This window comes from Lytechinus variegatus, chromosome 18 (assembly GCF_018143015.1).
Source record: "Lytechinus variegatus isolate NC3 chromosome 18, Lvar_3.0, whole genome shotgun sequence".
NCBI lineage: Eukaryota > Metazoa > Echinodermata > Echinoidea > Temnopleuroida > Toxopneustidae > Lytechinus > Lytechinus variegatus.
The window spans coordinates 17,235,642-17,296,589 of NC_054757.1; the positions used below are offsets into that span (position 1 = coordinate 17,235,642).

General features: G+C 36.8%; 2 protein-coding genes across 2 annotated transcripts; both read left to right on the top strand.

The window, feature by feature from the left end:
* The first annotated feature begins 17,881 nt into the window (after positions 1-17,881).
* Positions 17,882-37,498, top strand: LOC121432051 (dynactin subunit 4-like). The gene is made up of 11 exons (XM_041629873.1): positions 17,882-18,035; positions 26,062-26,311; positions 26,899-26,942; positions 27,702-27,874; positions 28,809-28,918; positions 30,957-31,066; positions 31,742-31,815; positions 32,682-32,844; positions 33,444-33,550; positions 34,266-34,344; positions 35,189-37,498. Exons 1-11 carry the CDS (start codon positions 17,907-17,909, stop codon positions 35,324-35,326), a joined length of 1,377 nt encoding a protein of 458 aa, XP_041485807.1. The 5' UTR covers positions 17,882-17,906; the 3' UTR covers positions 35,327-37,498.
* Positions 37,499-39,450: 1,952 nt separating this feature from the next.
* On the top strand, positions 39,451-60,384 carry LOC121432053 (gamma-butyrobetaine dioxygenase-like). The gene is made up of 8 exons (XM_041629880.1): positions 39,451-39,829; positions 50,535-50,803; positions 51,312-51,584; positions 53,059-53,156; positions 55,955-56,060; positions 57,019-57,230; positions 57,766-57,932; positions 58,428-60,384. Exons 1-8 carry the CDS (start codon positions 39,712-39,714, stop codon positions 58,577-58,579), a joined length of 1,395 nt encoding a protein of 464 aa, XP_041485814.1. The 5' UTR covers positions 39,451-39,711; the 3' UTR covers positions 58,580-60,384.
* Positions 60,385-60,948: the final 564 nt, after the last annotated feature.

A 60,948-nucleotide genomic window follows, 5' to 3' on the forward strand; every position in this document is an offset into this window, starting at 1 on the left:
ATTTGGTAAAGCAAATTATCCCATGGCTAGGATTCGAACCAATGACCCTATGTTTTGAATATGAGATAATGTATAAAAACTATTATGTCAATTGTTCGTACATTGAGGATTTATTTTAAGAAAATCAATCATTATTAAAATGGCATGGGAGAATAATTCATAATTATATCGATTAATCAGTTAATGAAATGCCTGCTAAAGAATTATGTATAACTATATTATGCGACAACATTTTAAGGGGGGGGTACTGACTTTTTATAATTCAAAGCGGAAGTTCAAGCACTGTCATGAATGTATATTCTGTGTATATTTCTCTGTTCAGGTTTATGTATTGATTATCTAGTAAAATTATCCGTTTATTCATTTATTCACGTGTTCATATTCAACTGACTATTATATACATGTGTTTCCTAGTTTGAGGTGTTCTATTTTTGAGAGTTAAATATTTTTATTCTAACTTTCCTCCCCTGTCCCACACTAATTATCCGCCATATTTACTCATCACCGCCATTGTTTCGCCTTCGGCAAGCCCGTATAAGTCAAATCCATTTCCACTTCATTTCATGTATAAACAAGGGAATTTTTTATCCCGTTTCTTTTTTTTCAATATAATTTCCCTCTTTTTATTCAGGCAACAAACGTATTCCTGAATATAATCCCTCGCCTCCTTCATGTTCCTCCTCACTATATATTTCCGCCCACCCACGTCTCCTTTCCCCTGCTTATCTCTGTCTTTCTGTCTTTTGGGGTAAAGTTCTTTTTCTATCTTTTTGTAACATAACTATTGATATTAAAACAAATACTTAAAGTTGCTAATAGGGAAACTATAAATTACAAGCTCTGTGTTTCTTTTTTACTAGACTACCCTTCACACACTGTTAAAAATCCTGATTTTACAGAAAAAAAAGAAAGAAGATTTTGCATAAAGCAATAACAGAATCATTCTGTAAATTCATAAAACAGGAATTTTTCTGTAATTTAACATAACAGGTCTGTTTAAAAAGGGGGAAAGGGTGTTTTATTTAAGGAAATTTGTAAGGTTCCTTATACACCAAAAATCAATTTCCTATAAGATAATGCAATCTGGTAAGATTACAGGTGTTCTCGAGACTCTGCTGCAGGAACTTCTTTTATTTCAAGGATACATGTTCTAACAGTGTATTCTCATTGTTGTAATATATCTGTCTCAAATCTGAAATGTTCAAATGTTATACACCTCCCTAAATATGTCTTTTTCTATATGAGACCGAGACAAGTTCGCCAAAACATTTCATTTGAAAAGACACACCACAGTCACACCAACGATACCGATTTCAAATCGACCGATTGCAGGTCACTGGAATCAATGCAACAGTTTTGGTAGATATCGAGTCGTATCGCCAGTCTGACTGTGTTGTAAGGTCGGAAGGTCAGATGACCAGATCAAAAAAGGCGCCAGATGTTGATTTGTAGTACTACGTGTGTGCGACCTACATGTTGCTTGCCGCCAAAATTTATTCGTAGTCCTGCCAGCTTTCATTTCTTGTTTGTAGATCATGAGTTGGGTTGTAAAGCGAAAATGTAAATATATTTTCTATACTCAGAATACAGATAATTTCGGGGATAGAAGGGTGAAGTGTGTTTTTGGTTCCGGTAAATTTAGGATTTTTCTTTTTCTTCCATATGAAATTGATATTGAAATGGTATAGGCCAGTAGTCTGAATTCATTTTTTCTTTACAACTGTTTACTTTTACCTTGTAATAACATACCGTATATACAGTTAATAATGGGGTGAATTAATTCCCATAATAGTGTAAATATTGTATGAGACTATTGATATACCATATAACGCAATATGGACATTGTTTTCCAGGTTCTGTTTATATGCCCACTTTTATGTGGAAAATAATTCAGATTTCATAGTGTTTGTTTGTAGTTGAGAATAGAAATATTTCCCATTCGAAATATGTATATATTTGATTGTTTAGTTTCCTGTTTTTGTTATTGTTTTTGATATTTTTTTTCGTTTTGTTATTGGGTTTGTTGAAAATGAAAGAAGCCCAATAACATTGGTTACATCGTCATTGTATAATAATTAAGAAACACTAAAAACTGGAGAGATTGGTGACAACAGAAATATATCAATAAAAAGAACCACGGTTTTCTCAAGAAAGGTGTTATTTTTACCATTCGATCGTGTTTCTTTAATTATTAACCCGTGTTTTTAGAAGAAAAAATGATTGTTTTTTTTAAACACTACATGAAGAGAAGAAAATACCTATTCATGTACATTAAATGATATTGATGTCACCATCATTTTTGCCTATAATTTTCACACAAAGTAATCATTCTTACGATACATTTTTTTGGCACAAAATGAAAAGTATTCGAAAGCATTAAAGATACACAATTTGACAAATTAATCAGCATATCCAAATGATATTCATATTCCAACAAACTCCCATTCTAAAAAATGCACCCTTTCGTACGCGATCTTATCCCGAGTAGATCTCACTCCCCAAAAATTGTCTGCACTAAAATTAATTTCCTGTAACCCCTTGGCCGGCGCGCTAAAGCGATCCACTGTATTGGATTACTCGCCGGCTAATTGGATTATTTTATTGGCATATTTTCGTTCTCCCTTATTTTTCTCGTCTTTCGTCCTTATCCATATCCATTATTCGAGATGAGTCGAGGTATCTATATGGGAGTGGAACACACTGGTGGCATTTAAACTGAAGTAGGGGTAGGTTCGTCTTCAGGCCTTCGAGCCTTGATCCTAGCCAAAGTTAGTCAGCCCTTGATGAGGGCGGCTTTAATGTAGGTCATGCGGAGTCGGACAGTTCAAATGGGGTCTTGACCTGTTTGGATGAATTGGATTTATGTTTTTTTTCATGAAGAACATGCTTTGATTTGATGTGCTTATTATCATTATTATCAGTAGTAGAAATAGAAGTAGTAGTAGTAGTAGTAGTAGTAGTAGTTGTAGTTGTAGTAGTAGTAGTAGTAGTAGTAGTAGTAGTAGTAGTAGTAGTAGTAGTAGTAGTAGTAGTAGTAGTAGTAGTAGTAGTAGTAGTAGTAGTAGTAGTAGTAGTAGTAGTAGTAGTAGTAGTAGTAGTAGTAGTAGTAGTAGTAGTAGTAGTAGTAGTAGTAGTAGTAGTAGTAGTAGTTGCAGTAGCAGTAGCAGTAGTAGCAGGAGTAGCTGCACGGTTTAGATTGTAGTTCAAGGGGGTTTCCTACAGAAGTTGGACGCAGTCTGAGCCCTTTAATTATGATATTAATAATAATGATAATACTACTAATAATAATGATAATAATAATATTGATAATAATAATTATAATATTAATAATAACATTGATAATATGTAGTGCAATATTTAGTGCGCCATTGAACAGGCAACTAGATAGATCGTAAATGCTATATATTAATAATAATAATGATATGCACATTTATACTATACAGCTCTTCATACTATTGCGCCGGCAACTTCGATTGGGCCCTCGAGTGGCGCATGTAGATAAACGGCTTGCCAAAGGATGCGGGTGCTACGGGGTTATTTGAATTTCAGACCTTATGGTTCAAGGTCCAAAGATTTATCCAATCAGCCTCAACTTTATTGTAAAGTTTGGCAATGCTTAATCGTATATTTAGTGATACCCTTAAAGGGGAAGTTCACCCTGACAAAAAGTTTATTGTAAAAATAGCAGAAAATATAATAAAAAATATTGCCGAAGGTTCGAGAAAAATTCATCAAATAATTAAAAAGCTATTAGAATTTCAATTATTTGATTTGTGACGTCATATGCGAGCAGCATTCCTACATAGCGAATGGTAAAAAATCAATGAAATGTAATTTTCTCAGAAAATTGAACATGGTTTTCATTTTAACTTTTGTATATCAATAGACAAATCGTTTCACACCCGATCATGAAAAGAAAAGAAAATTAAATCATCAGGAACCATACAAAATTTGAAATTCATATACAGTTTATATTACATAACACATGGGGCAGCTGCTCGTTTATGACGTCACAAATCCAAAATTTTTAACTCTAATAACTTTTTTACCCTTTAACGGATTTTCCTCAAACCTTCACCAATATTTTTTTACTATTTTTTCTGCTATTTTTACAACAAAGTTTTCTTCAGGGTGAACTTCCCCTTTAAAATAAAAATGATGACAACTTGTAGATTGAAAGGTGGCGGTATGCTACATTCCATCATCAAGAGTCTACAATGTGTAAATTTCTATCAAGGAAAATCAGATTCAGTCACAGTCCTGCTCCGATGTATCAGTGATATATCATCATGCTAAAGAAAACACAAGAACTTACTTCTTCGTTGAATGAAATTTCAATTTAAAGGAAATTGGCAAATAAGGACATGCGCCATCTTGACCGCGTAACTGGAATTGGGTGGACGTCCGTGTGAAGACAGAATATTGAACAGAAATACAAGCCGAAACCGCATTCCGTGCAGAATTTTATTAGATTCTCAGTTTTAGAGAATATTGTTGTTTTGGATTTAAGCCCATGCCTCCATGTTATGAAAAGAGAATTCAATTGAAACTAGATTGGAAATGATAATAATGTTGGTGTGTGTAGAAATGGGGTAAATTGTCAATTCGTCTTATATCAATTTAACTTTCATCCATTTTGCACAATCAACCCTGAGTCAAATCAGACCAAATGGTTCATGGACTAAATGTCTATTGGACCAACTGGTTATTAGACGAAATGGTGAGTGGACGAATTGACAATTAGACCATGTGGACAGTGGACGAACCGAGGGTAAACCAAGTGATAGTATACGTCGAGTTGACACTTAGACGAATTGGTATTAGACTAATCGGAAATAAACCCATGACTGGTATCTTTGGGGTATACATAGGGGGTTAGTATGGGGGTCTCGGTAAATGTGTGCAAGTTAAGTAGATTTTAGAGTATGTGAGGGGTGAGAGAAGGGCGCTCTTCCCCCCCCCCCCCTTCCCCTCCGACAATTTCAAACTTTTTATTTATTGCGTATCACACAAGTCTTCAATACATCTATCTAAAAAAAGGGGTCGGTGTAATAATGGCAGAGGTAAAAATGGCAGAGGTCATAATGGCAGAGGTAAAATTGGTAGAGGTAATAATGGCAGAGGTAAAATTGGCAGAGGTAAAAATGGCAGATGTAAAAATGGCAGAGGTAATAATGGCAGGGGTAAAATGGCAGGGGTTATAATGGGAGAGGTAGAAATGACAGCTTTAGGTAAAATTTGGCCAGCCTTAAACCCCCATGCAATGAATCGTCAAAAAGCCCCCGCATGTACATAGATTACATTAATTACAAGTGCATGTCACGGTTAAGCATTTCATCATATCATTATGTCTTCATCCTAACAATGCTATTCACGAATTCGTTGGAGGTGTACCGTGAAGGCTTTTTAAAAAGAAATCAAACGGCAAATATTTGTTTTAATTCAATTTATCAGGAGCAAAATGAAACTGCACTATTCTCATTCATCATGTTATAACATTCCTTTTTGTCTGGCTGGTTTTTTTTATATCTTAAGTTTTGCCAGGTTTACCTGAGAGGTGGAGAGACAGAGAGGGTTAGGGGCGGGGAAAAACATTGAGAACAAAGCCGGGAAAGCTTAGACGTTGAAATTGTTACGAATTATCGTGGTTAAATATTTTGTCATTATTTGTAATGTCGTCTGTACTATTCTTTTTAAATATTGCTCTTTTTACCTCTGCCGTTTTTACCTCTGCCATTTTTACCTCTGCCATTATTACCTCTGCCATTTTTACCTCTGCCATTTTTACCTCTGCCATTTTACCTTTGCAATTTTTACCTCTGCCATTTTACCTCTGCTATTATTCCCTCTGCCATTTTTACCTGGCACCAAAAAAAATACCCCCAAATGCGATGTTTCATTGATACTTTGCTCCCTCTCTTCTATGTTTTCTTGAACATCTTTAGGCTATAGTTTTGCTCGCTTGGAATAGAAAAATCCGTGTTTGTGGGAGGATGGGTGTTCCGTTTGTGCGCGTGTGTGTGTGGGTGTGTACAAAGGTAGTGCAGGTATTTAGAATACCGAAACTGTTCAATAATATGAAAAAATGAAATGAAAGACAAATTAAACGGATAAGGGTGCCCTTCCGAGTTCTAATTTTAATTCTCTGTTTGTCGAAAGTTTGCCCCAAAAGTGTTATTTTTGTTTTGAAAAATGTGTTTGGAAAGCAATTATAGGGGTGTTTTTTAATTAGAATTTGTACCCGTTTGTGTAAAAGGGGGTTAAAATTGCTCGAAATGATCTTGAAATACCCGCATACATTCGTTATTCCGAGGCTTCATTATTCCGAAGGTTCGTAAGTCCGAAAACAATGAGGTTCGTAATTCCGAAGGTTCGTTAATCCGAAGACGAAATGATTAACGAATCTTATTTCGTTTTCGGACTAACGAACCTTCGGAGCAACGAACCTTATTTCGTTTTCGGATTAACGAACCTTCGGAATAACGAACCTTATTTCGTTTTCGTACTAACGAACCTTCGGAACATCGAACCTCATTTAGTTTTCGGATTATCGAACCTTCAAAATAACGCCACAAATGTTCGGATTAACGAACCCTTTTACGTTTTCGGATTAACGATCATCGAGGTATATTCAATTTACGTGTTTCGGAATTACGAAATGTAACCGAAAAACCACTCACACCTGACTAAGAAGGGGTCAAGTGGCACCATCAAGCCCGAATTATATTGGGGGAAAAAATTGGAATGAAAATATAAACTTAGCATGAAGATATAAAAATGCTTGACAGAAATTTTTTGATGACACTACCATTTTTTTCACTTGATCATACAACAATTAAGTCAATAGAATTTTTGCGAGCGAGTTTTCCATTCTTTTGTCCTTTTTTGTAGAAGACTTTATATCAAAGGTAAATTTAGGTTTACAATTTAGTTATAATACTAGATTTAGTAACAGTTACGATTAGTCATAATATACAGTATGTCCCGGGAAATAACATTTTGACAAAACTTCAAACGTATATACTATAATGCCTACAATAAATTGATTTATCAGATATGTATAATAAATTTTTAAAAAATCTGTAAACAAGTATTAAACATAACAAAACAATAAACTACGCTCTAATTGAAAAGGTTTACCCAATATTGGGTAAAATGGGAACAGGCATGCTAGTTGGTTAAAAAGATACCAAATATTTTGTAAATTTTACGCTACGTTGCGTTGGAATTTACCCTTAAAACATGTATTAAAAAATACCCAGCAAACATGCATGTTCCCTTTTTACCAATTGTGGTTAAAATGTTACTCAATGTTTTATGAGTGAATATAAAACATAATAGCATTAGACTTCACTCACCAGTGCAACAGGTCGAAGCAGCAATATCTACGTATATTCCGCACTGTATCCGCAATAAGATGTCAAATGATATATCACGATTCCTAGGGGTACATCATCCAAAAATCGTCCTTCCCATGATTTTATTATTAATACTACAAGACCATGAGCCGCTCCCACTCGTTCCGAATACAAAATAATGTCTTGCGTTTGCGCGCGGGATCAGTATATAAAAGTCATCATTTTCGTCCAAAGGAACGAATTGTTTCGGGGATAAAACTAAAAACACGATTTATTTTTTTACCTGCATTTCTCCTCCCACCCAAAGAATTCCGTCTCTCTCTTTCTCCCTCCCTCCCTCCTCCCCCTCTCTCCCTCTATCTATATGCACACACACACACACGCATATCTATCACGTTCTCCCAATCTCACTATCTATCCATCTCAATATTTATCTTTATATATTGCCATATCACTCTTTCTTTATCTCTCTCTCTCTCTTCCCGTCTCTCCCCACCCCCCCCCCCGGGTCCTGTCTATGGATCTTTCTCCATGTCAATCTCTGTCCAGCTCTCTCCCTCTCTCCTTCTCTCTCTCCCTCTCACTCACACTCTCTCTCTCCCTATTGACATGTATCTATTCAATGCGAGATTTCGTCAAAATGAAAATTTGATGCTGTAGAATGGGGGTAAGTCGGAGAGTACAATGAGGAGGTTATAGGAATGCGTGATGGTCATATAAATTGGCTTAGATCAGGAGCAACGAATCTAGCTACCGAACAAACGCTTTTCGGGGGGGGGGGGGGCGTCCTCCTTATTATTAGATTTCAGCCCAGTTACATCATGAACATGCAACCATTTATTGATATAGTGCAAAGGGTTATTAAGATTTAAAAACACTGCAATCATTATCTTAGAACTGAAATATGCATTGCTGAATCTTTCAGCTATAACGTCACCGTATGAAGTATCGCCTACCCCCCCCCCCCCATCCAAATTTTGAATACAAAATGTATGGCAAAACTAATGAAAAGTTTGATTATCCCATTTGAATAATAATAATATGAAATTAAAGAAAAATTACCCTATTAGTGGGATGTAACAACGTGAAGGGGCATGACCAATGTAACCTCTCTTTTCCCTTATCTCTTTCTCTTCTTCTCCCTCCCTTTCTTTGTCTCTCTCTCTCTCACTTTCCCTGTCTCTATCTGTGACTGTTTAACTTTGTCTCCCCCTCCCTCTTTCCATCCCTATATATATGTATCTCTTACCTCCCCACTTCTTTCTTTCCACTCGCCCTCCCTATACACTCCAAAAAAGCATAAATAATACCCTTTACCTTCTCCAGTCAGCCAGTAATTCAGAAGATTGATTCACTGCGTTACGAATTTCGATGTCATATTATCATGATTATGTCAACTGATTGTTTATTTTAAAAACGTCTTGGTTTTCGCATTGGTTCATTGAGGTTACATACCCCCAGGAAAGAAAATCAATGCCATGGATTTGTCACAAGAAGTGTCAAAATAAAAAAAAATGTGGGGGAATTCACTTCAAAAGAGACTAAATCATACATGTGACATTCTTTGCGAAAATATGCGTTCTATTGCACTTTCCAAACAATATGTAAACATTCATCTTGTTGTTCGAATTCTCTCCTAGAAGTTGTAGTAGTAGTAGTAGTAGTAGTAGTAGAAGCAGTAGAAGTAGCAGTAGCAGTAGTAGTAGTAGTAATAGCAGTAGTAGTAGTAGTAGTAGTAGTAGTAGTAGTAGTAGTTGTAGTAGTAGTAGTAGTAGTAGTAGTAGTAGTAGTAGTAGTAGTAGTAGTAGTAGTAGTAGTAGTAGTAGTAGTAGTAGTAGTAGTAGTAATAGTAGTAGTTGTAGTAGTAGTAGTAGTAGTAGTAGTAGTAGTAGTAGTAATAGTAGTAGTTGTAGTAGTAGTAGTAGTAGTAGTAGTAGTAGTAATAGTAGTAGTAGTAGTAGTAGTAGTAGTAGTAGTAGTAGTAGTAGTAGTAGTAGTAGTAGTAGTAGTAATAGTAGTAGTTGTAGTAGTAGTAGTAGTAGTAGTAGTAGTAGTAGTAGTAGTAGTAGTAGTAGTAGTAGTAGTAGTAGTAGTAGTAGTAGTAGTAGTAGTAGTAGTAGTAGTAGTAGTAGTAGGAGTAGTAGTAGTAGTAATAGTATGAGTAGAAGCAGTATATAGTAGTAATCTTGGTAGTAGTAAAAGAAGAAGTTAGCCATCGCCGTAGTAGATAAAAGTGCACTGCGATAACACCGGTGTTGATTTAACACCAGCACTCCGACAAGTTGCCAGATCTGACAACGTTCCTTGAATTTGATTGGCCGAGAAGCAATGTTTCTATGGTAATTAAAGAATAAAACTTTTCGAACTTTTTCGGATAAAACATGATGACGAGTCCTTCATGACACGCTACCCCAATCGTAAGCCATTTCAAAATATGAATGAAATCAAATCAAAATTCAAATCGCAGACATCTCTACTTTCATTCTATGGATGTTTATGACATAGAGAAAAGTAGACAAGAAGCCAGACAAGAGTGTCTTTCATATCATTCTGTGCATGTGTCCGACTATCATTAAGGATTTCGGCAGGCTCCACAAATAATCAAATTTTGTCATTTTTGTTTCCAAAGCTGACATAGATAATTGTTCCGTGTTCAGGGTGTTTGTATTGTCCCTTTTTGTGTGCAGTAAGAGTATATTGATTGCATTTTCCGATTTATTGAGTTGGGTATTAAAGCAGGGGGGCGGAGCATTTTTCTTTTTTTTTGAAGGGCTAGCTGAGCCGAAATGGAAAGGTTGACCATGCATGCCATGTAAAAAGAATCACAATAAGACCGTAATTTTCTGTACACTTTTACTAAAAATTTACGGGTTTTGTAGAATTACACGGCCCAGGCCTCTCCTTGTCCCACTTTCCTTCCTTCTCTATTCCCGTTCCCCTCTTTTTCTTTTCTTTTTTATATTGGGGGCGATCGATTGCCCCTCATATGTCACCGCCCCTGTCACGAATCATAACCTCGCTGATTTACCAAATAAGGGCCTCTCTATTATTTTTTTTCTTATTATTTGATTTTAACACGTATCTTTTTAAGATGTTTGCCTTTTATTATTTTTTATGTTTTTTTTAATATATTTTGCTTTTGGTTTTTGTTACAATAAGTTGCAAATATTGTGAGTTTACCTTGATTATGACTGCATGATTTAATAAAACATACAAATAAAAAAAACAGATGAGAGCCTCAAAAGAAAGCCCCATTTCATCATCTAGACGATAGGTTGCAGAATAAAAAATGTCATGTATGAAGTTCGAGACTTTAATAATGAATATTATACTTCTTTTCATTCCAGATACTACTCATGTTCTACAAACAAACTCATGAGGTGGAATCACAATGGAGGAGGAAAAAATATATATGATTCACTCATCATGCCTGAAAGGTCACTCAAAATTGTTAACATCCATTTTCCTCATCTACCAACTCCTATATCATATCATATTTCATCTACCTTTACATCATATACTCCAGACCTTATATCGACTTCGAGGACGCCGGTCTTGTAAAACTCAAATAATATTTTATATCCTCGTCGCTAATGTTATTTGCGCGAGCATGTTTGTTTGAAGTTGGCTAAAGGTAATGTCTGTTTCGAACGTATTATTAAATTTCATCTTCGGCTGCTCCATCCAGACCCTGCCTATAACTCGTCTTATGGGTATTATTTATTCATTGTAAGGATTTGGTTTTAAAAATGTTGATGTGATTTTGGGGAAAGAGCACGTTTCGTACAGACGAAGGTCATGTTTTGAGTGAACGGAGAAAGCGAAGGCGGTAAAATGGATTATATTTTTATGCAATCGTCGAAATTGACGTAATAGTGGTATCGGGTCGGGAACTTGGTATACGCTCGGGCAGGCGATATAGTGGATACTGTCGAGCTTCAAAATCAGCCAATATTCTTGTTATATCATTTCAAACATAATAATAGTGTACTTTCAGTTACTTATAATTTTTCATTACAATGACGCACTCCTAAAAATATATATACCACAGCTAGTTTAGGATTAAAATGAGTAATTTTTACATCTACATTTTCGGCCGACTATGTTCCTCAGTATATATATATATATATATATATAGGACAAAATATTACTCACTTTTCTCTTTACTAAAGCTCACAATGTTTCCTTGATACATCAAATGCTAGCAAAATATTAGCTCCAATATTCTAAAAGGCGTAACCCGTGTTTGTGTGACTTTAATATCCCTTGGCATTTTCACAAAATGCTTTATAAGTATGGTAGTAAGGAAATAAATTCTTCAAGTTTTCTGCGAGTTATCATGGCAACCTAAACTATCATATACTTATGAGATGAAAATGGTTCTCCTTGATATCTGGAGTATTTCACTTGACTTTCCCCGTCATAACTTTAAGTCGTAGGCCTATTATGCATAGTTTCATTCAATTTGAAGGTATGAAACATTGCAATATGTTAACACTTAAACAAAAGGAACGCACCATTTTACAACAATGATGTTTAGTGTTAGTGCAACACCCATTGGTGTAATTGCACCACATTCGATTTGTAACATGACACTTGATTGTCTGGTGTCATACTCTGAATCAATGAAGTATTTTGTTACACCTTAATCATCAGGGTATGGTGCTCTCAGAGCACCCACCTGTGTTGAACTTAACACTGCTGTGCTTACAGTGTGCGATTCCAGAGGATTTCAAGTACGTTTTCTCACTTGTCTTAACACCCTGCTTAAACTAAGGGTGGTGTAAAATGAAGATAAGCAAAACTCACCTCGGTCACCATAATATGCTCCATGGTGGTTGGCAGTCTTTTCTTGGCGGGAAATTTTCTGGTCGCATAATAATTATCCATTCCTTTTAAGGTAGCGTCACAACATAATTATCTTAACAAACTCGGTCGTCTTTGAATGCTCTTATAGTAACACACATCACTATATATACCACTGCGGAAGAAATTATTCAGAATTTAGTTCAACTGACAGTATTTGAAAAGTGGTATTTTTACATACCATTTTTTTTTACAACAATTAACATTGAATTGTGTTAAAATTCTCTCCTCGCCCCGATGGAATGCAGACAACATGACAGCATGCATTGCCAATAATCAATAAGGTTTTGACAAACGTCGCCATTATCATGGTTATAGTCATTGTTGTTGAAAGTAAATCAAAGTCTGTGATCTTGTTGTCACAGCTCCTGAGGTTCCGATGATAAGTGGCTCTACTTTTATTATCTCCATCATCATCAGCATCAGCATCGTCATCATCATTACCGCCAGCATCATTTCCATTATAAACAACAACACTATGATCACTACCATCATCATCATCATCAATAACAACAATAAGCATTATCATTAACAACATCATACATGATTGTATACCTTATGAAATTAGTGTCGTATAAAATGATTTTTCATAATGTAACGCATGTTAATTATATGAGAATTGGTTATTAGTGTAATCATATCAAAGTAGGTCCATGATTGATTAATGAACTAGAAACAAATACATGGATGCCATACCGTTAATGATACGAGTAGTAATGTTTGTTTGGGTGTGAGGGTTCTAGGTACTTGAGAATGAGGTTTTGAATGTAAACATTCACTGTGTGACACATTATTTTCTTCTTCCGTTTTTTTGTTCAACATCGTTCACATGACCCCTGCATGAAATCAGCGAATATTTTACGATCTCTCTTAATCTTGCACATACTGCACACGAATTGTACTCGTACGTGCGTGATAATACAGTAATTTAATTAGGTATGTGATCTTAGCATATACGTTCTTTGACAAAATAGTTCAATTCAATATTAATTCAAAGCGTTAATATCACACTCCATGATCAATATTTCCGTCGATATTTGGGGCAAGTCGTGCCTGCCTCGTGAGGGTTAATGCATCTGTTTTTGTCCTCGTTTATTTAAGAAAAATATAAATGGAAGCGGATGAAAAGCGTATACCAAGCCTATGATTATTCATTTTTGGTTGAAGTAAGCCTATAGGCCTACAATTCGAGTTTATGAAAAAAAATATTTAAAATTACTTATCCTGGCCCTCATGAGTCCAAGCAGAAGTGCCGCGCGCAATTAAAACGAAATTCAAGCGAAGAAGAATCAAATGGCTGCTATGCTTCAAACATGTATTTGCTTATATAGTTTGCCTCTGCATTTTACTCATTATATGTATATTTTTTTAATGTATTCATGTCTTCAGTCACTACATATAAGATTGTCACTTGGTTATGTAATTTATGCTATAGTATGAATATGCCTCAAGCATTGTTAATTTGTTTTGTATATTATTTCAATAAATGCAGAAAATCCTGCAAAAAAATGAAATAAAATAAATGTATGTACAAACTAAAAAAAAATATATAGGCCGTACAAAAACACTCTGGAAGTCAAGTTCATAATCCAACTTAATCTAAATCGAATTTACCATACAAAAATAACTTGGGCCCGGCTGCCCCCCCCCCCCCCTGTTTCTCTATTTTTCGCCGCTTTCTCTTCATCTCTTTCTCATTCCTCTAGCTCAAAATCTCCACCCTTTCACTTTTCCTCTCTCTGTATCTCATCCCCGTGGGGGGGGGCTACTCTATAGGAGACAGGGGCGACACCCCTTATGATATTTGAATAGAATACAGCAAGAATTCAGGAGGAAGAAGAATCATTGAAATTCTTATATGCATTAGTTATGAATTGCGCATCCGTTGTACTAAACTGAGAAAAAATTATAGCCTTCTTTCCGCCGAATAAATCGAAAATTGAATAAAGTACCCACAAACTAAAGAAAAAAGATATAGGCCGTACAAAAACGCTCTAGAAGTCAAGTCAAAACGCATTCTGATCTAAATCGAATTTACCATACAAAAATAACTTGGCCCGATTGCCCCCCCCCCCCCCTTTCTCTGTCAGTCTTCTCTCCCCGCTTTCTCTTCATCTCTTTCTCATTCGTCTAGCTCCAGGCTCCAAATCTCCACCCTTTCACTTTTAGTCTCTCTCTCTCTCTCTGTATCTCAGTCACACAGGGGCTGGTATAAAGACAGGGGCGACACCCTTATGATTTTTTTTAGAAATATAAAGGCAAACTACAGCAAGAATTGAGAAGGAACAAAAAGTATTTTAAAATATGCTTTAGTTATGGATCGCGCATACGTGGTACTAACTAAAATTATGTCATCTTTACATAGCCTTCTTTCCGCCGCCCCTCCCCCCCCCCCCCCTTATGAAACAAATGATGCTGCCTCGGAATTTTCATCACCATATCATCATATCCCATTTAAATTTCGTTCCAGCCCTACAAAATAGGTAGTCGACCTCGCCATGTAAAATCGAAGTCACTCTTGTTCAATAAACCCACTCTATCTCCAACACGAATGACCGACGTCATTGTAATCGATACTTGAATTGGTTGATCGATAGCCTCGACCCTGACAAATCATTAATTAACAGTTTTAGAAGCCACGGTACTTGGATAAGAGATATGACATCGTACAACATCTCCTGTGGAAGCCGTCATCTATTTCAAAACGGACGAAAATCTAAAAGATGAAAATTGATCGGTGTTAAGTTTGAGGACAGTGTCTGCATGCTATCAACTTTAAAATGAAAAATTATAGCGGTAAATATGAAGTAATCAACAATGAGTTTTTGGTCCTTAAAATTGTCAAAGAAAGAGAACACTTTGTGAGAGTAGGCCTATAGACTATAAATGTAAAATTCCAAAAAAGATGGATTTTATAGAGACTATAAACTATACTTGCACGGAAAGGTGGACTTATTTCGTGGCAATGGGCAGCCCACAACCAAAGGAAAAAAATGGTGCAAAATGTTTCGAGTCCAGTGAACAAAACAAATCTATTTTAAAGTAAATTTGTCAATGTTGTATCAAAATTGGCGTTTGTATGAAAAGTTTGTCCTGTCAAACCGTGAAATATCGAATTGAAGAAGATTCGATAAAACAAATGATGTTGAAAATGCAGCTTCAACCACAACATAACAATAATGTGAAAAAAAAATAATTGGGGGGCTGGGGGGGGCTGCTCTTGACTACAAGGAAACCGCCCCCCTACACAGAGAGATGGGCATCACATGTAACAGATCAGTAAGAGGGATAAAATAAAGTGCTTTACAACTCAGGCACAAGTGAGGGCGCTCTACCATTTCACTTTCAGTAGTTCATATTGTCACTGTGCTTGATCTGAAAATAAATAAATTAGTATTAGTTTAATAATTCATTTATGGTATGTATAGGTACTCCATGGCCTGGGCAGCCATTTCTTGGTAACTCGGAATCTATCCTTTCCCTCAAAATGTTACCCTAAATCAAGGCAGGGTATGGCCCTGTGATTATTCTCCATAGGCAGCCACCCGCCCCCCATTGATTCCGGTATAGGTGTTAAAATGGAAGCAAAATGACCTATATTTTGTATTTAAAAAAATTGTTTTGCTTGTCATATTCATAGGAACGGAAATAACCATTATTTTGTAGTGATTTTTTTTTAATTCTCTTTATGTCACAGCACCCCTCCCCCAAATAGAATTTTTGGAAACTTATAATTCTAGGAGTGATAGCCCGTTGGAATTTTGTGTGGACGGAAATTATGAACATTATAAGAGTTATAACCCTGTTTTTATCTTTATTCAAGCCATTTCAAGAAAAAATGTTAAATGTGCTTTAAAAGATACCCCCCCCCCCCTCCTCACCGCCCGACAAAGAATTAATCAATTAACAAAGGGGTAAAGTTCATTCAAATGATCCACTTGGTCGAGTCAACTCAATTCACTTTGAAACGTGGTTTAAGCACCGGCCCGATCTTAAGTATCCACTTCTATGTCGGAATACTTTCACCGATAAAGATGGCATCATTGATAAAATGTAAATTTCAAAATACCATATTACTTGTTTAATGACATTAGAGTACATTCCATACTTTGCATAAACTTGAAAAAAAACTTTTCTTTTTTATTATTAAAAAATTAAGTTAAAATGCTTTTGGATTGGTTAATACGCCACTAATCCTGACTTAACAGTAAAATTAAATCGCAGCTGAGACTCTTGAAAGCGACCGGTTGATGATCTCTTTGTGTGTGAAATGAATAAAAGCGCGCTTAAGCCATCGATATGAAAAGAGAAAGAAAATTGATTTAATCTCTGCCGCGTGCATGTAGTGTGGCGAGTGATTAATCCTGGGCAGATGTTCGGAAAGAAGCCCGATAAAAATAGAATCAAGCATGGTGAAAATACATAATTGATCAGATCAATTAATGCAGACTTGTCTTTTTGTGAGAGCAAAATGGATGGTGTAGCTTGCTTGGGGCAGTATTGCCGGGTCCAAGTTAAAGAAAATCCCCCAAAAGGCACTGAAAAATCCCAAAATTTTCAAATCACAAAACTTTCTGAAAAGGGGGAGCTATAGTATTATGGTCATTGTTAATGCGTTCCCGTTCACACCGCTGCAGATTTTATTTTATTATTTTTTTAGGTATCGATTCAATATGTACGTATATTGGCAACACTATATGTACAACTAAGTGTAGTTTACTGAATTCACCGGTTGCAATAGTAGGATGGGGATCGGGTGTCCCGTGTCCGGACACTTTATATTTTTGAAGCCTTCTTTTTCTGTCTTTGGATTGCACTAAAATTATGAATTGAATAGTTGTAATCATCGTCTATTTTGTTCTTTATAATATTTCCTAACATTTTGTACTAAAATTGATGAAACTTCGCTTGTAAGTTTTTCCAAATTACTTTCTAAAATTGATCGTCCGGACACACAACAACTGGGTATACAGTCGATAAATTAAATATATAGGCCCGTATTCTGAAGTCGGGTTTAACTTAAACTCAGGTAGTTGTGGTTTAAGTATGGGAAGCCATAAGTATCAACATTTGTATTAAATTTGTATTAAGTTTCTTATGTTTACTGTGCACTTTCCTGATTCATCGATGGTGAAGACATTTAGGACCTCTACTTCCTAAACAATTATGAATGATTTGAGAACCAAATGAGCTGAAGTATGATATCTCTAATGTTAGTGATTTATGTAACAATTGGCTATCCATACTTAAACCACAACTTTAAACCTGAGTTTAAGTTAAACCTGCTATCAGAATACGGGCCATTGAGTAGAATGAGTAGATCGTATAACATTATATTACTGAAAATAGCAAGTTTTATTGCTCCTCACCAAAACGTTCAAAAGTCCCCCGAACAAAAAATGCTTTTTTAGGCCTACCCCAATTTTTTTTTTTGCATCCCAAAGTCTTCTGAATATCCCCAAATTTGAAAATTTGGGGATGGAAATTCCTAAATGGCAACGCTGGCTTTGGGTATACCGCAAATAAAATTGAACAATATTTATATATTTTATGCAGTAATTTCTACAACCCTGTTTATAAGTTAATTTTATCGCTCAATCAACCGATGCCGAGTTCACTCGGCTAGGCTAGCTCAGAAAAGCCCTCTACCGGCAAAATACATTACATCAATTATCCGTGAAAATGGCTGCCAAGTTGGAACTTCAGAGAGTACAAATTTTGTGCTCTTGCAGTGCACGCTCTTCCATCACGCAACTTTATTTTTGCAAACACTGCTTGAAATTAAGATGCGGAAAATGTGTTTCCCATGAGGTGAGTGTCTCAGTTATTTTGTAATAGGGAGAGTATCAAATTACCAGATGGAAACGCCCGCAGCTCAGCAGCAAACAGCTGCATCCACAAAAAAATTAGTGTGGTCCCACTCACTGAAAAATAAAGAGGGTCGTTACAATCTACTCAATTATTCGAAGATTAATCATGAATTTCTTTAAAATTCCTCCAAAATTTCTATTGATATTGTTCCTTGACAGTTTCTTTGTGTAGACTACCCAAAATAGTATAAAATATTGTGAGCAACGACTGCAAGTTGAAAAATACGCCGTTTCAGCAGTAGAGGCGCACAGCCAATATTAGACACTCTCTCTAGGCGACACCGCAATACTTACCCGTGTTAAGAAACTGGGACTCCACTCACGCGCATTTGGGCCGCCCTAGCTTAGAACTAAGCTTTCTTTCCGTAAAAAAAAATTATTCTTATGATTAAATAAATATTAATACATGAATACTGTTAAATCGGTACTCACCGGTTCTCTTCTTGAATTTTCTGCCAATTTCCCACGCTGCTGGCTGCAATTCCGCGGTAAATTTCGTCGCCATAGAGAGCTGTTCATGCAACGTTATTTATAAATGGAGCGCCTTTACGAGAGTTGTTAATGCCGCGGAGAAATCGTTAGGCATTTTGGCCTGTGTTCAAGGCGTAGCTGTTCTATTTTTTTTTATAAAATTATGTGTGAGATCGAAATCTCAGCGAGTAAACACTCTTCCAATATGGAAGAGTGTATACTCGCTGTGATATGATCCCGATAGGGAGGCGCAACACCCCCACCCACATGGGCGCAAACCCCAGGGCCGGGGGACATGTCCCCTCACCCAAAATAGTAGGGGGCACATTATGAAATGTCCCCCTACTATTTTTGGTCATGTCGTTCAAATTCGAAATGTATTTTGGAAGAGACGATCTTACTTTTGGCATGCCCCCTTTTTTTGCTTGTTTGCTTGTCAAATTTCTTTTGGTCAAGATGACCTTCTTTAGAGGGTGATAAACCTTCTTTTTTTGTTTGTTTTTTGCTTGTCAAATTTTCCAGCCCCTGGTCCCCCTACCTTTGGGGAGAGATTTCCGCCCTTGCAAGTAGACATATACTCTTGATATTGTTTGCGAATCTGCACGGGCGTCGATCGAGGGCTGGGGATGAGGAAAAGCGGTGAGACGAGAAAAAAAATAGAACTTAGAAGGGGAAAGGCGACAGAAAAAAAGTGAACGAAAGAAAAATTAATGGAAAATAAAAGGGAAGAGTAAATAGGGAGAAATGTGATGGGTAAAATAAATTATGGGAAAAGAGGACAGAAAAAAAGTGAACGAAAGAAAAATTAATGGAAAATAAAAGGGAGGAGAAAATAGGAGAAATGTGATGGGTAAACAAAATTATGGGGAAAGATTCTGGACGCACTATTCATGATTTATCATGAAAAGGATAAGTTATTTATCCGCGAGCAGACACTTTTTGATATTGTGATCTGAAACTGGATAATGATTTAAATAGAGAACAATCTGCGTATCTGAATTAACGTGTGTTTTAGATTTCGACCTAGAATTTGGGTATTCTAAGTAACTTTCTTATCATGAAAATCAATAAAGAGAGCGCAAAGCGCGAGCTAAAAATATATGATATAACAAAGGGTGAATTTAAGCTCTGTAATGCAAACACTTTGTGGGAAAATTGTGAATTGTGATGGATCACAGTTAAAAAAGAGCTGATGTATTTTATTTTTATTACTTTGAGTTTTTACATAGGACCGGAACATGCTATGAGGGCATTATGTCATCATATGAAATTGATGACCATCTTCCTATTTCTCTCGCATGGGAGCGCGAAATGTGTTAATTTTATGGCCTGAAAACTGGACATTTAAAGCACTTTGTAATTATGCATAAGAGGCATTATATATCTATCAATGCGAGCAGAAATCGCGAGTCGAAGTTTTTGATAAACTGTCATCAAATTAGTTTGATTTAGAATTAATATTGGGATATACATAACCGACTAATCCAAATGCTATAGCGTGCGGCGCTAGCTGATACGTTTTAACAATCTGACCTGAATAGGGAACTTTTTGAGAACTTTATGGAATACAGGAAAATAATACGTACCTGAAAATTCAAATTTTGCGAGCGCGCAGCGCAAGCAGAAAATGATAATGTTCAGATGATATCACAGACATTTTTACAGAGCACTTTTTAAAAATCAATTTGTAAATGAAACAAAATAATGAAAGTTCAATTTCCCAGCTGAAATATGTTTTGTATAATGACTTCAAAGTTTGATTTTTCAAGCTCCATATTGAGCAAGATATGCAAATACCCTAAAAGACAATAAGGCGCGAAGCGCGAGCGAAAATTTTTTATCCTAACAAATAGATTTAAAAAAAAATTATTTTCAGAGTCTTCCCCTAATGTTATTTCATTTAATCATGTTCCTCCTCTTATGTTTGCCTTTCTTCTTTTTTCCTCTCTTTTCCCTTCCTTTTCTTTTTTCCTTTCTTTTTTTTTCTTTTTTTGCTCCGCCAATAGGGGGGCCCGGGCCCCTCGGCCCCCTGGATCCGCCTATGTTAGCGGTTGTAGGTATAAATCGCGCTCTAACGCTCTAAAACTGTGTTCTTTATCAAAAAGCTGTCTTTCATATTCATTTTGTTCGCAAAAGAATATAAAGTTAATTTCAATCATTGTATATAGTTATCCTGTTTATGATAAAAATACTTAGAAATTGGGTTAGGTTAGGGTTATCAAATTATCAGGGCAGAAAATATATATTTTTTTCTCATTTTGCGCGTCGAGCTGGCACTATTTGATCTGTGTTATTATGTTTTTGATGACATTCATTGTATTCACAACAATAATTATTAAACATTGCGCACGCGCCGTGCGCCGCATGAATTATGTAGATCAGGTGAATAACTTACCGCTACACACGAGCAGTTGCTCTATATATTCTATGTAATATAATATATAGAGCAACTGCCCATTTTTAATGGTCCATAATATACCCACTTTCTTCTTTTTTTGGAACGAGTATGAATTTATCTACTGATATACTGAATGTACAATAAAAGTCATTATCATGTATTTCTTGGCATTTCATTTACTTTTTTTACCATAATTATATCACACAGCTGTTCGCATAGGCCTACGCCGTCACAAATAACAAAACAAAATCTCACTTTTTTCTTTTTTTGGTGGGGGATAGATTTTCCATACGCATACGTACAATTTTTCAAATTATTTTTTTCTGCTATTTTCATAATAAACTTTAAATGATTTCGCCTTTGCACTATTATTTTTTTAAAGACAAAATTACATCATCATCATATCATCGTCACCAACTTCATTCTCATCTTTATCACCACTACCACCATCATTATTATCATCATCATCATCATCATCACCGCCACCATCACCACCACTATCATCTTCACCAAGATAAATCCTGCTTTTTTCCTTCCTATTTTCCTCTTTTTAGAGGGCACACCACCACGCCCCTTACTGGATATCCGCCTCTAACGTTTGTTGTTGTATATAAGTTGGCGGATGCCTCATGAAATGAAATAATATAAAATAAGGAAAGGGAAACTAATTAGAAAAAGGACTGAGGAGAAGAAAAAAGAAAGCCAAACAAACAAGAAAAAACAATATCAAAATTTTGTTGTAAAGTCTTCTACGTCAGTTTAATAATTATGTTTTCAATGAAATGAGAACATAAAAAAATGAAACAAGTAAGATGGGCTATACATCGTAGCAAAGAAATAGAGGGAAGCTCCGAGACAATAAAAAGGGTGAGAAAAAGAAAAGACTTTGAAATACTCACAACACGAGCATAATAAAAAAAATTGGAATAAGCAAGGACAAGTAGCTGAGGGACACCCCCCCCCCCCTCTCTCTCTAGTTATTTATGTATCAAACTCGCATACACAAGAATTTCTTACTAATCAAAATATTGCGAGCAAAAAGCACGAGCTGACATTTTTTTAAATATTCAAAACTGATAGAGAGACACATTTTAAACAATTCATGAATCATAATAATTATACAACTAGCTTACCAATCGAATCATTCGATTGCGACAAATGATCTGAGAATTAATGCTTTTAGGAATTCATTAAATTAAAGCAAAGTATCTCAACATTAAAATAATTAAGGCGGGCGCAAGGTATCAGCTACTACACCAATAATTTTTTTTTTGACATTTGAAGTATTTTCGGTAATCATGAAAAAGATCGGATATTTCATGAAAGCTCAAATCCCGAAGAGCGGAATATTTTTATTAATTGACTTTTTAAAAAAATGTTCTAAGCCCCATTTAATATTTGATTATAAGTCGATGCATTAAAAGCTGAAAAAATAAAGTATTTTGTGTTCCTCTATCATAATTGTCTTTCTCTTTAACCCTGGTTCTTTTTTTCTGGGGGAAGCATTTTGGTTAAAAAAAGAGAAAAAAGATAATTGCTGGCTTGTGGACGCCCGGTGTGGACGGTGGTAGGGACACCCCCCCCCCGTAGTTACGCCAATATGGGACCAAATGATCCTAAATGTCCGAGGCGAAACTTGTGCAATCAAACGTTATTTCTGAATAAATTAAAGCTTGCGCTGTTCAACTTCAATCTCTTTCAGCTAAATTTGCGATGAACGCTGCGTTATGAAATATATAATTATCAACATCTGGCGAAAAGAATAACCGACCGATCACCTGACGAGAACGCGTATACGTGATCTGCATATCAGGTCCGATCGAGAGTCAGAAGTGAAGGACAACTGCCAAGAAAATCAGGAAAAAGTCGTCAAAATGTAAGTTCCCCTTCATTTCTTTCAATTTTTTGTTACTTACTGAAGCATTAATGTATCATTAAAGCAAAATTTCAACAAAAGCCTCAAATTTAGCTAGTACTTTTGTTGAAATTACAATAAATTTAGATCCACATAAATCTCTAACCCAATTTTAGCACTGATGTCGCCTATGAGGTCCATACATGTAATGTTTGGACCTCATTGGTACTAGGAGTGATATTAGAGACTGTCTCCAATGTGGGAAATTATCTCCAATATCAGAGACTTTTGTAAAGAATTTGGGTATCCAATTTCAGAGACAGTCTCCAGTTTTGGAGACTAATTTCCTTTGTTTACATTTGCGGCAAAAGGATTACCTTGGCGGCAAATAAAAATGTGATAAGCAGATTCCTCATGACAAATTAGCCCTTTTCACCGTCTACTTTAAAAATTCACCGTCTACTTTTGTTTTGATACAGATTTTTGTTGTCAATCACACACAAAACAAATGGGCTTCTGACCTCAGTGAGACAAAATTTTGGGTGGAAAAAATCATGCTTTTGTTGGTGTTGTTTCTTTTGTCCTTTTGCAAAGCAAGTCTCCAATGTGGGAGATTGTCTCCCCTATTGGAGAGAGTCTCCCATATTGGCCGTGCGCCTCTACTGTTCAGGGGAATTTAACATTTTCTGAAGGTACGATAATACGCCAGTGGCGGACTGTACCAGCCTGGAAGAAGAAGAAGAAGAATTTTCTCAGACTTGGCTCTAACCTTAGAGTCTAGTTACACAGACGGAAGAGGTGCTATTGTAGTTTCAAGCAAATTTCCCCACCAGAAATTGTTCACAAAACTCATGGCAACTGGCAAGCCTCTCACTCTCAGTCACATGACATTTCGATGTCGCTTTTCCAAATATCCCCGGGGGGGCCACTTACATTGACGAGTGGATACCATGCGCGACCAAAAAAACACGTAAAAAGGATGTCTTTTTCACGATGGGGCACGTTACGTACGTAACGTGATAAGGGTATCAAAAACACAAAAATAAGGGAAAAAGGGTATCTATTTCGCTAGGAAAATTACGTGTTTAGGGTCGAATTTGCGGGGATGATAAAACAAAATTAAAATGTTTTATAAAGGATGTCCTTTTTGCCCAAACACTTCGTGTTTAGAGTCCGATTTGCGCGAGGTGTAGAAGGTGGGGTCGTACTAAACCAAATAAGGTAAAGCCGACGACCGAAGGACCCGTAACAATAAAACATTCCTGTACTTGTTTAGGGGTTCATTTCAGGGAACATTTGCCAAGAGTATTGTTTTGTTACCAATACTTGTTAAGGGTAGGGTTTCACTCGCCAATACTTGTTAAGGGGTGCATTTCCAGAATATGGAAATTACGTGTTTAGGGTGCTTTTCGAGACCCCATGGTCGCGCATGGTATCCACTCGTGAATGGAAGTGGCCCCCCCCCCCCGGTCAAATATCGCAATCGGGAGGAACGGCCGTACTTTGCTTCAAATCTCATTCTCAACATCATCGTTCAAATCCTCAGACATTGATTTTGCTTGGCTTCGCTGTAATTCTGATATGGATTGAAGGTAGGGTCCAAATTATGCGAACTGCCACAGCCGAATCTTTTGGTTTGCCAACTTCAGTCATATCAACATTTCGGCGATGCCAAATGTGATGTCTGACTTAGCCTTGGAGACTCCGTGATAATACTTTTTAATGATTTTGATATTTTCATTTGATCACGAAGCCTTAGTTGAATCCCCTCCCATATACCAGTACATAGAAGAGACACTTATGAACAAAGATGGATTGCCCTAGGAAATCTATCTTTGAAGATAGAAATCACATAAATTTTTGTGATTTTACTAATCTATACACCTTCATACGCCTAATGCGTATGAATGTGCAAAAAATATCTTAAGAAAAAGGTTAAAAATGAGAGGTTTCTTACCAGACTGATCTTGTGTAGATTCCTCGATCCATTGGTATACACCGTACATACAATAGGCTTGACCCTTGAACCGCTTATGTATGACGTACCTTCGATTAGCAATGTTATAAAATGCCGTTTTGAAGAACAATTTATAGATCAAAATTATTGTTTAACAAATGATAAAATCTAATACGTGATTATAAATTATTATAAAAATTATTTTTAAACAAATTTCAAGTTTCATTATTTGTTAAATAATAATTTTTATCAATAAATTTGTTCTTCAAATCGGCATTTTGTAACATTGCTTTTCGAAGCTACGTACATGTATGTCAAAAGAAGGGGGGTGCATTTGTAGAAAGTCAGCACCTGTGGTAACACACAAATGCACACAGTGATTGTGACAAGTCTGTTGCAGGGTAAACTTGGTTTATTTTCATTTGGTGCAATGCCACTTCATGCAATTGCCGATTGGTCTACCATCAGTTCGTCCAATATTAAAATGGTCTACTTTCCATTTCGTCGACTTACCAATTTGTCTAATAACCAGTTGGTCCTAAAGCCATTTAGTCCATATACCATTGGTGTAATTAGACCAAGTGTTAATTGGGCAAAATGAATGAAAATAAAACAAATACTAGACCAACTGGTTACATGTATGAGACAAAATGGTCATAGACGAACAGGTGATTAGACAAGGTGATGATTGAACCAAATGGTTGTTAGACAAAATGTTGATGGACGGAATGGCATTAGACTAAATGAAGGTACATGTAGACCATGTGGTGAGTAGACTAGTTGGCAGTGGACGAATTGGCAATTTACCGAAATGTTTGTGATTTTATTTTTTTTTCTTTTAGTTACAGTCTTTTTAAAATAACATGAGGTATTGTTTCATTTTTGCTTTGTCATCTTGTTTCTGATGTAGCTAGAACACTTCAGTCTAAGAAGGGAGAGGATGCCGTGAAGCTTAGACAAATTCTCTGCAAATTATATCCTGACCAAAAAAAGATTGATTTTCAGTCTACACAACAACTTTCTTGCCCTAATTAAAGTTTTTAAAATGAAATACCACTGTCTATCATGTTTTTTTTCATTCATGATGCTATTACTATTGTTTTGTTGTTTTATTTTGCCTTTTTTTTCATTCATACTGTAATAATTGTGCCCAATAGAAAAGAGGATCTGCTCTATTAAAGGTTATTGAAATTTAAGATGCAATAGTCCAATGACATGATAAAATGTTTCCATGTAGTATCCTCCAACATTTCACTTGTCTTTGATATCCACACATGTAATCCCAGGTGGATTCCCACTACTGCCCAAACTGTCTTGAGAACATGCCATCGGCCGAGGCCAAGGCCAAGAAGAACCGCTGCGGGAACTGTCTGGACTGCCCCTGCTGCCAGCACACCCTGTCCCATCGGGCCACCAGCGTGGCCGTTCCAGACCCCAGAGATCCCACCAAGACCACCACCAAGAAGGCCTATTACCTGGCCTGTGGACTCTGCAGGTGGAGCTCCAGGGATGCTGGGATGCCGGATAAAGATTCTGGTAAGCTTCTGGTTGCATGTCCACTTCAAGGTGTATTGCCTACATGCTTTCATTTATTTTGTCAATTGATGCAACATGTGGAATAAAAAAAGGCAGTCTGGAAAAATTACAGCGTAATTTCCAAGGCCCTCCAGGTAGATTTACCTTGATGGATGATCTAAGAAAATTCATCTCAACTATCTTTTTCAACCAGGTTCTCATGTGGTGGGACATACCAATTTTCTCTAGTGATATAAAAATTGCCAATTTGAACCCACAATTTAGTCATTTTATTTATTCAATTTATTTATTTTCTTGGGGGGAGGGGGGCTCCAAGGAAGAAAAATTAAGTACATGTGAATATCAGCCCCTCTAACTATGTCGCCTTTTCTTTTTTTCTCAGTGATAGGTGATATTGACTTGCAAATCTGGCCAGTGACAACATTAAGTAGCATTTTTTAAGCAATGTAAATCTTCTTGGAGGTGAAAAAATCTGTGGATACTGTTATTCCAACTCTTTCCTTTTTTTCAAAAATAATTTATTGTATTTCTTTCAACTTCGAGATGAAAATTATGTGCATCTGTTTTCTTCTCTTCCATACCACTAGCAAGCGGACCTTGGTTGGAGCCTGAGAACACTGGAGCGAGAAGGGTAAGTTGGTTGTGATCTTAAAGACATCTACTGTGAGTTCACGGCCCCTTCTTACAAAGAGTTACGATTAAACCGATCAACCTCAACTGGAAAGAAATCCATCAATGTCATAAATTTTGTCTGCATAGCAGACAAACTAAAAGGGGCTGCTTTTTCAGCGGTGGGGTCGTCAACATTGAAATCGTAACCAAGATTCAGTTTTTAAGAAAAATGGAATGTGAACATTGTTGGCATTTGTTGATAGGGATGATATATCAAATCCCAAAGTATGCAATATCAAATTGCCAAATATGCAATATCGAATTCCCAAAGTGGCAATTTCAAATTCCCAAATATGTCATATTTTAACTCCCATATATGCACAATCAAATATTGCAAATGAGCATCAAGCACATGTCCTCGATAGAGCACAGTTGCTAGATTTTTGCGATCTAGAGCTAGAACTTTTCTGTAATATGATGTTGAAATGGTCAGATATATTGTTATTTTTCCAGTAACAGGAGTGTAAACTTTTGTCTGGATAAGTAGCCTTCTGCTCTGTCCTCCCTTACTGCAAATTGTGGAGGTTCCTGTGGAAAAATTTCCTGAACTTTCTGTAGCCATCAGAGCATCCAAGGGGATCCAGGATGCCAGTGACATCCGAGAAACCACTAATTTCCAGCCCTGTAGAATTCCAAAATTTTTACACAAAATAGATGGCATCCACAGTGTCGATGGCCATGTTACAGAAATCCACACTTGCTAATTTTTTCCTCACAGATTAATGATTTGTCAGACTACTACCACCAGCTGGCCAAGCAGGAGAAGATGGAGAGGGAGCATAAGAAGTTCACCAGGAGACGAGCCTACTTCAGGCTCCAGGAGAAGTACCTGTCACCTGGAGCCGGCAGGAGGAGGAGCAGTGCGCTCCTCTCATCTTTCACTGGATTGGCGTGAGTGGTTTAGAATTATGATCTATATTTTAGCAATGCATTAGTGTTCTTTGTAGTATGCCTGTGCAGTATGAGAGTGTACTGTTATTCTGACAAATTATACTGTATATTAGTAATTATTAGTGTTATTATTATTGTTACATGATGAAATGTTTCATGAAACATTGCTTGAGAGCCACTGATTTTGCTTTGACAATTAGAGCCAAAACCCATAAGTCATATTTTCCACAACATAAATGAGTGAATTTGGACACACAAAAAAGTATCCCTTTAAATGTCCCATATGTAACATGTGGCTTCAGTTTTTAACTACAGTACATGTAGAGCTTATCATTACTTGCAGTTTATGTTTTTGATTCATGACATGAAACTTGCCTGTGATTGAGTTCAGTTAGTGTGACTTAAATCACACTGAGTAAGAATTTTTTAGATGAAGTACTTTTGGGGAACTTTTAACTGGAAATATTTTTTTTTAGATTGTGTGTATTTCCTACTTGTAAAATATTAGTGTCAATGCCATTTCTCATGGTATTTAACAGGATTATACTTCTCAATCACCATGATGGTGTTCAATACTATCAAAGTCCCTTTTTCCAGTTTTCAGGTGGGTGTTTCATAAAGCTGTTCGTAAAGTTATGAACAACCTTACGCACGACTGGAATCTGTTCTTAGGTCATAAATCAATTACATAGGGATATCGCATACTACAAGAAAGGATCACCAGTCGTGTGGAAAGTCATTTGTATCTTATGAACAGCTTTATGAAACACCCACCGGGTCAGCAAATCCTCAGAAATGTCCCGTATGTAACACAGAAATTCTAAGACTTGCCCATACATGCATTTGAATACACAGAGCATCTTGGTCGAGCAAATTTTTTTACACTAAAGAAAAAAGGGGAAAATGAGTAAATAATTTTTGTCATTTTCATCAGACTGAAAAACGAGCAAGCAGACATCATTCCTGTAGAACCTTCCGTGGCATCCGAAGAAGTAGATGCTCTTCCAAACAAGATACTCACGCAGCCGGTTGTGTTGGAGAAGAGTAAGTAGGGTTCATAAATCATGCAGGGATAACAATACACACTGGGAGCTTTGAGCGATAGTCAGAAGCTATGTAAAATTTGGATGGGATAATCTCCAGAGGTGTGAGAGTTTAGATTTTTAGCTGATGTATGATTTTTTTTTTATTTTGATTTTCAGCTTATTTTTGGCTTTCCTCTGTACAAATAGTACGTGAGCACTTTCTATTTCAGACTTTTTCAACACTCTTCAGCTTTTTTTCTGATCTTTTCATTTGTGAACACTTACACCCCTGATTCTCCATTGAAACCTTATTCACATGCTGAAACATGGATATATATGCGATAATGAATGGCCTTATTAATGTCATCTTCAAGCAAATTGCTGGCTAAGTGCCTCCGCTTGCATGACTGGTGATCCTATCTTTTGCTAAATCAGATACTTCAACACCCTCCTGTTGTGATATGATGGCAGTGAATTTTCTATAATTTTAATCAAATCTCAATGTATAATAAAATTTGCATTCCCATCTTTGTTCACAATAAGAATTTTATCTTAAACGATCGGAAATCAGCTTAAAGGTCAAGTCCACCTCAGAAAAATGTTGATTTGAATCAAGAGAGAAAAATCAGACAAGCACAATACTGAAAATTTCATCAAAATCGGATGTAAAATAAGAAAGTTATGACATTTCAAAGTTTCGCTTATTTTCAACAAAATAGTTATATGAACGAGCCAGTTACATCCAAATGAGAGAGTCGATGATGTCACTCACTCACTATTTCTTTTGTTTTTAATTGTTTGAATTAAACAATATTTCAATATTACGAATTTGACGATTAGGACCTCCTTGCCTGAAGCACAAAATGTTGAAATAATGGAATTCCACGTGTTCAGGGAGGAATGAATCTTCATCTCACATGACAGTGACGAAAAAATAGAAATATTTCATATAATACAATACAAAAGAAATAGTGAGTGAGTGATGTCATCAGTTCTCTCATTTCCATACCAACCGAGATGTGCATATAACTGTTTTGTGAAATGAAGCGAAACTTAAGAATGCCATAACTTTCTTATTTTACATCCGATTTTGATGAAATTTTCAGTGTTATGCTTGTTAAATTTTTCTCTTTTTATTCAAATCAAGAATTTGTTGGGGTGGACTTGTCCTTTAAGCTGATCAGGGCTCCGTAACACAAAGATTAGCGATCAATCGCTAAATCGACTGACCAATCAATATCAATGTTACAAGCGCATTCTGTTTAAAATACTGACCAGGGACCAATCGGTGTGGTTCTTTCATATTTGCAATTCATCGCAAACCTTTGTGTTATAATAATGATAATAATATAGATTATTTCTAAAGCGCCAAATCCACATTGATTATGTGCTCAAGGCGCTGAAATATACTTGGTATATCATTATTACCCCGGCTTTAGCTGAGCGGCCATGTAGGCGCTAAAGCATTCAAGGAATAAATCCTACCGGGTACCCATTCACCTCACCTGGGTCGAGTGCAGCACAATGTGGATTGATTTCTTGCTGAAGGAAATTACGCCATGGCTGGGATTCGAACCCACGACCCTTCTGCTTCAAAGTCCAAAGACTAATCCACTGGGCCACAACGCTCCAGAATACGGAGAATATGGAGCCCAGAATACAAATTACCGAGTCTTATCATCATAGTTCGCAGGCACAGACCTTTGGTTTCAGCAGTTCTCATAGTGCATGATGCAGAGTCTGAAGTAGTGGGACTAGATTCACTATGTACTGTGGCTGCCAGACAGATTTCAGTGTCTAGTCTTCATTCTAGACATGGTGTAATTGGTGTGTAACTGTCCAATTTGAGTCTGTGCTTACAGACTAATCATATCTGTGGAGTCAATAGTCCCACATAAAATTATTTGTAAGTAACAAACACATTCATTGTCACCCGGAGAGTATATGTACAACATTTATTAATTAATACTGTTATCTTATTTTTTTTCTCTGTCTCTACATGATTATGAAATATCCAACAATATGTATATATATATATAAATATTTTTTCCCCCAAGTTTGCACAATCAAACAGCGACTAAATCACCCAGACCATAACTGTGTAGCCGTAGAACAGATGTATCCGAGGCATAAGCATCTGCTCATCAAACGTTCCCAGAGATGTAGGGTGAGTATACAAAAAATACAATGTATAGCATTGGTTAAATTTTAATCAAGGCCGTCTTGGGGTACTTAGGTATAAACTTTTGCAATTATTTCAAGGCAGAATCGTGCTTTTCTGAAGTGTGGAAAGTTAAGTTACACATGTACATTGATGTGTTTTTTTTTCTCTTCAGGTTCTGGTTGCAAAAATGCAAATGGTATTTGGTGGGTATGTTTGAACATCTGGTGATCAAAGAGATTCATCGGCATTTTACAAAAAGAAGGCATTTCATTTGTCAAATAGCAGATTTCAGGCTTGTTCAGGAAGGCGAAAACTGCCGAAAACTTCTGTCATTGTCAATAACGAGTGAGGCTTCAAAAAGAGGGATAAAAACATGCCAAGCAAGGTTGCATTATTTTACATTTTGAGAGTAAAATAGCTGTGGCCCAATAAAGATGAATTTTGAAAAAAAGTGTGATGTACTCATTTTCTGCTGAGCATTTTGGCGAAAATCTCTTGAGATATTGTTAAATAAGACCATTCACTGCCTTTAATCTTGTCATGTTTAGCCATTGTCTTACATGTATAAAGAGTTGTGATAGGTTCAAATCAAACTAACTCTGCGATTGATCTAAAGTTCTTCGTAATTAAGGTCATAATTTAGTTTAGATCAATTTATTTTCTATTCTTTCATTTCAGGAATGCGAACATAACCTGAGCAAACCGGAGTTTAACCCATCTTCGATCAAATTTAAGATACAGCTAGTTGCCATGTAAGAATTTATTTTTTACAAGTTTGTACTATTCATTTTGGCAATTATCAAAACTTTACTTAAGATAGATCAATGCTTGCCTCATATGCACATTATGTATACACATATTTTATGATTTGGTATTAAATGCAGATCTATTGGCTGACTGAATAGGTGTCTAAATAGGGAAGGAATGATATTGCAATTTCCAAAATTGTTGAGATCAGTCAAATTTTGTCGAAGTCGACCAGATTCCCAAGAGCTTTAACCCTTTGAACCCAATAGCCTGATATTCTGGCCTCACAGTGAAATTGCAAATACCCAAGAGGCAGGAATACCAGTCAGAAGCCATGTGGCTTGACAAACATGGGTTCTAAATGTCAAGTGATCTTTAAAAATGATGTCCTCTTTCTAGTAAGTTTAAGATTAATCAATTGATAATTTTGATAATTTCAGTCCAGATAAGTAATGATTTTGGAAGGTTTTAGCATAAAACATGGAGAAAATATACAATTCTACTGAGGAGGCTCGTGTGACATGTGAGATAATATTCGGCGAGTCACTTGATGACTGTGGGGAAGCTATTGATGAATCTTACTTCAGTGAAAGCAGTGATTTTGAGGATAAAACAGACACTAATAATCATATTTTGTCTGTAGACTAGGGCTACAAGAAGATAAACAAGTTCAGCTGGGCCCGTTACCAGGCGGGGTAAGAATGCCGCTGGGGCCAGAATCATGGGATTTTGTGAATGTGGGAGATACGTTCAAGTCATTCAGGGTTTAGGTCACAACTTCCCCAAATAGCTCAAGGTTCAAAGGATTGTCTTTGTGCAGATTCGGTTGTAGTTCTAATGAATCCGTAATATCCCATTCTCTCTTGTGTAGCCAACACATCCCTGATGTGCGTATCTTCCTGGTACCCAACCTGCACTACGGCAAGGAGAGTATCGTCACCCTGATGGTCAGTAACCCTCACGAGAAGAAAATGGCCGTCCGGTTTGAAGGTTTGAATCCAAAGGACTGCGACGAGACACAGGCTACTGCCCAGGTTTGTTGATGATATGTTGTCGGTATTATACCAAAATAATGTGTTGACTTTGTATGATAATAGTGCCCCTTTGGTATAACCCTGATGTGCTATTGCAGTACAGTTCCATATGTTTTGCCCCCTTCAAAGTGATATCTTTTCTTTTTTTTTTTTAGTGCCTTGAAAAAAAATAGGAATGCACAAGATATCTGCAATCGTGAAATTCTAAGTTTTACAAGAACACAACACTAGATCCCCGTGGATAGGGTATGGGTTAGGGCAGTCGATGGACGACACTTTTTTGGTTGACTTTGCCCAATGCCTGGCAGCTCATCCGTGTGTAACCAGTGTCTAAATATTTTATGTTGCTGTGCAACAAATTTTTATATCTCCATGAGTGAAGTATTCAATTTCTATATTTTGTGTTGGATTTCGTACCTGACTAATGAAATATTATAGGAAGGAATCAGCATAAGAAAGAAAATTAACTGACACTTCATTTTGTCTATTCACAATGATAGACGATACAGGCTGTTTTGGTGAAATTGAAGCTTTAGTCAGGATTTCATAACATATCAGCCATTTTTTCTCTCTTTTCTGATGATATGATATATCCCCAGGTCATCCCTCCTGAAGATGAGCTAGTGCTTGGACCCAAGGACCCAACAGCTGAATTTGATGACAATATGGCTGATATTCAAAATGATAATTTTAATGACAACTCTGAGTAAGTGAACTATTTACCATATTATTTTGTGTTCAGTGAGAAATGGTGATCACCATTGGGAAATGTAATGCAGGGCATATTGTAGAGTCACTAACCATTATAATGCAGTTTTTGTTACATAAAAAAAATGTGAACAAACAAGTAAGAAAGGGCATCCAATCATTAGAAATTCAGGGCAAAAAAGAGGAAAAGTAAAAACAAGGATGGATAAGAGCAACTTCCAAAAAGGTGCTATGAGAATCGTAAAGAATAATTGTAATCAGATATTTTATTGAAAGATTCAAGAGATGTATATCATAAGTTTTATTTTTATGTATATTATCAGTTTGGATGTTTTTTCGAGGAAGGCTCTTCCACAAAGTGGGGCATGTTTAAGCAAAGGATCTATCCCCTGAGAACTTTAACCTTCGGGAATTACAATAGCTCAATATGTTGAGGAGCATAGTTTTTTTGTTGGGGTGAACTATAATAGGATGTGGGCACCTACAGCAGTTGTCTTTATTTAATGCCTATTTCAGTCAGATACATGTACCATCTTCAACCCAACTTGGTCTATGGATAATGTAATTTCACTCCTAATTTTCTACACAAAAGATGTGCCATGCCGTAATGCCCACTTCTTTTACTTTACCTATTTCAATTGGTCACCACCTTCAACACCGGTTGTTGCTGGCTTACCTTAATTTGATTTATGTCTTATTTTTCTACTCCATAGATACGTGCAATTTCGCAAAGCCCACAAGCTTGGTGTGCTCTTCAAGGTCGTTCCACAAAGAGCAACAGGCAATGTGGTGGTAAGTTGACCTTCAAGATGTAGTCACACCAATGATACTGACATCTAATTCAATCAATCATTTGTCATCAGCAAAATTGTGATCAAGAATATTTGCTACGAAAATATGACGGGTCCGCACGTATGAAGAGGTACTAAAATGTACAAATTCATGGCCGTGAAGAGGAAAGGAAATAAGTTGGGTCGAGAGAACTGTTTTGTATGAATACTTCTAATATTTAAAGTAAAAGACATATGCAAGTGCTGAAATGCATAGGGAAGGCGGGGTAAGTTGAGCATAGGGGCAAGTTGAGCCACCAGCCCCAGGCCAATAATGAATGAGTCAGACATTGTGGTGGTGTCATGTATTGATAACCCATAGCATAACCCCTAACCCCACCACATTGTTTTCAACTTTGAAACAAAAAGTAGTTTTTAGAGGGAAAAATGTGAATTTCAGCCAAAAAAGTGCTGAAATACATACTCTTGTGTGCACTACAATGAGCAACCTTCATGTTGAGGAGCTTTATATTTGGGAATATGTTACCAGCCACTGTAAAACCCACATTTAAGGTCGCCCAAAATGAATTATGACATTTTCATTGAGCTTGAAAAAGCACATCCTACGCTTTAAAGTATTATATGATTTTGTAAAAAAAAATGATCAACAATGACTCTCACATGTTTGGGATTCACTCAATTTTGCAATCTTGGTGAAACTTCCAAGCAGTCCGCAAAAAATGGTGTTGAAGAAATTTTTTAATCTTGTCTTTTATTCAACTCAACGACTCCAATATTGGCAGAATGTTCTCAAAATTTATTCATATTTTTACCTTTTAATTCTGACATTTGTTTTTTTTCCATAGATTGTGTTTGATCTGAAGTACCTGTACAAGAACACTGCCCCAGCGCTCAACAGCTCCCAGGATGAGTCCAGCTATCCTTCGGCCATCTGGCTAGAACACGAGGTCACCATCGATCTCGGTCCTCTGGTCAGCGAATAGAAGAATGAGAGTCCAGTGGGTCATTGCAAGAAACTTGTGATCAACAGCGAATCAATCGCACATCCTAAAGTCAAGCGCAAGTCCTTTGATTACAGTAAAAATATTGTGTTCAATTACATCTCAACTTTCACGGAATGCCCCATTACATCTGCTTGGCAATTGAATGTTGAGTTTTCTTGTGATGCCACATAGGGGGGCTTCAAGTAGATAAGTGCTACGAATCGCTTTAATATTCCAATTTTGTGTAGTATTCAATGCCTTCCCCCATTGCTTGGATAATACAAGAATAGCGTTCATAAGTTCCCAGGTTCGGACAAGCTATTCTTCGGCTTTCTGGCTGGAACACAAGTTGCCAATGAGGTTACCTGTGGCACCAGTAAGGATGACCACTCGAAATCTTTTGACTGTTACTGGATGCATTAAATAAAGCTTTCATTGTATATTGTGCTGTAAAATAAAGGCATCACATCTTGCCAGTTATATATATGATAGGTATGTGACAAATGTGATAGTAAAAATGTATATAATATAACTACATGTATCTATATATTTATTTTTCTGTGCTGGCAACTTAACTATACCCATACTTATAGCTGCATGTGCAACAGTGTTCTTTCAATGACCTTTACAAAGCTTGTATATAAAGCAAGGGACATTGCAATGCAAGAATATTGCAATCGATTTCATGCCACTTTTAGTTCTCACAATCAGTTACAAACTCGCAATTCATTAATATGCAAGTTAAGAATATTAGGTCTAAGGATCAAATACCATAGTTTAATTGATATGAATGTATTTATGAAATATGAAAAAATTAGTATAATTTAGATTAATCTATTAATCATAACAATTTGCAATGATTTTTGCAAGTATGTAAATTTCTTGCAACATCTGCATATGTGTTTAGAGTGTCGCTCAAGTTTTATGCTTTACACACAAATTCTCTTACAATGAACCTGCTGTGTGTAGTTTGAAAACTCACAACATGGCTTCTGTGTTAGAACAGTTTGAATTGTGTTCAGTAATTCATAAACTATCAAAATACTTATCATTTATGTTGCAGTCACATTAACCCCATGGCGGCCATGCGGCAAGTGGAAAACATTTGTTTTATCCAGTTTTATCCAAACCGCCTATATGTAGCCTGTACAAAAAAATGTTGAAATAGCTGTTTTCGACTCGCCGTACGACCGCCGTAGGGGAAATTTGACTGCGCCATTATTGTTCATGTGGAATCAGTTATTTTGGACTTTTCCCTCGGCATTGCAGAATGAAATTACATGATTACCAACATTTGTTGTATGCAGTGATTGCTTTTGAGCAATTACTGAACAGCTGTATACCCAAAGTTGAAGGTTTCTCAAAGAAGAGTATAATGTCTATGTCTCTTTACTGTGATTTGCAGTTTATCATAATGTGCTAAAAGCCTAAAGTGTTGTACATGTAAGTGTTTGTTTTTTGCAAAGGATATAATGAGGGTGATTTATGGGCTATGTGTTTGGAGACTGAGTTATAATGATATGATGTTTTCTTTCTTCTGAGTTTTTTTTGTTTAGAAATAATGACATCGTTTTGTCATGATTTTGTGAATCTATGATATATTATTCACAAATGAATAATTGACATGCATTATGATTTGAAGCTGTTTGTTTTTTAGGGAGAATATTTTGAAAACCTATCCATTATTGCATATTGCCAATGCAAAACGATTTTTTTTAAAGAAAGAAAAAAGAAAATGTATAATTTTATTTCATTTCCTTGGTTTGCTAAATATGAGAAACTTATAGTTGTCAATTCAAAAAGGTAGTTTCAATATAATTGTACCATGGTACCAAAGCCATTTATTATAAGTGTATTTCATCATGTACACTACATTAAGTCTAATTATAAATGTGTGCTTTTGGCAAAGGATGCTAAATTCATACTTCATTGAAGCGTGATGATACAAGAAATCTGCATAATCCACGGTGCAATTGAAACCACCTATGTGAATTTGGGCTACTTTTCGTTTATTCATATTCGTGCAAAATCATTATTATATTATGTACACATATTTCCATTCCAGAGAATATGGTTTGTTCGGATAGAAGAAATTGTTTAGTGTATTAATGCATGTGAAAACATCTTGTCCTTTATGTAAGAAATAATAAAAAGTAAAGCAGTAAATATGGATCCTTTTCCTTCAAGATTTCTCATTTTTAATTGATTAGGAGATATCGGTACCAGGAAAACAGTGATGATTAAAATTTGGAATACGTGTATGATATTAAGAGAGAAGCGATAATGAACATGGCAATGATGATGATGATGAAGATGATGATGATGATGACGATTATGATGATGGTGATAATTATATTATAAAAATTATAAAAGCTGTGAGAGAGCGAGCAAAAATTTTAACCCGTCTTAATACAAATGTCTAATCTGTGATAGATGTAGACATACTCAGAAAATGATGCAATTTTCATCCTTTCTTTCCTTTTCTTTCTTGTTTTTCCCTTTTTTGCGTTCATGGTCATACAAATTTAGGGGGTCCATACACCCAACCCACCCCCCCCCCCATATGTGCACCACAGTAGGCTATGAGTAGATTCATACAGGGGCAGCGGAAGCTGGGGGTGGGGCTTCAGCCCCCACTTTTTCCAAAACTGTGTCCAAAAACGTAAAAATGACCATATGATTGTGACTTTTTGCTTGGTCAGCCCCCCCCCCCTCACTTTGAAAACCGTTCTGCAGCCCCTGTCATAAAAACCTGAATGATTCCATTCTGGGCGTATCCGATCCACTTAAAGAAAACGACCCAATTAGTCCTCACGTGAATTCGGGTCAACAAACATATTTACGTGCCGAACTTCACCTGCTTTCTCACAGTTGATAATTTAATGGCAAGGACAGCTCGAGTGAGGGGGGTGACGAGATGGTAGCGGTAAGTTAGGGAATCTTGCCATTGCTGCCGTACTTTGGCAAAAGGAAGCAAGTTACAAAAATATCATTTGTTGTAAATGAGCAATGTGTGCTGGTCATTTACATAAGTGTCGATGGAATTTAACAGCATATTTTCATCAATATCTTTCCATAGAACGATCATTTCTTCCTCAAATTTTGCCTGAATGTGCAATATACAAAGGGTGTTTCAGAAACAACAATAACTCAAATTTGCTTCCTTTTGCCAAAGTTGGGCAGACTGCATTAGTCATGACAACACTAAAATAAAATAACAAAGCAAGTTATCAAATAATGATGATAATAATAATAATCACAATAATAATAATCATTATAATAATCATTACAATGATAATAATAATAATCAATATGTTAACCCCAAAATTGAAAGTAAGCACAGCATGCATGAATGTAATGGGAACACAAATAATAATAATTCAATTCATGTATTTTCTCTTTCAATCTTTTTATATTTATGATAGTCCAATATACATATTACAAAGTATAACATTTAAATCGATTTTTATAATACAATAATACCATGAAATCGAAAGGGAAGGAGACCAATTAAAAGCAGAGCTTTTAGGATGAATGTCCCCTTTTATAAGTACAATTTATGAATTAGAAATAAGATAAAATAAAGAAATAAGAATGAATATATACAAATAAAAATAAGAATAAATTAATAATAATGAAAATAAATGATTCAGTATACACTGTATACAGAAATCATAAAACAATTAACCAAATGAAAGCTCGTTTCAACAAATAGGCCCTACTACCTACGATGAAAAAAAACCCAAATCATACAGGGAAAAACAAGTATAGCGAGAAAGATGGAAGAATTATTAACAATTGTTGAAATAATTGTGATTGTTGGTGTCAAAGTGCGCTCAAACTGACAGTTTTTCAACAGGGCAATGGGAACGATTTTTTAATAGGGGGTGCGGGTCAAAATTTGACAAGCAAAAAAAAAGGGGGCTATTTTGGTCACGAGAAATTTTAGAAGCCCCCCAAATGTGATCTTGATTCAATTTCTACTATACCTATCAGATTTCCCGGGGGTGCGGCCTATGGTGTATAAAACACGCAGCAACCCCCAGGAAAAATCTTAGGGGTGCTTCATTAGCACCCCCGAAGCGGCTTCCCAGGGCCATGTACTGATTGGTGTCAAAGTACATGCAAACTGTCAGACATTCACCCACATTAGCATTTACGCTCTTCAAAATATGCTTGCTCGTATAAGCATATCACACAAACTGATGACGATTATCGGTGTTGTGTCAACAGCTCGTGTTTAACTACGATTCATGATATGACCGTTTTATCTCCAGCCAGTGGCCGTTCTTTTCAAAACATTTCGACATCCTTTTTATTTCAGAGTGACAGACAGGATTGAGATACCGTTGCTGTAGAAGAACACTCAAAGAAAAGAGGTTAAAATGCAATCTGCCCGGGTTCTTGCCAGCCGGCTCTTGTCTTCTAAGATTCCACTCGGATCTCCAGGATGTCTTATTTCGAGGCAACTGGTTTGCTTTGATCCAAGAAAAACAACACAGAGTAAGCTTCTTTAATGAAAATATGTACTGGTTTGTTTCACTATTAGAAAAGTGGTATTTAATATGACGCCTTTTCAAATTTACTTATGCTATGAATACATTTACATGTATATGTAATATACTATATAGTGGTAGAAATTTTCCGACAGCTTCTGAAACACTGGCGGTGACCCATTAGCTGGTGAAGGATTTATACTGGGGGGGGGGGGGGTACTCAGGTATAATGGTATTAAGGATATGAGCGGTCCTTAAGGCCCCCTTTTCATGCCTTGCCAGAGGTTCCAAATGATATAATATTTCCCTTTTTCATATATAAACCCGTTCGCCCCCGTTTCAGGCGTCAGTTCTCGGAGACCCCCAGTCATGTTGAACGATTCCAGTTCCAAAGCACCGCCATTGCAAAAGGGCCATCACGTTCTCAAGCCATTTATTTCACAGCAACTGTTGACGTTGGTTTCAGATTCTTTCATGTCTTTGGCCGCACGCCCTAAATCTGAGTGTCCCCCCCCCCAATGAAAAGAGAGAAATAAAGTTACTTCGAGACGGTAGTACAATCTTCTCCGTCTTTACATGTCAACAGTGGCGAACAGATGGGAGGGTGCTTGGGGAATACCCCCCCCCCCCCAAAAAAAAAAAAAAAAAAAAATCACGACCCAAGAAAACAGAGAAAATGAATGGGATAAGGGTGAAATACAATATTATTTTCTCAATATTATGTCAAAATCTATCACGAATTGGATTTTTCGAATACGAAATTTCGAAATCTTTGCTCGCTCGCTCGCAACTTCTAATAAAAGTTTACCCGATATGCCACACCTAGTCTCCTAAAATGTTGTATGTGTTACACCAATGTATGATCTATACTTATATAGATGATCATCAGGATGAGCAGGTCCAACGGGTTTAGAGCAGGTTTGTTTTGAAAATAAAGGATATGTACAGTATACATGGTATATAGGGCTGTGGCGTCATGTATATGACGACAATATAATGGAAGACCTGTTTATTGATCCACTTTGAGAGAACTAAAATCCCGAGGGGGGGGGCACTCAGTACATAATGCAAAGTGGGTATGTGCCGCGGAGGGGACCCCCATTTTTACACTAAAATTTCCGTTCCAAGGCATAGCATTTTTGTCTTATTGAGAAAAAGAACTAAAGCCGCTCCAAAGCATAGCATTTTCTTCTTATCGAGAAAAAAAGGAAGAAAGAAATCCACTCCAAGGCTTCGCATATTTTTCTTTACGCCGTTCCGGTTGCATTGATCTGCCACAATAAGCTGCAATTTGGGTGAAAAGCGGCCGCAGAGCACTGTCCGACCATCGTCTCTCCGCAACAATAGCCGTCCCCCCCCCCCCCCAACACAGAGGATAATCCTCTTCTCGGCGCCAATGGACCTATATAGAGACTTGGGTTATACCCAAGAATTTTTATGACATTTTAAACGTCCTCGATTATTAACCAACATCAGAGACCTGTATTAAGAGACCGTCTGTATATATTCATATAGGCCTATATAAATACATACATGTCGAAATGCATGGGAGCGCATATTGACCTATATTGGTCAAAATAGGAGAGGTTAATGTGACTGAGACGAATTGGAGGGCGGAAACTGTTGTCAGTTTGGTTAAGATCACGTTCTATGGGGCTGCGTTTATGCGACCTCGACCCAGAATCATGATTTGAATCACAATTTGAATCATGATTCAAATCAGCAGCATGACTCACGATCCGACAGAATCAGCGTTTATACGACCATCTTTCTAACGCTGTTTCTCCCTGAATTCGGTCCGATCCAGTGCGCATCACAGTGCGCAGTTTGACCCAGGAAGTATAGGTCAACATTTTCGCACGTGTTTCTAACTTCACGTCGGCTGCTAGATTTTTGCTGCCGCCGGAGCTATTAACGAGCAAACGTTTGTGCAAGTGCAACGCTTACTCGGCTTCCGAAAAATAAATCTTTTACTTCCAGAATTCCGTGTATTGTACCTCATATTGTTTTTGATCGGGAACCAGAAGGGGTCATTATCCTCCCTCCCACCTCCCAATCGATTTTTCTTGTCTATGATGGTCCTGTACTGGGCACGAATTCTGTTAATTTTGTCTCGACAGGCGGTGCCACATCTCCGTTGAAATCCCTCCCTCGCAAGCGCCGCTGAACTTAGGGATCGTCTTATTTCTGTGATTCCCGGTAAGGGATGCTTGTGCTTCAGGCTGAGCCCAAAGCACAAGCAGAGCCCTGAGTTAATTCATCGTCGATCAGTCCAATTTGTGCCTTTGGAACTTGAAGAAATGATTGATGAAAACAATGAAATATACAAATGACGCTACAGTACAACCCCGGGGGTACAATACACAGAATGATAATTCCTAAATGCTGGCAATACTGCTACACGAAAATTAACCTGCACGAAACACAGCGCGCGCCTTTGAGTCGAACCCGGAAGAAGCACGACACAATGACGTCATAGAATCATGATTCAAATCACGATATCGTTTATACGACCTTTTTCGTTCGTGATTCTACAGAAACGTCTTTCCAAACGCCCCTTTTTTCGTGTTTCATGTTTGTGATTCTAATCATGATTATATTCAATTTCGACTAAACGCAATCGTGATTCTGCAGAATCGTGATTTGAATCATGATTCTAATCATGATTCTAGGGTAAAAAAGTGTCGAATAAACGCACCCTAGGACTAATGACGATACCCCCCCTACCTAAACAAAACAATAAAAAATAGCGAGTGTCACATGTATCTATATTATCTTATTCATTTTTAGTGATAACAGAGTCAAACAAAAGAACGATCTTTGACTAATTGGTTAATTATACCGCCTCCAGATATCTAAATATTTGCTGTCGTTAATACCTCAGTCACATTTGCTTTACGGCGGCCGGACAGCGAGCCGAAAACAGCCGTTTTATTCATTTTTATTCAAAACACCTATATGTAGCTATTACAAAAATAAAAATAAACACGACTGTTTCGACTCGCCGTACGGCCACCGTAGAGCAAATGTGACTCAGGCATTAGTATCGACTTCAATGAAGGCGGCATTTCGATAAGATTTGGGGGATTAGTCAGGTCCAGATTTGAGAAAAGTAGACTGCCTTAGGCAAATCGTGTTAATGCTGAATTGAGAAGTGCTTTGACATAATTTGAGGGCGCTGAGTCCAAATTTGCTGTTTGCCAACCTTAATTTTGATGTAAATATCCTCAAATTGGCAAAAACAATATGGCCGCCATTCTACACCCATTTTACCCTATTCTGACCCCCAAAACTTGTAACAAAAATGTTCGTCAACGTTTCTTGGTACCATTTGATCTAAAAAATAACATACTAAATATCTACCGAAATCCGTATCCGGGAAAGTGGTTATTTTCAAGATGGCCGCCATTAAGAGAAAATCAAAATAACTGGCACTTTATCTACCCTAGAAACTTTTTCGGTGCATACATGTATTCAATGGTGAAGGGCGAAAAAGGAAAGAGTGAACATAAGCGATTCAGGGTACCTGAAAATCCAAGATTGCATAAAAATGGCTGCCATGGCCTAAAAATTCCCAATTCATCTATTACGTATTTTAGTGTCTTTTATTTGGGGTTTATTCATTGGTGATTTCAAGGGTCAAGAAGTAAGCTGGGACAAGTTACAAGGACAGTCAACAGTCCACTATGTCCAAAAATCCAAGATGGCTTTCAAAATTGGAGTCTAAAATAGCTATTGTTATCTAAAAACCCCAAAACGCGACATAGGTTGCTTGATACCTGCCTTGGGCATATGATGTTGGTGTCTAACCCATGGTTTAATGGGTCAAGAAATACATTGAGACAAGTAAAAAAAAAAGACAGTCTATGGTCCTCCATGTCCAAAAATCCAGGATGGTTTGCAAAAATGGAGTATAAAATGTCTGTCGTTCATTACAAACCGACACAGTTTGTTTAATAACCGCCTGGAGAATATAATTTTTAGTATAACACATGGTTTAAAGGGTCAAGTATTAGATTGGAACAAGTTACAAGGACAGTTAATGATTCCATTATGTCCAAAAATCTATAATGGCTTCCGAAAATGGAGTCTATATAGGCCGTCCACCGAAAAACTGACATACATGTAATATGTTAAATATAAGCCCGGGGTATATGATTTTGGTGTTTAAGCCATGATTTAAAGGGTCAAGTAATAAATTAGGACAGAGTTACAAGGACAGTCAGAGGTCCAACATGTCCAAGAATCCAATAAGGCTTCCAAAATTGGAGTAAAAATGGCTATTGTTGCTTAAAAACTGACATAGTTTGTTTAATATCCGCCTGGTGTATATGATAATGTTGTCTATAACCCTTGGTTTAAATGGTCAAGTAATACATTAAGATAAGTTACAAGGGCAATCAATGGTCCTGTATGCCTAAGAATCCAAGATGGCTTCCAATTAGGGAGTCTAAAATGGCTTCTGATACTCAGTCGCGTAGCTAGGATTTTTATCCGGGGGGCACTGGGGGGGTCCTTGCTTTTTCAGGGGGGGGGCACCGGCCATTTTCCGGTGTGTGTGTATATGTGTCCACAAGGGCGGATCCGACTTTCGCCAATAGGGGACGAGGCCCGAAATTATCCTCACCTTTATCAGTCACTTCTTAGTTTTATTCTTATAAAACAACATAAACATAAAATAATCTCATAAGCCTTATAAAAAGTGCGAGCGCGAAGCGCGAGCAATTTTTTTTCCACTTTAATGTATTTCTTTTTTGAAAATTTAATTTTATGGGCAATGTTAAGTGTGATCCTGAACAAGATTCGTATGTAACTAGATGGTTACTGCGACAGTAAAGCGCGAACAAAAAATTTTATCAACTGTTCTAGCATTATCGAAAAGGGACCTGTTAAGGACTGCTTACAGTTACCCACGAAGACGGTATATATTTCAATAATGCGAGCGCAAAGCGCGAGCAAATTTTTTTACATTCCGACCTAAAAAAATGGTCATTCTAAGCACTTTTTGTATTAATTAATGGGATAGGTATGTAACTAAACAATTGATGCGAGCGCGAAGCGCGAGAGGAAGAAAATTGAGATTTTAGACCTAAAAGCGGGACACTCTATTCATATTTTGTAAGTCATAAATAGTCAATTGGGTATCATTAATAATGCGATCGTGAAGCGTGAGCAGACAATTATTGATATTCTGATGTGAAACTGGATAATTTAAGTACATTTTAAATAAAGAACATGCAGGCTATCGCGCATGTTTTAGATTTAGACCTAAAATCTGGGCATTCTGAATACATTTGTTTAATGGAACATTATGGAATACACGTAGACAATATGAACTTGGCAAATCAAACAATGTGACCACGCAGCGTGAGCTTAAAATGCTGATATGTAGACCATAAAACAGACATTTTACAGAGCACTTAAATTTGTAAATGAAAAAAAAAATGAAAGCTCGATGTCCGAGCTAAAATATGTTTTGCATATTGACTTCATAGCTTGCTCCATATCAGCCTATATTGAGCAAGATATGAATTCCATCGAACAGGCAATTATGGCGCGAAGCACCAGCAAAATTTTACATAGTAACGTGAAAACATTTTTTTTTAATTGCAAGTCTTCCCCTCACATTATTTCATTCACTCGTCTTCCTCCTCTTATTTTCCTCTTCTTTTTTTCTTCTGTCTTTCTTCTTTTCCTTTTTTCTTTCTTCTTTCTCCCTTTTTCTTTTTTTTTTTGCTCTGCCAATTTTTTCTGGGGGGCACGCCAAATCTCAGGGGGGGGGGCACGTGCCCCCCAGGCCCCCGTAGCTACGCCACTGCTGATACTTAAAAATTGACATAATCTATTTAGAATCCATCTGGGAGATATGATGTTGGTGTCTAGACTACGGTTTCAAGGGTTAAATAATACTTTTTGATTAGTTAAAATGGTATGATGCTGTCCATTTTGCCTATTATTTAAAGTTGGCTTTCAATACGAGTCTAAAAAGACTTCCATCAGCTAAACAGTCATAATTAGGTAAACAAAATCTACACTATTGTGGTTTGAAGGCTAAAATGTTAAATCGGAACAAAATAAAAAGGATGGTCAGTTTCCTTTTCGTCGTAAAAAGTCCAAAGCGACTTTTAAAATTTCGTAAAAATTGACTATTGTCACCTAATCATGAAACCATGGGATAATCCTAAGCACAAAAATGACGTGTCTTGAAATACTTATCAGGGAATTATAAAAAACTATAGATGAAAGTGTACCTTATTTTTTTAAGTTTGTTTTTGGATGTATACTTATTGTTGCACCACCACCTAATAATGTCACTAATTCTTGTAAACATATTTTCATGAGTCTTAGAAAAAGAGACACCAAAATAGCTGCACTAGATGGGATATGAAGTATTGTCATGTTTGTAACATTGGTGGCCAATTTGAATGTAATTTCTGGAGCGTTCTTCATTTTTTTACAAAATGGACAACAGTGTATCCATGTAATTCGTCTTCACCTATATTATATGACCCTTGAAATCACGAGAAAGGCGCAAAAAATGTTCTTACGTTGTAGATATATAGTATATGAACTTTGCAGCCAGATTTTTAAGAAATAGCAACTATTTTTAAGCCATCATTATTCTTTTGCAAAACTGCACCACTGATCAACCTTGAATTTTTACCAATGTAATTTTTCCCTTTGGAATCATGATTTTGTATGTTTATTTTATTCTCTGTAGACCCAAAAGTTATTTCTACCAGGTGGATATTATATGAATTTGGACCGTTTCAAAGTTACAACGTCCATTATAGACGCCATTTTAGAAGGTAATTTTGGATTCTCTGACACACTCACTGACTATCTTGTAAACATGCCCTGATTCATTTGATAATTTTGATTTTGAGGATTTACTTTATTTTTGGAGTTCCTGCTACAACGACTGCCGTTGTGGACGCTATGTTGGATTTCCAGGTAACCTTGACAACGTTTTGTAACTATAACCTGTGCCAGTAGACTTTGTTTAATCCTAACATGCCTAAGTTTCATGAAATAGACATCTATAGTTTCTATACCCTAAAAGTTATGACATTTCAAAAACTTAACCTCGGTTAAGATTTGATGTTGACTTCGCCGCCGCCGTCGGAAAAGCGACGTCCATGTCCTGCTTCTGCTATGCAGGCGAGGAAAGAAATGGCGAGCACGTTAAAGATATCACAATGTGAATATGTCAGCATCTCCCCAAAATTATCAAACATTTGTCCATATCATTTATCAAATAAGCAAATGTAAATCAATTGGACACAATATGTTTGCAACCCTGGGTATAAAAAATCACGCATAGATCCGAATTTTTGAAATATAATCACCCATAAGTTTGATATGGGAAACTGCATTAAAAATGCCGCCATTTTGTTTTTTGCCGATTTGGGGATTAAAACGTTGGAATCAAGTTTGGCAAACATCATTTTTGGATTCAGCATCCCTGAATTACCTTAAAACAATCGATAAATCAGCATTAACACAAAATGCCTATGGCACTTTTTCTGAGCACATTTTTTTAAAATCTGGACCTGTCTAGATTGAAAAAATAAGATAAAACGAAATATTTGTATTAATTCATTTGATAAAGGACGATTAGATATGATAGACTTACGTTCACATGCGAATCTGGGGGGGGGGGGTGAGGCATCCGGCCCGTGCGCCCCCCCCCCCTTGAGAGTACTAAAACTATTTTTTAAATGGATTTCGTGGATTTCAATTATGATGATCAACAATAATTTGATGTATTTGTTCAGTTCCCATTTGGTGAACTAGTGCCCTTTGGTAAGGCATTTATCCTCATTACCATATCCCTCAGAGAAGACCTTAAGCAGTCGGTCCTCTGGTTGCTTGCTTACAAGGATTCATGCTTTCTCAGCAATCAGATATAAAATAAATCACTACCAATATAATTTACATTTAAAAAAATGTAATTAATGAATGCATCCGTGAACGGCTAAAGGAAACCAAAACCCAAGAAGAGAAGTAATCTTATTGGAAAGAGTAAAATGAGAGGAACAATTAAAAAAAAATGTTCATCAAATCGGTCAAGAAATAAGCAAGTTATGGGAACTCTTGTTGTACTTTCTATGGGCATCCTCAAATTGGCAAACGTGCTTCAACTTGAAGATGGCTGATTTTGTGGACAACTCACCATTTTTTTTGTACACAAATTTTCAGATTTTCCTCATTATATCTTTCAAATTGCATCTTGCCTCCATCTGAGCACAACATATGTCATGGGAAAATATAATCCACATCATATATGTCAAGGTCCTTAGGAGATAATGTGAAATATGTAAAATAAAGGGGGAAATCTGAAAATATGTGTACAAAACAAATGGAGATTTGTCCACAAAATCAGCCATTTTGAAGCACGTTTGCCAATTTGAGGATCCACATAGTAAGTACAACAAGACTTTTTAATCGTCAGTGACTTGCTTATTTCATAACTGATTTTGATGAAACTTTTTTTAAATTGTTCCTCTCATTTTACTCTTTCCAATAAGATTGCTTCTCTTCTTGGGTTTCGGTTTCCTTTAAGCTTGAAATTTATTGATGACGACCTTATAAAATGTACAATAGACCAGTTCGTAGTACTTCATGGACAATTTTTGTCGAATGACCTTTCATTTCTTTCATTATGATAAGCAGATTTCAAAGCAAAATATTACGTAAGCATGTCTTACATATAGCAGGATGATGAAATTGAATAGACCAGTGGCGAGCGTGTACCAGAACGCTAACATTAGGGCCAGTCACACCTTTCAGGGCGACCACCGCTAGACGCATTGTTTTCACTAACAGAGCACTAAAAGTAGGCCTACCGGTATCGATAAACTCACAGAAGCTTAGTCGAATGATAAACTAACCATAAAAGGCTTAGCAGAAGCTAACAGTGGCGCTAATGTAATACAAATCACTAACAGTGCCAAGGGCACCAATAGTGATGATGTTAGTGAATAATTTCTCTCTTTAAAACTTGTCTCCCTTTCTTATACCAAGTAATTTATAATATACCTCGACCAAATTAAAGGGGTATTCTGGGCCCAACAATATATGAATAAATTGAGTAAAATCAGATGAGAAAATTGCTGAAAATTCATCAAAATCTGATAAAAAATAACGAAATTCTTGAATATTAAAAATTAAACACTTTTTTGCAACTGATATTACTGAGCAGCATGTGGCCATGATTATGCAATAAATGGAACGATAATGCCATATCCTCTAGCTCTTTCCCCTATTTCTGATTTTATTGAAAATTTGAAATGGACTCGTAATTGTCTCAAATGTATGTATGTCGCCCGAATAACAAAATGATGATCTTAAAAGCAATATTCTGTGTGGACAAAATTTAAATAAACCTATTTTTTATGATACAACAGACCCTCATTGCATATTCCTGGAGACATGAATAGAAATTTCACCGAAATAGGGCCTAATGCAAAATTTTAAGAAACCATATTTTTTCTACTCATTTCCAATTTTTATCAATTTGTCAGTGTTTTGTTTGTCTCACTTTACTATTCGAACCGTGTTATTTTCTTCAGCCTGGAGTACCCCTTTAGGAATAGGTATGTAGCAGGGGATGTTGATTAGTGCCAAGATATATGATCCATTTTAAAGATTTTTTCTTCCAAGATGTATTAAGATGTGTGAAGACATTTCTTGTGAATAGACCCTACATTAAAAAGAAGAAAAACAGCTGATGAAATTTATTGCATGATAATCATTGGCAAATACTCTTTCATGAAGTCTGTGAAGAGCTTTTGCAAGCAAAAGAAACTGATGAAAAGTGGGAATGCATTTTTTTGTACAGAATCTCCATCGTAATACCATGATAGGCATTTTTTTTTTAAATCTTTTTAAGCTTATTCGATATTTTTTTAATTAAATTACTACCTGCTGCCATTTCATGCTTCAAATGTTATAATAATTCAATTTTGTAGGCCTATAATCTTGTCTAGGAAAGGGTAACCCTTTTACATGATTTTAAACTTGAAGGATGTGCAAATAATCATAAATAAATCTAAGTTAAATCTAGATCACTACCAAGACTACGCACAAATTATAGATTTTGCCTAACTCTAATCCCCTAACAACAGCTTTCTCTGCCTTCTTCGCGGTAATTCTACCCATGTTGTTAAGAGCTGATTTGTTAATGGATAATACTATACAGATTGTGATGTCAAGCGTTGATCTCAGATGTAAATAATGCATTATAGCCATCGCAGCGAGATTACCGGTTGTAACAGGGCCCTTTGTTAGCGCAGTGTTAGTGAAATGTTACGCTAACAGCGTTTCTGTGCGGCCGATACAGGTGACTAGAATAGCACACCAATTAACACTTTATATGAAGGCGGCTGTCCTATACTTTGAATGCATATCAAAGCATGTTGCACCATGTACTTGGTAAACTGTGAAATACCTGTCGTTCGTGGACGCATTGCTTTTGTATTTGGATGTAAATGAAAAACACAATTCAAAAGAATATATGAATAACCAAGACATCAAAGTTGGTGCTTATCTCATTAGATTTTAAACCACCAAGTGATTTTAGTACAAATAACCTTCCTTTGATCATGCGCAGAAAGGAACTACGAACTGGCTTATAATGAAGAAAATACGTAATAGGAAAGTGTTAAAATAAGTTCGTAAAAGATGTACGTTCCGATATCGATTCGCAGTTCTACAAAGACAGAAATCAACGACCGCCTCACGATGGGGCCAGCCAGCAAGCTCCGCCTTCGACGACCACGCTGCCCTGTACGCTGACCACAACTGGGCGAGATCGATCCCCATCACCGACGTCGACAAGGACATCGATGCGAAGATGGTGGTCGTTCAGTGGGAAGACGGTGACAGCCAAAGGTACCCTAATGTCTGGCTAAAGAGCAATTGTCACTGCGAAGGATGCTACAGTAAAGGAGCACATGGGAAACTGAAGTACACCCAGGTAAGCGGGATTAAATGCACGAGATAATCTTCTCTCTCTTATTTTTTTTTATAAATAACCCTTCCCACCATTCACGTATGTAAAAAGGGTTCACCGTATAGAGACAAGATGGAGCTCTGACAAACTCACGTCAAAGGAATCATTAAACATGTCAAACGATTTAAGTGGCTGGAAACCTCATATAACCGCACCCCTGAAAACATATATTTTCCACATTCTTTCCTCTTCCCTCCTTTTTTCTTCGTTTTTTAAAAGATATTTATTGTGTAAGTTTATATTTATAATTTCCCTGCTTATGTGACTGAATTAGCCTAATATTTTTCCCTCTCAAGTTATTTCTTTTAAACTTTCTTTCCCCCTTGCTTCTTTTTTTTCTTCACTTAGTTTGCATTTTCTATCTTTCTCCTTCATCGTCTGATTCCTTCTGACCCATGCGCATAATGCACCATGCACCCCTCCCCCTTAATGCTGATCCACAAAAGTTTTCTCATGTTGTTGTTACGTCTAGCACCTCGATTTGGACATCCAAGCCGATGACGTCACAATCAACCAAGACGGTCAAATGCTCTCCATCAGATGGAGTGACGGTCACCTGACGAACGTTCCCAGCAACTGGCTCCGGTGTAACCGCTTCGATCAGTCCGATCGCGATCCGATAGCCGACGCCAAGCTTGATTTGTGGGGTTCTGACGTCATGACCTCGGGCCGCCTCCGAACGTTTGAGTTTGATGAGCTTATGCAATCTGATAAGGCTCTCCTGGACTGGCTTTCCGAGATAAAAGTAAGCATAAAGTATCGATAATTATCATTTCATCCAAATCCATTAATTTGATGTAAATATTATAACAATTAATTCACTATTTACCTCTCGCTGAAATTGAAATTTGTGAAATTGTTCATGTTCACAACTCTTGCTATGGCAAATGGTACGAAACCCTCTAGATTTTCGAGACACTGGCATCTTTGTTTTCCCAATAAAATATCCGTAAAGGTAAAAAAGGTCGAGATTGATTGTTATTTCAGTGATAAATAGATTACCTACATGTTGATGTATAATACTTCATGATTGGTATAATGGTTACATCTCCTTTTTCTCCCAAATTTTGAGATCGACCAGGCAGAACATGGCATATTTCTGTGTACAACGTCCAATCCAATCCAATCCAAAATTCATTTGATAAAGCGCCTTTTCATTTCGGTTACAAAGCGCTGCGCACACACACTACTCCATATTTGTTTTGGCCACTAAAACAACTGTTCTACATTTCGGAATGATCGGTCTAGTCCATGCAATTAATTGTCTACTTAGCAGAATAGATGGGATTTAATGGCCTTCTTGAATTGTTCAACAGAGGAGACCATCTTCACTGCAGCTGGTAGGTGATTCCATAGTTTTGCAGCAATCACAGGAAAGGACGTCACGTGACTAACGTATGATAGTTTCCGTTCCTAGACCCTTTTCAATTAACAAAATTAACTAACACATTTTAATGATGGAAGTAACAATGTTCTTGTACTATACAGCGTTGTTTGTGTACTGATATTTATAATATAGCTACAGTTTGAGAGTGCAAATATATATATTGAATCCGGAATAGATTTTGATTTGCAATAGGGTCTGCGTACATAATTATAAACTAGCAGGCTGCATCGTCTGCTACGTAAACCAAATCAGCGAACATGACCGAAACTAACATTATGATACAAATAAATACATAAACCGTGTGGATTTGTTTTGTGACATAAAATTATATCAATTTGGGGGGGGGGCACTAAAGCAACATGTTCTCAAGCTTTTGGGGCTCTGCCCGTTTGCTCTGCCCCCCCCCCCCGACTCCCGCCAGGGGCCCTTAATGGGCCCATGAACCATAGTCTGCAGGCACAGACCTTGGTTTTTTGTGCGATTCGCATAGTGCATATAATGCAGGGTCTGAAGTAGTGAGACTAGATTTATTGTGTACTGCAGCTGGCTCATATTTGACACAGATTAGAGTTTGGCATCTAGTCTTCACTCGAGACAGGATATAATTGGGTAAAGCGTCAAATATGAGTCTGAGCTTGCAGACTACCTGGACCCCAAACCGTGAGGTAGCTCTCTTCGCTCGCTGCACAATTATTATAGTGTATGGCCCTCAACAAAAACTAACTGCTATTCCCTAATTTATAGAGATTTCAGCGGTCCACCCAATCCTAATATTAGACTTAGATCTAATACAAGCATCCGTTTTAATAGCCCTTATCCCTATTTTTTTCAGGTTCTTGGCATATCGCTTGTTAAGAACGCCCCCAAAATATCACACCAGATTCATAAGTTGGCTGATCGCGTAGGCTATGTTACACCGAGTACTTTTGGGTAAGTGATAGTCCACAAATTGTACAATTTTGATACTGCTTTATCATGGTTGGCTATATTTTTTATGAATGGATATTATCATGAAAACGGTGAGAGTGAGTGTTAGATTGTATAATTACGATCAGCACACACTGCACAAAAGTGTATTTCTGTATTCATCTTAACCTATTATTTGACCCTTGGAATCATGGTAAAGACAAAAAATGCCTCTGGGTTTTTAAAAAAAAAAACCATATTTAAAAGCCATTCTGGATTTTTAATTTTTTTTTACAAAGTAGATCACTGAAAATCTTGAAACTTGTCCAAATGCCTCAGTTTACCCTTGAAACCCTGATGTACATGGACCCCAAAATTATATCTCCTAACTGAAAATGATATGAATTAGGACCATTCCAAATTTAACGGCCATTTTAGACGCCAATTTGGAAGGTCATCCTGGATTCTTGTACACATTGGATTATTAGGAGTTTCCGATTTGCACGTCGACTAGTACGAAAGTACGTAATAATAGTCTGCTTTGTGTTGATGGTATACAAAGTCAGTCGAGCACATGATTGGAAGACACTGAGCATGTGCAAGCTATTCCTGACGCGTCAACTTCATGATGACGACCGTGGATTTCGCTCAGATCACGCTCGTTCGAAATGTAGTAAACGATGCAAATCCTTGCCCATTGATTGAAGCCACGTGGTGATCTACTCCAGCGATTCTGTATACCGTAAACACAAAGCAGACTATTATGACGCACTTTCGTCGCAGTCCACTAGTCGACGTGCAAATCGAAAACTCCCTTTTGACTATGTTGTAAACTGCTCCTCATGAATTGACCTTTGAAACTACTGAATAGAAACAAATTTGATGACGCTGCAGTATATATGAATAGCTAATGTGTTAGTTTAGGATTTGATGGTATAGACAACTGCAGTTCTGGACGTCATCTTGGATTTTTAGTTACCTTGGACGACTTATACACTCTTAAAATAGTTGGGCAAAATGCCCAACTCATAACCAACCCTGGGCAACATTCTTTCCACACAACTATTGGTTAAAATCTTCGCAAATTGGGCAATAAAAACTAATAGTTTGGTAAAAATGAATTTGCTCAATTGGATGATAATTGCCAAAATATATATATATATATATATTACCAACATACATTATTGAAAATTGAATTGAAAATCACATTTATTTCCTTCAAACAGATACAAAATAATATTTGACATAGTAACGAATACAGTATATATTTCGATACAAATTTGAAGGAGGCGAAAACCCGAAAAGCAGAGCTTGAGTTGGGGTCGCCAGATACATTACCCAACACAATGGACAGTATGTTACCCAACATTTGAAGTGTGTATAATCTATCAATAGATTATTAAATTCCCTAAACCATGGATTAAAATACCAAAATTAAATTGGTGGATTATGGCTATTTTTAGTGAACGATGGTCATTTTGAAAAAAAAAAACTTCCCCCCCCCCTTCATCATCATCATCATCATCATCATCTGCTGTAATCTTCAAAGGGCTCTGCAGCCTATCTCGAAGAAGAAATTTAACTTGGACGCACGTTATGAGGAGGAGTGAGGGATATTTGTATATTTTTAGTATGGTATTACTGAGTTCAAGTACATGTAGTACCAAAACCCGTCGAAAATCCTTTGTTACAATTTTATTTTGGGTGAAGGTATTCGTAGTTGTATATTGGCCCGACTAATTCCTAAGCTGTCTTTTGGGGGATTTTAATGTCCACATAATTAGGAAGAAATATGTGTGTGACAGAAAAATTGCCACTGATAAAGAATTCAAAACGAAATAAAGACATCAGGATGCCGTTTCATAAAGCTGTTCGTAAGTTAAGAGCGACTTTAAGAACGACTGGTGAACCATTCTTTCGCGCTAAATCATTGCCGCCAATGAACATTCACCACGAGAAAGGATCACCAGTCGTTCTTAAAGTCGCTCACCCACCCGGATTGTCCTTCTTCCTCATGGGGGATAGTAACTTGTATCTTATGTCATCCTTTAGTTGAAAACTAGGCTGAATGTAACCTTATCGCATGAAATCATGTCCTCAGCTATAGGGTAAAAAAACACAGGCAAAAAACACATGATTTCTATGTACGCACCATGCTGAAAAGGGGGCTAAAACCAGACTATAATGTCATTTCAAATTACTGACATATATTTTCTGAAAGTAGAGATATATATACAAAAAAATTATATTCTATAATTGACAATTATATCAAGAAAGTACACTAAAAAGAAAGAAAAATCTTATGGGACTTTTTACAATTTTTGAAGCAAGAAATTTCCCAAACTAATATGTAAATTGTATAATATGCAAATTCTGTGCAAATTCTATGCATATTATGTAAACGATAATTTTCATTCTATTAAGCAGTATTTGTACAATATGTTTTTAAAAGTTTCATCCAAAAACAAGCCTAGTTTAGTTGAGATACTTTGTCTTGACTTCATGCTATGTATAGAATGTCTTTTAAAAAAAATGGTGAAATAGGGCCATTTTGTAGTGACGTTATATGTTACGTCATTTTCGGTGGGAAGTCCACGGATAAAACCCGGCAGCAATGCATTTTTGTAAATTTCAGTGGCAAACATCCAACTATGCTGGGGGTCATTTGCATGTCCAGCTTACGGTTGAATAGATCTCCTGGGGTGCCGGACTAAAAAGAAAGCCTTCATTTTATAGCGCCTTGTATTGGTGAATATATTTTCAGATTTTATTTGTCTCTGTCTCTCTCTCCCCCCTCTTTCTCTCTCTCTCTCCGTCTGTAGCACTCATAGTGACGTCATGGCTGTTCAGGGCGGAGACATGCTTGGGTTTTCGAATGGCTATCTTCAGCCCCATACAGATTTCTCTTACTACGTTAGCCCACCGGGGGTAAGTTATTATCGACGAACGTAGAGGGAGTCTACACTTTGCTGTGAAAGTGCATACGACCTCCTTGGCATATAGAGTGCATTTCAGAAAAATAAGTAATTCAAATCTAGAGGGTTGATATTCGAATCGTATTTAATTTCATGAAATCATTCTGCATGGATATGAAAGAGGGCTCATCAGCGTCCCATTGATACCCTATATTTGTACCATTAATTGCAATTAGCATGACCAAATTAATTGCTGTTCAACTTCAAGACAACAGGTTTAAGAACCAAGGCATTCGTCTGAAATGATGATTTAAATGTTAATGACAAAGCTGGCAGCGTGGAAGAAAATCTTGAAGAGGCCAGGCGATCTTAACGGCCACTCTGCGTCATGATTGAGGGCAACAACTCGACGAAAGAGTTCTCAGAGTCTATATCAAACGATGTTTGAACGATGGGCAGGAGCGCCATCCTGAATCCACCGCAGATACCCATTCACTCCTCGAACCTGTCTCTGAAAGTTTTGGTCCAATTGTGGTACGATCTCCTTGTTATACCATGGTCACATTATTGTTCTACGGCGGCCGTACGGCGAGTCGAGCAGCCGTTTTATCAATTTTGATTCAAACCACCTATATGTAGTTGGACAAAAAATGTTAAAACGGCTGTTTTCGACTCGCCGTACGGCCGCCGTAGAACAAATGTGACCATGGCATTAATCATCTGCAAGTACATTCGCATAGTTACACTCCCTTGGAAGAAAAAGGGTTCAATCAAAAGATTATTGCCAGCTCAAGGATCGATGATAGTTCGTCAAGTTTTCACAAATTTTGAAAAAGTGGTATTTGCACCTGTTGTATTGAACATCAAGTAATTCCGTCATGCGTGACACAAAAGGTGCAGATACAAAAGCTGATGAGTTCCTCTCTCATATCCAAGCAAAATGATTTTTTTAAGCCTACCCTCTATGACAGGTCGCCCTTTTCCACTGCATCAAGAACACATCGACGGTCGGCGGTGATAGCCTGCTCATTGACGGGTTCAAAGCTGCCATGGAGTTGAAAACCGACCACCACGACGACTTCCTAATGCTGACCAAACACGAGGTCGAGCACGTGGCCATCGCAGCGAACAAGAAAATCACCCAGCAAGGATTCTATCACCATGCCAGACATCCTCTGATCAAGTAAGTTTGGTTTATGTCATCGATATTGAAAAAAATGGGTAGAATAACAACGCGCTCTTGTTCTTTATTTCTAAATTATGGAAATAATGTAGATTTGCACGACCTATACCACCCTTTTTTTTAAATCTTTCTTTCTTCTATCTTGTACTCTTTTTTTCAACAATTTAATCACTAATAGAAAAAAAAAATCGTAGAGGTGCATGTACACGCCCAGTGTAGGAGCGGGGTTCTGGGATTTTTTCATAAAGGGGGGGGGGGGTGGTGGTGGTGTGGGGGCGGGGCCTAGACTGGTGAAGGTGACTTTATTTTCTTAGGGGAAGGGGTACGGTACGTAAAGACTTCCCCCGTTGAGTGCTCTTCAGTCTTCCTTCTTCTTTTCTTCTCCTCCATCCTTTGTTTCCCCTGCTATTTTTCTTCTTCTCGAAAACTCATAAGGTCATTCGCTACCCCCTCCCTCTTGCGCAGCTCATGAATATGACATGGGTAGATTTGACATGTATTTGCATGGTTACTTTTTTTCATATTCATGTTTCAGGTTAGATTCCTTGGGTCAGCTGAAACAAATCACATTCAACGAGATATACCACGCCTCTCTATTCCGCGTTCCAGTTGATGACGTCATACCTATGTTTTCTGCCATCAAGAAATTCAACAAGATACTACTCCGGGATGATAATGTATTCAAACATAAATTGAAAGAAGGTATGGATAATAGTTTGGTAACAATCATTTTGCCTCAGTCGTCAAACAATCGTTGACAGAGGGGTGTGTCACAAAAATTGAAGACTGCATGAGCGTTTTATCAACATTTTCATCCGACAAGTTGTCAGATCTGACAATTTCTCCTAAATTTGATTGGGCGAGAAACACTGTTACTATGGCAGGCCTAACTGTCGGATAAACCGGTCAAAAAAACATACAACAAGTCCTTTCATGAAACGCTCCCAGATAATATCAATTCGCACTGAAAGGGGAAGTTCAACCGGACAAAAGTTCAGAAAAAATAATCACAAAAATATATTTCCTTTTCTATTGTTTTTTCTTGGTCGTGAAACTTTTGCGACCAAGCCCCCGCCCCCTACCTATCAGTAGGCCTACGCCAGCGCATCCAAGCTAATCAAATATGTGCGTTACTTTGATAAACCTGGTATTAAATCAACTTAAGTCATTATTCTCCATCTTTTTTTTCCTTCACAGGGGACATACTTACCTTCAACAATCACCGCATGCTCCACGGTCGTAGCGCTTTCACATTGGACACGGGCAGGGTGGAACGCCACCTACAGACGTGCTTTGTAGAGTGGGACTGCGTTCTCTCAAAGTTGCGTGTTCTCAAAAAATCTGTATAAATCACCCGGATGGGAGGGCCGTTTCATGAAGTTGTTCGTAAGTTAAGAACGGCTGGTCATCCTTTCTTGTGTTAAAATCATAATGATCTTCACCATTAAACATTCAGTGGTGATTATTTAGCGCGTAAGAAATGATCACCAGTCGTTCGGAAAGTCGCTCTTGACTTAAGAACAGCTTTATGAAACACCCACCCGAAGTTACTCATGGCTTTACGCAGACTGGAATATGTTCTGAGGTGGTAAGTCAACTACAAAGGGATATATCACAAAGCATAAGAAAGGATCACCAGTCGTGTGTAAAGTCATTCGTTTTTTGTCATAAAATAATGGTTTGGATCCAAATAAAATGATTGGCTGATATATATGCGGGAACAGACATGTATTTTATCTTAACAGGGATATGTCCTAATAACTGGTACATAATGACTAAAGTTCTATTTACAGGTCGTTGTTCTGAGATTAGGATGAAATATAATACAACAACGATCCCACATCACTATCTAATCTGGGACACTGGAATATTATAGCTCAAACCAGAAGGGAAAGCGTCATAGATGATATAGTTTCCTATTATTATTAAAGATATCAAGTTTTTACTTTTTTCGTCATGATTTTTGTGACTTTAAGGAATATATGACATTAACTTTTTTTAATCTCTAATGGATTTGTTTATATGGTTTACGTAATCAGAAATATTGTAATGTTAATAAAGTACATAGTTAGTCCGAAGTGATACTAAAATCAGGCACCGCACATAGTGTTTTCTGAAGGGGGCGGAAGGGCGAATGTGAAAATAACATAATTTGCCAAATGAGAAAATTAGCGTATTTAGCATTTATACTTCACACTACTCGTAAATTCCTACACTCCTTTTGCCTCTATATATTGTGTTTAGATCATATGAAAAATAATAACGGCGGTAGTCCAGCTGACTACCGCCTTGTGTCACAACCTTGTTTATAATTTTACAAGCATGTTGTATGAATGATTCCTAGATATGTTTTGTTTTCAAATTCTTGTTACTGTAATCTTCAACGCAATGAAGAAAGTTTTAGAATATCTCAATCAAAACTTTTATATTGTAGAAGAATAACGAATTTCAACCACTCTCTTCCTCATGTTCTTCCTCTTTCTATATTGCTCTCTATCTTTCTTTCATTCTTTCTTTCTTTGTCTCTTTCTTTCTATCTCTCCCTCTCGATTCTAACCCTCAATCTCCCCAATCTTTTCCTCCATCTCTCTTATTCTATCTTTCTTTCTTTCTCTCCCTCTCTCTCTTCCCCCACACTCTCCATCTCCAGCTCACTCTATCTACCCATCTTTCTGCTATTATTTCCACTCGAGTTGCCTTTTCTTCGTCTGAGTAATAGTGATATCATGCTTCCTCCGTTAGATTTCACCCGAAATTTTCGACATTAAAATTAGAAAAAGGTCAAACTGGGTTGTTTGAACTTGAACAACGATACATGTCCATTAACTTTATTCAATGTTACATAATCAGTTATTATCCAGATACAAAAACACATTTCCCCCTTCACATGATTATATATATATATATATCTCCCAAATTCATATAATTCTCAAAGTAAATAGCATAGCCAGACAAAATTGTTCATTTCTTTTTTGTTCAATTTCGGAAATAGGAAGTGATACACAAAAGAACACACAATAAGAAGGGATCTATCGAATTAATGTATGGTAGTAGTAGTCGCAATAATAGTACTATAGTCAAGCCCTCTCATCCTACTGTCTATTCCCTTCGTAGTTGTGATAAATACTGTATATTCAATAAAATTGCTTTGTAATGATGTGTTCTTGATTTCAACGACTGGTCATTAATACCTCATTGTTTCCTAATCAGTATACTACATTAAACGAATTTCATGTATTATCTATTAATATATATCCCCATATGATAATTATTATAGCACACATACATTAACGATCGTTCAATATATTATTTACAATTATATAAATTGTTTCAAAGTCGCCTGTATATTCATATAAAAAAGAAACATTTTAGTAGTTATCACAGATTGCAAATATCCGAGACATGATTTTGAAATATAAAATAATGCAGTATATTTGAAAGAAACATGATTAAAAAAGCATTTTATAATAATATTAATAAATATTCGTATATAGAACAATTTTATGCACACCTCTGTTTTTTATTATGAAATCCTGACTTAGCTTATGGTAAGAAATGCTCGAAATTGTATGGTGATTTTCAAACAGCATATTTTCAGTAGCTTGCAACAGCTATTTATAGCTTTCCATTCAAACATTTTTTTTTTAAACAGGGCAAATGATTTATGGAAGATTCTCGCTAAAAATACGAAATTCCAAGTGCTGTCATGAAGTCTATG

Bases quoted from the DNA above. Each gene is read 5' to 3' on its own strand.
- LOC121432051 (XM_041629873.1), top strand. From the start codon at position 17,907: ATGGCTGCCAAGTTGGAACTTCAGAGAGTACAAATTTTGTGCTCTTGC. The intron at 26,943-27,701 runs GTAAGTTGGTTG...TTTTCCTCACAG, and splicing joins AGAACACTGGAGCGAGAAGG to ATTAATGATTTGTCAGACTA. The intron at 31,067-31,741 runs GTGAGTATACAA...CTTTCATTTCAG, and splicing joins AACGTTCCCAGAGATGTAGG to GAATGCGAACATAACCTGAG.
- LOC121432053 (XM_041629880.1), top strand. From the start codon at position 39,712: ATGCAATCTGCCCGGGTTCTTGCCAGCCGGCTCTTGTCTTCTAAGATT. The intron at 50,804-51,311 runs GTAAGCGGGATT...TGTTACGTCTAG, and splicing joins GGAAACTGAAGTACACCCAG to CACCTCGATTTGGACATCCA. The intron at 53,157-55,954 runs GTAAGTGATAGT...CTCCGTCTGTAG, and splicing joins GTTACACCGAGTACTTTTGG to CACTCATAGTGACGTCATGG.